General features: G+C 42.6%; 1 protein-coding gene across 2 annotated transcripts; it reads right to left on the bottom strand.

Annotated features, from left to right (window-relative positions):
* Window positions 1-19,803: 19,803 nt before the first annotated feature.
* ICE1 (interactor of little elongation complex ELL subunit 1) lies at window positions 19,804-60,553 on the bottom strand. Of its 2 annotated transcripts, none has more exons than XM_066626176.1 (20): window positions 60,387-60,553; window positions 56,769-56,827; window positions 53,201-53,235; window positions 50,623-50,641; window positions 49,821-49,932; window positions 48,805-48,881; window positions 47,237-47,274; window positions 44,805-44,887; window positions 43,347-43,386; window positions 43,196-43,255; window positions 40,165-40,254; window positions 40,006-40,044; window positions 38,150-38,541; window positions 31,650-36,263; window positions 28,982-29,153; window positions 27,708-27,868; window positions 25,687-25,877; window positions 23,611-23,717; window positions 21,599-21,697; window positions 19,804-21,340 (listed from the first exon to the last, which is right to left on the bottom strand). In XM_066626176.1, exons 1-20 carry the CDS (start codon window positions 60,477-60,479, stop codon window positions 21,153-21,155), a joined length of 6,669 nt encoding a protein of 2,222 aa, XP_066482273.1. In that variant the 5' UTR covers window positions 60,480-60,553; the 3' UTR covers window positions 19,804-21,152. The 2 variants fall into 2 exon arrangements, with proteins under 2 accessions (XP_066482273.1, XP_066482274.1); XM_066626177.1 differs by having other exon boundaries at window positions 28,982-29,150.
* Between the last annotated feature and the right edge of the window lie 11,536 nt (window positions 60,554-72,089).

Raw genomic sequence — 72,089 nt, 5'->3', positions numbered from 1 at the left:
GAAACACTTACCCTTACAGAAGCCATGCTGATTCTCCCTCAGCAAGGCTTGTTCTTCTATGTGTTTTAAGATGAAGCTATATTTTCCCAGGTCCCCTCTCCTTCCTTTTTAAAAGATTGACATGACATTAGCTATTCTCCTATCCTCTGGCACTGTGGCTGTTTTAAGGAACAAGTTACAAATTTTAGTTAAAAGATCAGCAACTTCATTCTTCAGTTCCTTAACAATTCTTGGGTAGATGCCATCTGAATCCAGTGACTTATTGATCTTTAATCTGTCAATTAGGTCTAAAACATCTACTCTTTTTAACCTCTATCTGACTTAATTCCTTAGTTAGGAGGGACCATTCGGATAGCTGTATCTGCCCGAGGTCTTCTGCAGTGAAGACAGTTGCAAAAAACTCATTTAATTTCTCTGCTATCTCCAAGTCCTCTTTTATCTTTCCTTTTTCTCTCTCACCATCTAGTCGGCCAACTGCCTCTCTGTGGTAGGTTTCCTACTTCTAACATACTAGAAGAAGTTTTCGTTATTCCCCTTTATGTTGATGGCCATGCATTCCTTAAACTCTTTCTTGGCCTCCTGTATCACCTTCTATTTATAGAAGGAAGCTTCCTTGCCTTTTACAGCCTCTCTAACTTTGCTCTTTAGCCAAGCCAGCACCCCCTTGGACTTAAGTGAACCTTTGCACAATACAATTCCACTGGGCCACTACTACCATTGTTTTAAACAGCTTCCATGCACTCTGGAGAGATTGGACTCTTTTTACCTTCCCTTGCAACTTCTTTCTAACTAGCCTCTTCATTTGAGGGAAGTTCACCCTATTGGAAGTCAAGGGCTTTTGTTTCAGATTTGCTTGGCACTCTTCCCCGGACATGCATGGCAAAACGGATCACAGCATGGTCACTGTTCCCCAATGGCTCAGTCACAATCACATCCCTCACCAGGTCCTGACTACCACAGGGTGCAATCCTAACCCCTTATGTCAGTGCTTTCCAGCACTGGCATACGGTGCCAATGGGACATGTGTTGCATCCTGCAGTTGGGTGTCACTCACGGAGGCCTCCTCAAAGTTAGGGAATATTTGTTCCCTTACCTCAGAGCTGTATTGGCCTTATGTCAGTGCTGGAAAGCACTGACAAAAGGGGTTAGGATTGCATCCACACAATATTAAATCCAGAGTCACTTGTACTTTGGTGGGCTCTATGACTAACTGCTCTAAGGCAGTCATTCAGCATGTCAAGAAATCTGGTCTCTCTTTCATGACTAGAGCACAAATTGACCCAGTCTGTATAATTGAAGACCCCCATTGTTACAACCCTATCCCTCTTTGATACCTCCCTGATTTGTGTCCTCATTTCGAGGTCCCCTTAAGGTTTTTAGTCCAGAGTATGATAGCACACCCCACTATTACATTGCTCCTGGGACCTGGTAGTTTAATCCACAGTGATTCTATGGTGGAGGCAGTCCCGCCTTCAATCTGGAGGAGGAGCAGGAGGAGGTCTGGCTCAGTTGGTAGAGCTACCGCCTTGTATGCCTGAAGATCTGAGGCTGCCAGTTCGAAACAACCAGAAGTACCCGAGAACTGATGACATGCTGATATACTGATGAGCTGACCCCTCAGCGGCAGAGAGGAGTTGCCGTCAAGTAGAGCATGGAGGCGAAGGGCCAGAGAGAGGCTAGACCAGGAAGGAATCCAGCTGGAACGAGGAGATCTATAAGAACATAAGAACAGCCCCACTGGATCAGGCCATAGGCCCATCTAGTCCAGCTTCCTGTATCTCACAGCGGCCCACCCCAGGGAGCACACCAGATAACAAGAGACCTGCATCCTGGTGCCCTCCCCTGCATCTGACATAGCCCATTTCTAAAATCAGGAGATTGCACATACACATCATGGCTTGTAACCCGTAATGGAGTTCTATGAAAGACTAGAACTGTTCAATTGTAAAAATCCCTACGGGGGTTTAGAACAGCCTGCCTATGTAAACCGCCTTGGATTAAAAGTCTGAGGAGAAATCTGATGACCAAAGAAAGGTGGTATATAAATACCTGTATTGGCAACCTTCAGTCTCGAAAGACTATGGTATCGCGCTCTGAAAGGTGGTTCTGGCACAGCGTCTAGTGTGGCTGAAAAGGCCAATCCGGGAGTGACAATCCCTTCCACACCAGGAGCAAGTGCAGTCTGTCCCTGGTCTGTCTCCCTGGCTATGGGCCTTCCTTCTTTGCCTCTTAGCCTCAGACTGTTGGCAAAGTGTCTCTTCAAACTGGGAAAGGCCATGCTGCACAGCCTGCCTCCAAGCGGGCCGCTCAGAGGCCAGGGTTTCCCACTTGTTGAGGTCCATCCCTAAGGCCTTCAGATCCCTCTTGCAGATGTCCTTGTATCGCAGCTGTGGTCTACCTGTAAATATAAATAAATATAAATCTCAACTCTGCTAGTTTTGACCCCTTCTTGTCCACTGTCCCAAACAACAGGAGGTTCCTGGGCACAATCTGTTTTCTTAGGAGAAGAGACTACAGGAGACTTACAATTGATTTGTTTGTTTTTTTGAACACAAGCAGGGACATGGAAAAGCTTTGCTAGCACTAAAAGAGCTTCTGTTTTCCCCAAAGCAACAGCAGACCACTACAGCTTCCCATGGCCACGTTTGGCCACCCATCTCTAATTCAAACCGCGTCCCTTTCTCTGGCTTCGTCCAGAACTGCAGTTTCCAGGGGAATTTTGAATATTAATAATCTGCTCGCCTACTGCCAGTGTTTTGCTGTGCAATTCCCTCTGGGGCACCAGTCTGCAAATCTAAAGGTAGGAGGGATACTTGAAAAGGCATATCTTAGGCAGAAATGTAGTTCAGAATTTTTTCTTTAACACACATCTCATTTAATTTAATGCTTCACTAGTTACTTTCCAGCTGTTTATATTACTTCTGTTTCCTCGCCGTCTCTTGCTTAATATTTTGCACTGTTAAATTCATAAGCCTGCAATTTTGCAAAACATTTACTCCAGTAAAGTTCCTCTGAAACCAAGGTGCTAACTGCAGAGTAAACAGTTGGAGGCCTCCAGCTGTAAAGCGATCCTTTTCCACATCATTGGCATCTTAAAACAGGGAGAAGGCAAAGTCCCTAATTCCTATATGTCATCTCATACTTGCAAACCACTGGGATATATTTGTCAGTGTGGTTTTAATAAGCTGCATCTTGAAAACTCCTGAGAGGAACACATGAACAGCTTGTTATCAAGATAATTCATGGACATTATCGTTTTTTTGAGTTTAATTATATGCTGGCAAAATCACATCCTGCAAATAAAGTGTACTTCATCCCAGCTACCCAGATTATTTTAGAATTTTTTTTTGGAGGGGGGGGGGAAACTCACACTCCTAGGGCAACATTGTGAAAACTTTCGTTAGGTCTTGGTGATCTTGGGCCAGTCCCTCTCTCTCAGCAGTAGTCAACCTGCCCTCATTGCGATGCAGGACAGGTCCGTGACATGCTGCCCTCCGACATGCCACCTCCCCTCCCAGGATACTTACCCAGGTGTAGGAGCCTCACACGATGCTCAGCAGCAATCAAGAAGCCTTCTGAGGCTTCTTCTCTTGCTGTTATAAACAACACTTGCGGTTTCCCGGCTAAACCAGAAGCATTGCTTAAAACAGCAGAAGAAACCTCAAAAGGCTTCTTGCCCGCTGCTGACCACCACGCAGAACCTCGCCTGCCTGTGGAACAGCTCAGGTGGGCAGGCAGCTTGGCTCAGCAGGCAGTGTCAGTGCCCGGGGTTTTTGCCCCCTGCCCCCGCCCTGGGTCCACCACTGTCTCTTAGCCTCGCCTACCTCACGGACTTGTTGTGAGGGCAAAAGGAGGAAGGAACTATGTACACCATCCTGAGCTCCTTGGAGGAAGGGCAGTATAAAAATGTGAAAAACCAACAAATCTGTATTTATTCCTGACTCATAGTAAAGCTGGGTCAAAGTGTACACACATGGCTCTGGTCTGCTCAGGTGCGAATTGTGTCATACTGAAAATGTACAGCCATCCTTGGATTCAAACTTTAGAAAGGGTTCAGGTCAAACCAGAATACAATGGAAACTGTTACTGAATATTGTTGAAGCTCCATTCCTTGTAGGGGTTGCCAGGTTGGATGCCTCCAGAATGATCTGGGCTTGAGTGATGCCACAAGGTTGTGACATTGCCTTGTGATAGCACATGATTGCCACCATGGAACAGTAGGGAGGAAAATTGGGGCGAGGCCCAGTGAAGCTCCCCAAATTACATGAAATAAATCTTTGCTGCCCACCTGCCTAAGAAAACATGGAAAAAAGCTACAGAAACTGGGTCATTTGGAACAAGCTGGCAACCCTGATTTCCGGTGGTGATGTCAAGTGTTTAAGCATAAAGTCTCTGGGCCTGGAACAAACTGGGAATATAGACTCTCCCATCCATGAAAAATCCAGGGGTTGTCTGGAAAAATTCCTCAGGATTCAGCTCCTCTTCAGTGTCTCTAGAAGTTAATTTCTGACTGAACATAAGAACATCAGAAGAACCCTCTGGCTCAGGCCAAAGACCATCCGTGAGGAAGGATGGAGCATCTCTACTCTAGTGCACTCACACATATCGATACATGTGCACAAGCCTTCTGCCACCATGCCACTTCCTGCAGCTTCTGAGATATGTTTTGAACTGCTGGTTGTCATGAATATGTACATGTTAGGCCTTGGTTAGCATGTGGAGCCTGAACCAAACTAAGTCAGTAACGGAGAAGTTGCTAGCAGTTCCTAGCTGCAAGAATGTGAGTAAACAAATACAAAGATTGTTGTCTCTCCTCTGCTGGCCAGAAAGGACAGACAACAAGAATTACAACCCATTGGAATGTAGCACCTTTGCAGACAGAACGGCGCCTTATCAAGCTGATGAAATGCAGCTGTGGATCTCCGGTTGGGAGGGGTAAGAACTAAGAGGGCTAGCAACCAGGCCCACTTCAAGAAGGTTCCGTCCTCAAAAGTTTCTGATTGGACAGTCTAAATAAGTATGAAGTCACCTCAGCACTATTAGCATAAGAAGTATAATAATGAGGTCGCAAGGGGTGTGTCCATGGACAGAGGTTTTAGGTGCAACATCCTGCACGCTGTGAGCTCCATTGTCCACCATGGGCATCTGGCCTCACAGATAGCCTGGAGCTAAAAGATCTACAAGAGTAACTGACCCAGGTGAGTAAGTATTAATAGAGATAGCCAGCTAGCTTTATTATTTTATTGCTGATATGTTTCCTAGATGTTTATGCCTCTAGCATTGGCTACCTTATGTAACCTTATGTATTTAATAAACTAAAATCTCTTTTACTAAGTTGTTTCATTGCCTGTTGGGGACAAAGTTTCCGAATCCTGCCTAGCCATTCAGCAAGCTACCAAGTGCTCATTAAGGTCTAGTAACCTGAGTACTGAAGGTTTAATTGGAGAAAGAGCTCAGTGCCTGCAAGGGATAGAGTTAAGCCTAGAGGGTCTCAGTGTCCCTGGACTGAGGCACTGGCACATACAGGATGGTGGCAGTACTACTGGACGGGGGGCCTTGAGGGCTTTAGGGTTCAAGAACCAAGAACTTTGAGCACCCCAAACCTCCCTTAAGTTTGCGACACTGGTGATAAGATATTACAGGATAATGGGGTTTCTCTTTTATAGCTGTATCCAAAAGAATGTTCTTTTCAAATCATGTAGTACAGACAAAGGCAGAAGAGAACTTCCAGTGAATTATAATCATGGAGGACAGCCATCAGTCAGTGAACTTTGTCATGAAGTGGGAGTGTTACAAGGATGTCCTAATTTTTGCCAGTTAAATGTTGGCTGTGTAACAGAGGCTTGTGGGAACTCTAGTTTTAACTCACTCCGTAGAAACTTCCATGGCCTGAGGATGCAGCTTCCGGTTTTTCTGGGTTACTGCTGATCTTATCTTCTTGGTCCTTTTAAGTCTGGCTTTGACCTACTTTTGGGACTGAAACTGTCTTTGTCACCCTAGTGGATGACTTGTACTAGGGGGTCCTACAGGGCTTTTCTCCCGTGCTTCTTCATATGTACATGAAACTGCGGGGATAGGATGAGTCACCGGCGATTTGGGTCAAGTAGTCATCAGTATGCTGACGGATACCCAGTTCTGTCCCTCATTTACAATGAATCCCACGGAGGCTAATGGAGACTCTGAACTTGTCAACTGTGGAGGACCAGATGAGAAAACAAGCCAACATTGGATTCAAGCAAGATGGAGGTGCTACTCTAGGAAGTCATAGGTGTTTGTTCTGTTCTAGAATGGGTTTTGCCTCCTTTCTCCCCCCCCCCCCCGCCCAATAAAGATCATGTTTGGAGCATGAGGGGTGCTTTTTGGTCTGGAGCTGCCTGGAAAGGGTTGGCTTAGGCACAATTGTACTGGTACTGGTATAGCATAGACTGGTATTATCCAGATTGGACTACTTTAGCACACTGTACATGGGGCTGCCTTAAAACGTGTTCAGAAACTTTGGTACAAAATACTGCCGCTTGGCATTAAACTGGGTTTGGAAAAGTTGGGAACAGATTACCTCAGCTTTATTCAATCTGTAATGATTAGCGGTTTGTTTCTAGGCCCAGGTCAAGGTATTGTCTCAAAGCTTTGAACAACTTGAAACCTGGGTACTGTTGGAATACTGTATGGGTGCAATGTCCTGTAGGACAATGAAGGGCAATGCATTCTCCAGATGCCTAAGACCCTTTCCCTCTCCCCTATGGTTCCTGTAGGAGGTGTATCCTTTATGTAACTTCCACCCTCCCTTCTCCAACGTGACTTTTTCTTGCTTCCTGAGCATCGAAGGAGCAGCACCAAGGCTCCTGTGCTCTGTCCCTGAATGGTGGGCAGCCATTGCTGAAGAGCATCCTCTTAAGCCGCTTAAATCTTAATTGCTTTGGAAGTCTGTCAGGGAGATAAAGTAGGGTATAAATTTGTAAATAAATAAATAATCCCCCATTCCCAACAGCTACTCCGGTAGCCTTTATTCTTAGAAATGTGGTTGACATCCCCTGGAAACAGGGCCTTTTCAGTGGTGGCCTGACACTGGGATTCTGTTCAGCTGGAGACCCTATGACTCTAACCCAGTGAGAGGAGTTCACTCCAGCCGCACTCAACAGCTTACAAATGGAGTTCACAATGAGGGCAAGCTACCAGAAAACAAGTGACTTTGACATGGGGGTTTGAGGCGTGCATGTTTGACAGTTAGCTGTTCTGTTTTTGTGGGGCTGTCTTCTGCTTTTTGTGGAGGGCTCGTGAGATGAGATTGACTTTTTTTCCTTTTTTCTCTCATCCTCATTTCCTGTATCCTCATGCTGATCTTATGGTGCAGTGGGCAAAGCTTGCTTCGGAAGCAAGTCTGTGATGATTCACTGATCAGCTTGTGGGAGGAGCCGCAATCCTTAGATGAGAGGACATGGCTCTTGCTCACTCTAGGCCAGCTCTCCGAGGACACATACCCACAGCTGTGGGAGTTTGATGTGAGCTTAGTGGGGAAGTGCATGGGAGAGTGCTGCTGGTGTGTCTTGACAAAATCATTCTGGCTTCTAGAAAACATCCCATTAAGTGCTCAAAGACATCCAGCTTCGTAGTCAGTTCCAGGGGCTTTCCAGGTATTGACATGAGGCCAAACTGTCTGTAGTTTCCAGGATCCTCTTCTTTCCTTTTTTTTAAAAAGGACAATATTTTGTTTTAGCCTGAAGAAGAGAAAACTAAGAGGAAATTTCAGAGCCAACTTCAAGAATCTGAAGGGCTGTTACATAGCAGAAGGGGATGAGGGCTCCTGTGGGCAGACCTAGAACCAAATGGTTGAGACTATGCGGGAGTAGATTTAGGCCAGACATGAGGAAGAATTTACTAACTGCAAGAACTGGCCAACACTGGAGCAGTTTGCTTTGTGCTTTCCCTCAATGGAGGCTTTCAAGCTGAGGCCAGGTTGCCTGCACTGAACAGAGGGTTGGACTAGATCAGTGTTTCTCAAACTGTGGGTCGGGACCCACTAGGTGGGTTGCGAGCCAATTTCAGGTGCGTCCCCATTCATTTCAAATTTTTTTAAATATATTAGACTTGATGCTCCCATGGCATGTGACTGCATTTGGGGAAATGTTACAGACCTGTACTTTTAACAAGCTACTATGTATATTCTTTAAACAATGATAGTAAATGGGAGTTACTCCTGGGTAAGTATGGGTAGGATTGCAGCCTAGGATGGTTAAAAATTTTCCTGCTTGATGATGTCACTTCCGGTCATGACATAACTTCCAGTGGGTCCTGACAGATTCTCATTCTAAAAAGTGGGTCCCTGTGCTAAATGTATGAGAACCACTGAACCTGATGACTTCCAAGGTCCTTTCCAACTCTTACATTCTATGATTTTATGACATTTTGGGCACAATCCTAACCCCTTATGTCATTGCTTTCCAGCACTGGCATAGTGGTGCCAATGGGGCATGTGCTGCATCCTGCAGTTGGGCGTCACTCACGGAGTCCTCCTCAAAGTAAGGGAATGTTTGTTCCCTTACCTCAAAGCTACATTGCCCTTATGTCAGTGCTGGAGAGCACTGACATAAGGGGTTAGGATTGCACCCTCAATCATTTCAGGTGCGTGTGTTTTTTGTACAGTTTTTTTTTTTTGAACTGGCTTTCTTTTTGGTTGTGCTATTCTACATTTGATTGAGTCTCTGTCTGACTTCTCTATGTGGCAGGACAGGGACATCCTTTTGTTCTAGTGCTATTGCTTTTCCCTTTAAATTTTTTTTTGCATTTGTTTTGTATCGCAGGCTGCTCTGGGTTGCAATTGCCCTTTGCAGTAAAAAATAATCTGAAAATCGTTGAAATAAAAATAATTAATATTTTCTCATCTTTGCAATGATAAGGCTCCTTCTTAACGATTTCACTGCATGCAAAGCTAGCAACAATGGTTATCATTCACTGGGCCTGCACAAACTGTAACTGTATCATGCTGAATGTAGCCAATTATGACAGTAGCCCACCATGGGTTCAATAAACCTTCTGTTTTTTGGCACTCCCAAAACAGTGCAGCAGCTGTCAAGCACCTAGCAGGCCATAATACATGATGGTTGAACTGCATCTGGCTTAGTTGGAGACAAGTTATGCAGGCCTGCTTGGTATACATAACATAATCAGTAGCATCTCAGGAATTTCAGGATTTGTTTGACATTAAAAGAAGTTTTATGGAGCATTGATCATTGAAAATAATGCAAGCTTTTTGCTTTCGAGCACTGAACGAATAATCATTTGATGAGTCTAATGTTTTTGTCCATGGGAATACTGGAGAAATACTATGTCAGCTTGCCTAGATGACAATGTTACTGCTTGGCAACAACATATATCTCATTTCTCATCAACAAGGACTGATGTTTTTGTCTCATAATTGCCCTTTGGTACATCGGAACTTCAGGTCTAGGCTTTCTCAAGACTTTGAAGGTCATTCTCAGTTTCAAAGACAAATCAATGGAATGCTGGGGCAGATGGAATGATAATGTCTGTTACTATTCGAGATAAAATGCATTTCCCCCAAAATTCTCCTCTGAGAATGTCAAATATCTGTTTATTATTTTATTATGATACTTTCTCAATAGATTCAAGGGCGTTTACATAGGCAGGCTGAGCATAAATCCATTTTTCAGGGAGATTATTCCATGAGACCATCTCACAGAACCTTTATTTCTCCAGATGTTTCCCTTCATAGTGCAGTCGTCATCCTGGCTGCCAGCTCTTGTGGTTTCCTGCTGCAGCCAAGCTCCAGACCAGTTTCTCAAGAATGTTATCTTTTTTTTGCAAGCGGACTCCTCCACATTCCGCTACTCTGCTCAGACACACCAGCTTCTTGGTCTCCCTTCCAGCAGCCAATCCTGCTTAGCTTTTTTCAGGAAAGGTGAACCTCCAGACCACACCTCCAAATGTTCTCCAGATTCACTGAATATTTGCCCAATATTTGACATTCTATATTTTATTAATTTCAGTATTTGGCAGTTGATGTGTAACTTTTATTAGTTTTTAACTATATTAAATAGTTGCCATATAATGCTATTGTGTGTCTTGACAGAAATCACTGTTGGGTTAGTGTTAGATTGGGGGGGGGGGGAAAGCAGAACAATCTTTGGAAGGACCTGTTTCCTATGGAAAAATCCACCACCCAGCTTGGCTGTTGCTTTCAATCAGTGTACACAGGAGCAGAGGCTGGTTAAGTTTTCAAAAGAAATACCTTACTCACAGTGTCCAATATTACATCTCCATTGAGTGATCAGAGCAGAAGCATAGCTAGAGGGCAGGCGGCTGGGTAAATATGGCACACTCTGCAACACGTTGTGTAAGTGGCCCCTCCCCCTCAACATTGGAGCCATTCAGGGCAGTGCTCTGCTCCGCCGTATCCTGACCTCCATGTTGGGCCTACTGGCCTGACAGGGAGTTTCTCAACTCTGTGCCAGCAAAATAGCCGGTGCAGACTTGAGAAGCCCTATTGCCCCAAGGGGACCTCCTCTGGGCTGCTTCCTGGAGCCCACTGGATACAGTGATAGCCCTTTTAGCACCACTACTCCAGCAGGCACTGGGAAGCTTAGGATTGGGCTGTTGCTCCATTGCATTTGAGGAGAAAATGGAAGTACAACAATTGTATTATATCTATGACGACTCATTCTCACCTGTAAGCCACAGCTAGATGCTGCAGTTATAAAATGATGAATGTGCAAGTCCAACCCAAGCTCATTGGGTTTAATATTAATATTGATGAGAAACAAGCGATGCACATGCACAGATGAACTCATTTGTAGAAAATGGTTGACAATGGTTGAAGACATCAGATGACTTCTCCGTATTCCAAACTGTGCCTGGATCCCCACATCTCACACGCTCAACATTCTCATTTGATTGTGTGAATTGTTCCTTCCTAGTGAAATCTATGCGGGAAAAGGGATCACCCCCTCAAATGTCACAAATATTAACACAAGTTCATTATTCACAGTATTGACCACGGTGATTTCTAGAAAACCTATATAGTTACTGGCAGGTCGGTACAAGACAAAAACTGACTAAATTCTAATTTAGAGGGATGGCTGCTACAGAAGCACAGGGTTCAAGGCAGATAAACCTTTGCACGTTAAAACTTGTCAGAACGATGACTGCTGTTCACTCAACTACCGTTAGAGCCCAATCCTATCTGCACAGGAGCAGCAAGGGCTAAATGCCCATTGCTGTATCTTGTGTGAGATACAAGCAGGTTGAGGGTCTCCTTGGGGTATGGGGACATTTGTAAATCTCCAACCTGTGTGTGTGTGTGGGGCGGGGGGTAATAGGAATGGTGGAGGAAGCCTCCACTGGTTCCACCCCCTCTCTGGCTGTCCCTCCCCTTGTTCCACCCTTTCTTCACCCTCCCTCCACCCCACAATGCCTTCTCCATGCCCTTCCTCCACCCTCTCCAAGCTCCCTCCCCACTGCTCGGTGCTTATCTCCCCACTGCTGTAGGCTGGGGCTTTTGCAGCAGTGTTGACAGGATGGCACAAGCCTCCCCACTGGTGCTGCTTATATACGGCACATTTACGGCACCCACCGCTGGGGCTGCAACACTGGTGGTAAGGCAGCACAGGATCGGGCTGTTATTCCTATAAAATGATCCCAGAGAGTAAACTCTGCAAGAAATGATTGGAATAGCTGAAAAACAACAGAATAACTGCTCGCAGAGGTTAGCTTTCAAAGCGGCTGTTGCCATGGTTATGAGATGTTGCCTTTACAACATCTAGAAAATCTTGGCAGTAGCAGAACACAATTATTAGGCATTTTGCATAGTGTGGTGCTCTGGAAGTAGAAGAGCTAGAGAAAGGGTCAGGTTATAAAAATCAGCAGAATCAAGTGATCACACTTTTCATGGTCTGTACCACTTTGTGCTGCAGCCTATAGGTAAGGAATGGCATGTTTGATGTGTCCCTACAAAGACCACCACCACAGCACCTCATTAAAAAACAAAATGCCAAGAAGAAGGCTCGGCTGAACCCTTATCCCTGGTGTGCTAGGTTTCTTCATGCAGGGTGTTCTTTTTCAAACACCACACCTTCTCCACATGACATGAATTTGTATGGTCCAGGAAAAGCAGTATTCTGCAGAATCAGTACCCTGTTAATCATATATTTCTTGGCTTTTAGCCAATATGGTTTACATTTTGATTTTAACTTGTATGCTGTCTTGAATGTGCCACTTTTAAAGGTGGCATAATTTTGTTTTAAAATAAGATGAAATGTCATACTTCTGTGCTAGCTGGGCAGCCCATGACACTGGAAGAGTCTGGAACCCAGAAGGTAACAAGACCTACAGGTTCTCCATAATTAATTCAACAATCTTTCCTAGTTGCTTTACAAAACAGTACATACAAACTAAGAAACCAGATATAACAAAGTCAAGCAATGATCAAAACAGCAATAAAAAACAACTTTAAAAAGGAAATAAAAATAAGAATTAAAAGGGGGAATAAAAAGACCTTTGCCTGGTCTAGAAAATACATTAATGTGGGCACCAGATGAGCATCCACCATGGAGAGAATTCTGTTTCTGCAACTGAGAAGGTCCTCTCCCTAAGGTGCAATCCTATGCAGGTTTACTCAGAAGTAAGCTTCATTGTATTCAATAGAACATACTCCCAGGCAAGTGTGCATAGAATTGCACTGCTAGTTACCATTCACCTCACCACCTATCATGTCAGGGGAATCAGCCAAACTCTATGCTAAGCCTTACTGCATTATATACCTCTCAGCCAGATAGATTGTAAAGAATTAGGTGTAAAGAAAAAGGTGTAAAGAATTAGGATCAATTAAAAGCATATTAACAAATGGCTGGCTGTACTCTGGAAGTCCATATTCCCTGTATTTCTGTGTATGAGATGTGCCGCTGCTGGTACATATGCTTAATTAGACTGAGGTTGCTATGGGTTCACATTTTCCTTTCCATGGGGAATTGCAGCCACCATGGTTGGCACTGAGAAGCAGGTGCTGAGAACCCCCTGATCTCACCGAGGAGCTGTACCCAGAACTGGAAACAGCTGTCAAAGAGCATCTCACCAGGAGCTTGAAGCAGGTGTCAGAGAAAAGCCAGAGAAAATTGCAGTGGATGCTGTTCTGGGCAATAAATTTGGGGTAGGCCGCAGGGGAATCACTTCTGTGGGGTTGAGCAAAGAGATTTGAATAAGGGGAAGAGATTCAGTAAGGTTCAAAGACTGGATACAATTAAGACAAAGTTAAAAACAACAAAGAATTTTAAGATCATTTGTTGTGGTCATTTTCTTTTGTATATATATTATATAGTAGCTAGAGCTACAATATCAACACAGGCCAAACAAGCAACTTCTATTTAATGAAAGGGATTTTGATCTTTGGCACACATACTTAGGCTTATGTGCAGTTTCAACTGTTTCTATCAATACCTATTCCTTCTAATAAGAGTCCAGGTGATGGGAACCGAGCTACCGTGCATGGTCTAAGATTCAGGGGCAGAAAGGCAGCAATTGTATTTTCTAATAATTAAGTTACTAAAGAATGATTATTCTCAATGAATGCTTTAAATATTTGGAAGCTGTGCATCAGGCGCCCCAACCACAAAAGGTGCACACTAATGTAATTTTCACAATGCATTCATAAATAAATACAACTTCATAAGATGCAGAGAGACAAGAGGGGAAAGCAGAAAGAAAGAATCCAGTACTAAAACACTGCTAGATTCGCTTAGATTCCATGAAAGAGTTACTACGAAGATATACCAGTGGTGAGTCTTTGTAGTCCCTGCAGTGAATATTTGTAAGTGTGTGCTTCTGAGATTTAGTAATCAGTATTGGAAAAGGGACGTCAAAGCATAAAAAACTCCACACCACCGCAACAATTTATGCCTGTAAAGATGAAAACAGATTGTAGCCCTGAACACTTTTTCCTATTGATGGTGCTGGTCTGTCCTTGGCAACCGCACAGCAGCTCATAGGAAAGACAAATAGGAAAGGCAAATTTATCACCAAAGGCCTCCAGAGTTTAAAGATCAGCAGAAACAAACAGCAGAGTATGATCACTGCTGCTAGATCATACAACGTGGGATGCAGGCTGTTATAGCTGTCTGAATTTCAGATCAATAATTTAAAACACTGTGTAGTACATATACTGTTTACTGCATAGAACAGTATCTCAGAGCTTAAAGGTCGGTTTAATTTAACAAGTCTATTGTAGCATGATTAGTTGATGAATAATAAACTCCCCATAGGCTAAAATTGTCAAGCTGGCTATTCTCCTCCTGCTTTTAAAGCGCCTTCTGTCAGCAACTTTCCATTGCAACCTCTCATATAAGCATCAGATAGTACAATCCTATGCATGCCTACTCAGAACTAAGCCCCATTGTGATCAATGGGACTTACTCCAAGGAAAATGTGTATAGGATTGCAACCTTATACACCTACAAAATCAGTATCTGCTCCTGTTCCTTTATCTGCACTTTCATTCCACCCCTTCACCCCATAAGGTTTCCAGGTCTCAGGGTTTGGCTTGAAATTCAAGAGTGTTTCACCTTCATTTGGGGTCCCAAGGAGACCCCAAATTTCAGGGTGTTGGAGGCATGCTATTTTGTGCTTGGCTTGTAAGCTTTCATTCTCTTCCCTAGCATAGCCATATTTCTCTGGTCCTCCAGGACCTCTTAGTTTTGCCTTTACGCCGTAACAGGCTCCATCTCTTGTATTGCAGGGTCTGATCTCGCAACCCTGGCCCATAACCTAGACAGCAGTAGAACCACTCCAGAAAACCTTCTGTAGAATCAATTTTTTTTGTTGGGCTATATGCTGACATTTTGCCCCTTTCCAGAATCTGTTTTGGATTCCATGTGCCCCAATTCTGGTAGTGAGCTTATAACCATTTAAGAATGCCTCGTGGCTCCTAAAGATCTTTGGTGGCACAGTAACAGTTTAATACTTGAGTTGTTAGTGGTTACTAATGGTAATTTGATGATTGATGCTTTAAATATTTAGAAGTTATAAATCAGCAGCCCAAGCAATCTCAGGTTCAGGCTGTACCAACATAGTGGCCTTTCCAGGCCTGCAATGGATCATGCCAGGTTCTAAATGTCATTTTGGTAGCTTAAAAAAAAAATCTCATTGTGAAAGGTCACATAGAAGGAACCTGTAGACATACCACACATTTTTCATGAAGACTTGATTGATCCAATTTCCTTCCAATAAACTCTAAAGGGAAAAAAGCCAGCAATAAGTTGGCACTGTACATTATTTTAATGAGCACTTTAAACTAAGCCTTCACCATCTGTTGCGGTTCTCTGCAAATAATCAAATTTGCAGTTAAAAAGAAAAAAAGGAAGAAACAGGAACTTAAGCGTATGTCTCCATATATTCTTTGTAGCATTTGCTGAATGAATTCTAAGATGTGACAAAGAAGGGGCGGAGGACTGATAACACATCTTTCAGGCACTCTACTTCATCAGAACAGTAGGAACTTTCAGGAGCAGACTTTTAGAGGGTAAGAACCCATTGTGGGGTGAGAATTCCACATTCATCAGCTCTTGCCAGTGGCTTTCCAGTGACTTCCTGTCACCCATCCATAAAAGGATGATTGGAGATTTCTAAAAGTCCACCACAGGTTACAAGCCATGATAGAAGAAGGCTACCTCAGAAGATGAGGCACAAGGGAGTGGCAACAGGATGCAGGTAGTTTGTTGTCTCGAGTGCTCCCTGAGGCACCTAGTGGGTCACCATGATACGGGAAGCTGATCTAGATGGGCCTTTTGCCTGATACAGTGGGCTTTTCTTATATTCTTCAGGTGAGACCTGAGCTGATCCTGCTTAGCTTTTCAGGTAAGGCAGCAACTCAACCTCCAGACCACACCTGCTGCCCTCCAAACACCAAAAGCAATTGTAATTTATATTTATTTTTAACATATATATTGTAGAGAAGTACCTCTGCAGCACGAATCTCTGAAGCAGTTTGCACATGTTGCAGTTTTTGCAACTGATACCTGATTTTTATATAATTGAGATAGTCTCCCCACTAACCATTTTCTCTACAACTAAAGACATTCATTCAATTACATGTCCAGATGACAATACTACCAAAGAGATTGGAGCATTTTTCATATGCTTCTCTTTCTTTAAAGATCTAGTTTGCACCCAGTGTTTTTCTGAACAGAAACTGTACTAGTAAAAAAAAAGATAAAACAATGAGCAAGTGGTAGGATTGCTCTGTTGCTACAAGGATGAAATGACTAATTAAGGAGCTGACTGTAACCAGCACGTAAGAGGAACTGTCCTATAACTAAAGGGCCAGTTTTTGGAACACAGTGGCTGGGAAAAGCTTAAAGTGGCTCCTATTGGGGAGACTAAAGATTTTAATCCTGGGTATATTTTCTAGACGAAAATGGGCCTTCTGAAAAAACAGAAGATCTTGGCCATCTTGTGTGAAACAAGAGCTTTAACTCTTCTTCCAGTGAACTGCAGAAAGGCAATGCTTTAGCAATGGTGAAGGGTGCGGCAGGGTCAACCCAAGATCACATAATAATAATAATAATAATAATAATAATAATAATAATAATAATAATAATAATAATAATAATACAGGTATTTATATACCGCCTTTCTTGGTCTTTATTCAAGACTTTATTCAAGGCGGTTTACATAGGCAGGCTAATTTAAATCCCCATAGGGATTTTTACAATTGAAAGAAGGCTCTATCTTTCAAGAGCCACAACAATTCAGATGTTTCATTCTGATCTGGCCTCCATTCTCCCACGCTCAGAGCAAATTGAAATAGCTTGGCTTCAGCTTGTCAGCTGCTCCAAGGTCGCATGGTGCTGGTGACCTCGAACTGGCGACCTTGTGGATGTTATCTTCAGGCAAATGGAGGCTCTACCCTCTAGAGCAGACCCCCTGCCACTTAATGCCTGAGGAGGCATGCCAAATTCTGCCCCCCATACCTGATGATGTGCCAGCCTCTGCTGAAGCTGAACATTGGTGAGTGGGAGGAACACTCTCCTACCCCCTGCATTTTTTCTTTTTCAAATGGGAGGAGTGGGAAGAGCTGTGGAGGCAAATAGGCAGAAATGTTCCTCCCCAAACTGCTGCCTGAAGCAACTGCTTCAGCTGACCTTAAGGATGGGTCAGTCTGTGGTGCTGTATGAAAGGACCCAAGTGTGAGTGGTGGAGTAGAGGCAACCTGAAGTTAAATTCTGTTTTGCTTAGGAAGCTCACTGCAAGGCTCTTTGGGAGCAATTTTCCACCATCAGTAAGTAAGCATGCATGGGGACTGTGTGGCCTCCCAATATGTGGTACCCACTGCCTCCATTTTATATATTCTATATAGCCCATAGGCTCAGTTGCTCACAGAATTGTAAGCAGTGTTTTTTTTGTAAAAAGAAAGGTGCAGGAACTCACAATTTGTCAATCTTTTATTTAATTATTTTTAAACCATTTTTTTATTGGAGAAATAAAATATTTTTTATATGCTTCCCCCTTAAAGATGAACTTACTTCTGAGTAGACATGCATAGGCTTGGGCTCTCAGGCTGCAAGGCTAAGCACCCTTTCCCAGGAGCAAGCCCCATTGAGCACAATGAGACTTACTTCTGAGTAGACACGCCTAGGCTCGTGCTGCAGATTGGCACGGGGGCTGCACCAGTCAGCTTCCTTCCCCTCCTCCTCCACCAAGCCAGTACCTGGGCGTTCCGTGGGTGCTGCAGCCCGTCTCCCTGGCTGGCTGGCTGGCTGTCTGTCCTCCTCCTCGGCATCGGTGCGTGTCCCCCGCGCCCTCCAAAGGCTTGGAAGCTGTGTAGGGAAGCAGAGCGTGGGGGGAGGGGAGGCGAGCTGGGCTCAGGCGAGAGTTTGGGGATGGGGGCAGGAGGGGGTTGTTGTGCTGTCAGGCAGGGGCCAGGCGCCCACCCACCCTGCACCCCACAGCACCCACCCAGCGAATGCCTCTGTTTTGCTCCCCCCCTCCTGGAATGCCTCCGAAAGGGAGGGGCCCCTGCAAAAAGGTGCCGGAACTCCGTCCCCCCGCGTTCCATTAGAAAAAAAGCCCTGATTGTAAGTATACAGAATTGCTTATAATTACTTTGTGTCTTTGTCTCTCTTTTTTTATTGTAAGCATTTCAAGAGAGTGGCTGTTTTTTAATATATGAAATTCTTAAAACTATCATGTACACCTATAGTGCTAATTAAACACTATTATAATCTAACAATACTGTACATGCAATAGGTAGACAACTGAATTTTTCCCCTGCAATGGCACGGAAATATCAATTGTTTTGTAAAAGTGCCCTCTGCTGGCAGGGTGTATGGACAGCAGAATCCCACATAAGAGCTAGACAAGCAAGGAAACCGTTCCATGCAGAAAAAATTTTCAGCCATGGCATTTAATTACTTGCAGAATATAAGTATTCTTTTAATCATCCACCTATAGATGTGGTTTTACTGTTAACGGGTTCTGCTTAAATAGATTGTGCTCCTTGCATCAGCTAGTATTGAGTGGAGAAACCAGAAGTGTCTAATTCCCTCCAGAGAGACAAGGACTAGAAGGTTTTCCTGAGTGTTATTTGTCAATGTGGCTTGCAAGTGTCTAAAATAAAGAAAAATGATAGGTATTTACTTCAGCATTCCGAGTTCACTTTTCTGTTAACACCACAGGGTCACATTTATAGGAACTAAAGCATAAGAGCTCTCACCTGTGGATAAAATTTCTCTGAGTGTCCAGGCACACTTTACAAGAACACCAATCTGACCACAGCTGCCAACTGGCAGCATCTTTACCTTCATATTAAGGTACATAAAGTTTAAAAGTAAATATTTACATTCTTCTCAAGCCACTTCCAAAATGTCAAAATTAGATTTTAATGTGAGATTCCAACACTGATTCTAAATTCCTTTTATACAGCATAGTGTCTCTAGCAGCTTAAAATTCTCCCACTTACACTTCTTTGCTCATTTGAAACCATAGGAAAAGCCTTGTTCTGCTTTCCTTCTTTACCAGGGTAGGAGGTCTGGTCTAGCGGGTAGAGCCTCTGTTTGCCTGAACATAACATCCGAAGGTCGCCAGTTCAAGGCCACCGGCACCATGAATGGCGAGACCTTGAAGCAGCTGACAAGCCGAGCCGAGTTATTCCACCTGCTCTTTGGCTGCCCTTCAAGTGAGAGATGAGCTGCTTGTCAGCCTGCGTGGGAGGAAACTGGAAGCCAGAATGTGATACCAGTTCATAAAATATCCATCTGAAATGTTGTGGTTCTTGAAAGACAGAATCTTTCTTCAATTGTAAAAATCCCTACAGGCAGCCTGCCTATGTAAACCGCCTTGAATTAAAATCTGAGGAGAAATCTGACGACCAAGAAAGGCAGTATATAACTAACTGTATTATTATTTTTATTATTACTTGGGTGTAATCAACTAGGGAGATGGGCCTTTACTGTCTCTTGAATGCTCCACCACAAGAAATCTACTTCCTTCCTTACATACATTTTGCCATCAAGCCAAAATGTTTCCATTTAAAGAAGGTATTTGGCACTACTGTAATGCTGTGTGTATTAACTTTAGAATTAGATTTGATGGCTTTGACCTTTAAGGGATTATTTGTTTGCTTTCAACATTTGTCAACTGAATGAGCTATAAGTTCTTTCAGATAGCTTGTAAAGTGGAGAATGAGACTAATCCATTTTAAAATTACTAAATTCCTCAAGCATCGTTGAGACAAAACGTGAAACAATTTTCACTGTACAAATGAGGGAGGACATTTGTTTTCCAAACAATCTGAACAGCCATTTTAATTACACTTGGGCAACTGTTATCAGCTGGCTTGTGGAATATGCAGTTACTACATGCACAAACCATATTTATTAAAAAATATGTACACAGATAAGTAAAAAACCTGAGCACAAGTTATGTTACATTAGGGATTTAAACAATGCAAAAGTTTTCTTTTTAAAAAACATGTTTCTATATACAATTAGTAAAATTCCCAAAGTGGAACAACATGAAATGTGAAACACATTATTTGTATATACCGTATATACACATTCTCATAGAGAAGGCATTTAAATCTTCTATATACTGTACGAGATGAGTGTTACAGACATCAAATCATGCTTGCAATAAACAATTAAAATCCAATGGACTAGTAGCATGAATAAAGGACATGATTTGGTCCAAAATGTTTCTTTTCCCCCTGAGGTTATAAGAGGACTGGATCAACAACCTTAGGATGGAGATAGAAAACCTTTTAAGAGTGCTGGAAGTAGTTTAAGAATGGAGTATCTACCCATGAGGGTCATATATGTCTTTTGCCTCACTTTCACCTCTGGTCAAACAGGTTTGCAGGTTGACAAAAACACCACAAGCCTACAAAACCGGCTTAAAGAGGAAGAAGTGAGCTGAAATACACGCAACAACCTGCACACTCTTCCCAATTACTTTCAGCTCTCTAAACCAGCCACTCTCAACAGAAGCTGTATGGCCCCATGGGGCACACTGGCACATTTGAAGGGGGCCACAGACTGAAAACTGTGAGAAGAGGAGCCCAACGTTAGAGCAGGTACAACTTGTTCATTCTGACAGGGGAGCCCTGGAACCTGAGATGAGCTCTTAAAAGGCCATAGCCAAAAAAATAGTGGAGGGGGTTGAAAATGGCTGCAAGGATGTGGTGCATTTTCAACACAAAAGAACAAAAGGCCAAACAAAATTTGTTTAACAAGTTAAATTTCAATAGAGCTCCAAAAGAAAGCTGTTTGGGCTCTTGAGACTTCTTGGGATGGTTTTTAGACATGCCAAACGTTTTCCCAAAGTTCACATCCTGAAAGCCCATTCACAAGAGAATTCTATTTGCATAGCTGAACAATTCTTTTCCCCTGATTTAAATAGCTAGTTCTCATATCAGTAAGACCATATATTGTCTCTTCTCTTGCAGCACACAGGGCAATGCTCAATTGCTTACTGTTTTGATTGCACTTCAAAGCACTTCAAGCTCTACTGAACAAATATGCCTTCATCATGTTTCTACAAGAGTTGATGTTTTCTGTTGTCCTCTAAGGAGAGAGGTGTACAGCTCTTCTCCTGTATTTATGATGTTTGAATAGTCTTTTTTTCCAGATAGCATTGTCTGGTTTTCTGGAACTTTATGCTGTTCTCTCTGCATATTTGAGTAGACTGCTGACTTCTGCCATGCCACTTGTGACAGCAATGGGAAGGCTGTTGGTGCTTACTGCTTCCCACACATGGATGGCCTCCAGTATTCCAGATGGATTGCTAGGACCCAAGTCAAAGAGTGCATACGCTGCTGCCAACTGAACACCCCAGGGCACATCTGTAAAAGATGGAAAGCAATAACAAATCACAGGACTGGCAAATGCAACCATTTCTTCTAGTATCCTGGAACCCAAGCACTGACTTTTTCCAACCAAACTTGCTGTTCAATTCCTCACACAGACATTGCTCTTTCTGAGACTGTCATTTGCCAGCACCTCTGCTGCCTCAACTTAATGCTCAAGAAAATTCCAGAACAATGCCTGTCAGACCGTTTACCACCCTTAGGACGTTATAATAGGAAGCAGAGAGATGTTACCTTTTTCTTTGGCATGTTGCAAAAAGGCTCCAACAACAGAACTGATACTTTCCACAGCAGAAACAAATCCTCCTCTCAGTCCTATTTGGCCTAGGCGACCTATGAAGAACAAACCGGGGGGGGGGGGGTGAGAAGGGGGTTAGGACCAGAAAGGAGACAAGCATGTGCCTGAGCTCTACTCACACTGCAGGAGAGGCTCATGACTGAATGTTTCTCTATATAAAAAATGGGCCTCAAGCTTCTACTGTTTTATGTGGAGAGAACTGTGGGTGAAAACAGAAGTGTGCACGAGAACTTCCCTCTCTTAGAAATATGCATACTCAGGTCAGCACAGCAGGAAGCGGAACTCCTTTCTCCACCTGGGTGTACTCTCCTTTCCAGTCTGAAATGATGGAAAAGGGACAAGGAACTAAAGAGATCAAAAATTATGAATGGGCCCAACAGAGCTCTATTCCTCATGCACTCCAATTTCTCTTTTCTTTTGCTTTTCCTAGCCATTTTGACAAGGATGAATCAAAAGGGAGGAAAGAATGCACGAACAAAAGGTATCTCCATTAGCATAGCAGGGGGAAGGTGGTCTGCCCTGGGTGACACACCCTGAGGGAGTGATGGTCATGACACCCAAGCCCCTGCCGACTGGAGGCCCATGCTCCAATTGATAGCGGATGGGCCCTCCCTCACATAGCCTAGGAAAGGGGGTAATTTGTACCCGGGTCCAGGGTCAGAAAAGGGGCCCAGAAAGTTCCTGGGACTTGACATTTTCCTATCTCACCTGAACTCACTGCCAGTGCATAATGTGGGGGCACAACTACGTGCATGCAGTGTATGGCTTGCAGCAGCAAACGCACCAGGCCCAGGAAAGCTTCCTTGACCTTCCTTAACAGTGTCAAATCTGGGAGGAAACTGGCCTGCTATAGTAGCTCTTTGGCTTGTGGATCCCATAACCATCAAAGAGTGTATAGAAGCTCAGGGACCCAGCTGTGGGACTAAAGGTGCTGAGGAAGTTCATTTTGATCCATTCTAGTGTGAGCCTAAATATGATATTTTTCTGCAGTTGATTTTCTATATTTCAAACATTTTAGAGACTTAGGAGTGTGTTTATTTTTCCATATTACTTTATCTAGCTGCTAATGCCGCATGGTTGAGTAGACCTGGGCTCTGCATCAAGAAGCCTAGTAGACCTGAGCTCCAAAGACTATTGTGGATGTCAGCACCCTCCCCTGCCCTATTTTGCTCCCCGTTCTGCCTGCCCCCATTGCCCCGCTTCCCCTTTGGGAAGGGGCCCAAAAGAAACTTTGTACCCCCTGCTAAAATTCTTCTCAAAGGCCCTGCTCCCTCAAGCTCCAGGCTTCAAATGGTAGGAAATGACTGCCCCAGAAGCGGTCTGGTGCTGCGCGTGATAATGTAACAGTGTCACCTCCGAACCACTTCTGAGCGCTGTGTGTCACTTCTGGTGAGTATGGGTGGTGTGGCACAGGGGGTGACACATGTCCTTTGTGGTGCCCGCACTGGTGACACCACTGGATCTTTTTCCTATCATACCTTTCCACCCCCGTGCCCCCTAACCTTTCTAACCTGGAAATGACTTGAAAAATCAGAAAAGACTAAGAATGTGAACATTCTACATTCAAAAAAGAAGGTATCAAAAAAGGCTAACAATGTGAATCAGTTGTCTAACAGCAGAAGAGAGCTATTTGCCTAATCTTTCCACTTCTAGGTTTCCCAGATGGTCACAGCGGAAAGCAATTGTGCAAACCGGAAGTGAGCTCCAAAAACAGACAAGCTCATTGCAGGCACACAGAGGGTTGCAGAGGCAGCTGCAAGCCTCCAGGACCCTCCAGGAGGCTACAGGACACCCCCAGGTATATGGGGATGTCCCTGGGTACCCATGGAGCTGCAATCGCTGAAGCGCCATCAGGGCCACCCCCTCGCTCCCACCCCACCCATGCAACAATTTAGTGTTTAGAATCACTGGCCTAGTAGGTTCTTCAGTATTAGCACTATGTACTCACCAATCAGCCGGAGGACTGTTGCTACAATTATGTCAGAAGGGGAGGAACTGTTTCCATTTCCCACTCTGTTCTTTATCCACTTATCCATGATAGGCCAGAGCTCTTTACTAAAGGGAAAAAATGGACAGTAAGTACATGTGTACGTTAAAGGGCCTGCCTCGCCATCGCCTTCTGAAACAAGGACATCAAACTCTTTAAAAAAGCATCTGAAATCTGAACATTTCAACAATTGCAATTCTCAGAGAACAAGATGGTTTAATGAAACACTTCCCTCTAATTTTATAGAAACAGCCTATCCATATTTAAGGTACAAGAAACAAGAAGGTCATGCAACTCTGACTGTAGTGTGTTTTTTGCCATCCAAATGCTAGAGATAGGAAACTGGCAACTCGAGGGTGCACTTTTGATCCTGAGTGCTTCCCATCTAGCAGATTCCATCTGGATCCCAAGGATGCCCCTCCCCCAACCTCCAACAGTCTGCATCACTCATTTTCTTGCTCTATTACTTGATCTATGAAGGACTCCGTTTCTCTGCCCCTTCGATGTGAAGCGACTTCCCCTTTAATCTGCACTTTGGCCACTTCCACTCAGGGGTGAGCCATGATCTAGGCCAGTGGTTCTCAAACTTCTCCGGAGTTTTACTCCTGAGGTAAGTCTTTGCAGGGGAGGGGGCAAGGGCAGCAATGTGACCCTCAGGATTGCATCGTTGGGGGGGGAAGAGTGGTGCTTTTTACTTATTTAGGGTTGCTGCACATTGCAGGAGTTGAGAGCCCCATGAAGCCCTCCACAGGGCTCCTCAATGCTTAGAATGTTCAGAAAAAGCAATTGCAAATCACTTCCTGGTTGTGATGAGAAACCAGAAGTCGTTTCTGATTGCTTTTTCAGAACATTCTAAGCATCAGGGACCCCTGTGGAGCTCCCCACAACTCCTGCAAAGTGCAGCAGCCCTAAGTAAGTAAAAGCACCCCCCTTCGCTGCCCCATTAGCAATACTATCCTGGGTATTGCATTGCTGTCTCTCCCCTTCCCCTGCCCCTTAAAGGGATGGGGGAAGCTATACACGAGCTGGTGAGTCACGACCCACCAGTTTGAGAACCACTGATAGGCAAGAGTGAGCAACTTGAGCAGCATCAACTGGAGAACAGATCCTCCATGTTTCTTCAGGTTGAAGAAAAAGAGTATGTATGTGCCTGGAAGTAGATGGCTGAAGTGTACATACAAGGGAACGACCCAGCAAAAGCTTCCATTGTTCTTCACAGCAATAAAGGAGAAAGGAAGTTTGAAATCACAGAGCTCTGTGGCCAGTATTGCAGCTGGAGAAGGAACCAGTCAATAGCAAGAGATAGCAACTTTGGCCTCTTCGGCCATGCTCAATTAAAAAAATGCAACTCTTGTTTAAAAAATTGTTGCCCTAGGCCTTTTTAAAAAAAAACACGACAACAACAAATATAATAAAAAGTCAGCCTTCTGGAAATGTCCTCAAGAAAGAAAGTTCGAAACAGTAAATTATTGTAAAGCAGAGCAGAGTGGCCCAAAAAAATAATTTTTTTATTCACCCGGTGTTATCATAATGTTCATTGATTCACTCCTCTCATAAGAACATAAAAAGAGCTCTGCTGATCAGGTCAAAGGTCCATTTAATCCAGCTTCCTGTATCTCACAGTGGTCCACCAGATCCCTTAGGGAGCACTCAAGATAATACTAGTATCCTGTTACCACTGCCTTGCATCTGGCATTCAGAGACAGGCTACCTCTAAAACCCATAGGTAGCATAAAGTCTTTCATGGCTTGAAACCCATAATGAACTTTTCCTCCATAAATGTGTCCAGTTCTCTTTTAAAGACATCTAGGAAAGAAGCCAACACAACATCCTGTGGCAAGGAGATCCACAGATTAATTACCCCCTCCACATGTCACATGTATTGCTGCAGAAAATAATAATAATAATAATAACTTTATTTTTACCCCGCCTTTCTCCCCGAAGGAACTCAAGGCAGCTTACAACAGGTTAAAACAGATTAAAACGTAATTTAAAACAAATAAAAACATATTAACACAATATGAAAACTAGCAATACCTTATTATATTATCATGGGTCCAGTGCCATTTTTGATGGGAACATAGCAGATCAATGGCAAATACATATTCCCACGCACTCTCTGTCAGATCTTCTCCATATTGCTCATTCTGTTGAAATTCCATTTGTGGACACACCTGCATTGACAGAAGAAGGCTGGAGACCATTGCGCCAATATCCAGTGGTGAGCTCTAGGAGAAAAAAAAATAAAAGATGTCAATCTGTTTTAAACCATAACGTATTTACATATCAGAAGAACACAGTGGAAAGACATCTGGAGTTGTCTGACCCAGCTGAGCCCATTTGGTGGGTTTTTATTCCCACCTTGCTAAAGACACAACCAAAAAAGCCCGTTTCAAAAATATATGAAACCCCTCTCACTAAAGATTTTCTTTTTTCCTTTTTGCCCTTGGTTTAGAAGTACCTGCCAGACACTGTTACGGACTACATTTCTCTTCCAAAGTCAAATATTACAGCGGCACTGCACACAGTGTAACAAGGGAGACATTTAAAAGGCTTCATCATCTCTAGAGGGAGGAACTTCTGCTCAAGTTAAACATCAAGACCTTCGATGTCCCTTTTCTAAGAAAACTAAACACTTTTTCTGCTAATAAAGAACTGGAAAAAAGTACTTTTGAATAGATCATAGCACAGGGTAGTTTTGTGACAGAACCCTATAATCATTAAGGCAAAGTTCATTCTTAGTTTGACCTATACACAATAACAATAGCAGAAACATGGATAGCTGCTTTTCTACCTTACTCAAAACCTAGTTAAGGTTTAGAATCAGTTCTCACTCCATGAGGAAGAGACATAAGGAAAACCTCTCTCCTTGCTCCTTACTTTTCTCAGGTTCAATCATCAAGACAGTACAGGAGCTCCTTTCCTAGAGTCTGAACTCAGGCCACTCTGGTAACATCTCTGAGGAGGGGCAATGTACCAGTGTTGCCCATCTTTGGGGCTGGAGGCTACAGGTGTAGACAGAAGCCGCTTCATTTGCCTCATCCATGCTTTTTCCTCTATTCAGATGTTATCACAGCAGCATGGAAAGAAGCAACTAGGATAACCTCACTTGGTGGGCATATGGAGCATGAGATGAAAGAGACAGGCTGAAGAGATATTGCATTTGTCAGTACACAAAGGGGAACACGCACTCACTCACATATACCCATGCATTTTGAAGTCACCGCTGGTTCTAAGTGGTGTGGTTTCCACACACAAGACTGCAGATCACAGAGACTATGCAGGCAGAACACTCTCAACTCCCTAACCATGCCTAAGCAATCAGAAGAATGGTGCAGGACCACAAACACCCTCAGCAACACTTCCCCTACAATTCCCATCCTCCAAGACTTAAGTATGGTAAGTTGTGTCTGCACTGACCTTAACCATGGTTAACACTAACAGCACAATCCAATGCATGTCAGCTCAGAAGTTCCACTGAGCTCAGTGGGACTTACTCCAGGGTAAGTGTGCACAGAACTGCAGCTCAAGTTCTTGAAACCAGCCTCAACATCTCCTTAAAAGTAAACTCTGACTTTCACTGAATGTGGTTCAGGTCACCTTTATCAATAAATTCTGCCAAATAAACATGCAAATATCATGATACAAACCTTAGCAGTTATAAAGCTTCTTGATAGAGCACTGCTGATGGGGGAAATATGCAGTCTTATAGGAAATGTTCTCCTTTATGAAGGTTAAGGGAGCAAGAGGGTCACATCAACACACGCCAACAAGGAAGAGAACCTTAAGAAGTTACACAATGTGCAAACAAAGCATGTATGTGCCTAATGATTTGTTCAGAAACATTTGGAGTTTAATAGCACCTACACTGCTGTTCCCCAGGTGTCAGAAACAGTCTTGCAATTTCGGAGAATTAGTTTCTTTTGTTCAAAGTACGATACTTGACAGAAAAGAGCATTCATTTACTCAATAATTCTTAGATGCACTGCAAATAAATGTCAGGCTCTATTCTTTTCCAAGGGCTATTACATGCATAAAGAAACCTTGACTGCCCTTACCTCTTCCCAATTCAAATATGTTTTCAAGTATTTCAGCACTTCTCCTTTTGCATGCTGTCTGGCTACTAACTGTATAGCTTTGTTGATCACACTTTCAGAGGAAAATATCTCACTCCATACATTTCCAATAAACAAAAACAGCTTGTCAGGATTGGGAAAGCCTGGCAGAAAAAAAGACTAAAATAAGAAAGTGCAACTTCTTGACACATACAAGAGATTCCCAAGCTTCATCACACCAAGAAATGAAACCCAATATGGAGATACATGGATGAAGGTATGGAGCTATGGAGATCTCACTGAGTTCTATGGAACAATTAATTCCCTGTTGAGTTCTATGGGACAATGTAAAATGAACTGCAATAGAGGACACACTGACGAGATGCTAATCTTTACCTCAGGAAACCTGGGTCAAAGGGGGTAAGTTTAGTCCTGATTACCAAGTGCAGTCTGAGCTGAAGCACCACTGTACCCACCCCAATTCTGCCAACCCCCAAATTCTACTGTCCACCCCTCTATCAAGCAGCCTATCAATCATGAGACAGCAGCCTTGCAAGTTGAGGGTACAATTCTTTTTGGAGGCTATTTTGGCTCTGGTATGTTACAGGAAACTAAAGAAGAAAATACTAAAGACTGCTGAACAATGAGCAGTAACTGTCAATGTGGCCTCCTCCATGAATGAGGAGAGGGCAGGAAATCAGGCAGAGACTTGTCTGTGGCTGATTAGCTATTCAGACACATACAGTGCCATTTGCTCTGGGAATATCTGCACAAGAGAGGACAGCAGACTGCACTGCTCCTTTGCCATACAAAAGCAGCACTGCCTCAAACTGAATATATGACCTAGGGCTGTGAATCCTTTATTTGGCTGACCAACTGGACCCTGGACCCAGCTGGACTCCGGTGAGCAGGGGCTCACCAATATTATTATTATTAATAAGCATTCACAAGGTGCTTTCCAAGTGTGCAAAGCATGTCGTGTTAGTCATTCTGTTGATGTTCCTACAACAACCCTGTACAGAAAGTACTATTAGCTCCATATTGTAGCAGGTGAGGGGAGGCCAAGAGGGAGAGACTAACCTAAGGTCACCTACTGAGGAATCAGGGCAGAGATAAAATTCAATCTGTGCAAGTTCTGATTGACAGCTATATATCTTAGCCACACTAAGAGACACACCATGAAACCTTTGCCTGAAGCAATACAAACATGTTCAGACACAACACAGTAATACAATGCTTTTGAACCATAATAGGACAAACTTTCCTGCACTCCATACCTTCCTTAAGCAGACTGTAGCAAAACAGGCGGGCTTTTTCGCGGTCTCCCAGCTGTCGACATATGCCAATATACACCCTGCAGAGGGACTGGATATGATTGTGGCCCAAAGACATCTTCCCAGTCTTCAGCTTAGTCAGCACAGCTTTTAACAGTGGCTCTGCTAGGTCCTGCTATGAAAAAATAGTGTTTTGCTGGTATTCAGCATACTGGGTATATATCAATACACAAGATGCACCTTATTATGGAAAACGATACATTATTGCCCTTGCAAAGAAACAAGGGTTGACTTCAGAGCGAATAGTTTTAAAGATGCAATCATTAAATTAGGAAAGGACAGATTGGTCCAAGCAGGCGGACTTTAACACATTTTTTAAATGTATAGGTAATATCACTGCCTTCCCATACAAGAAAGAGTTACTGTTGTTTTTATGCTTTTAGGATGGGAGGATAAACCCTGCTCTGCTCCACATTTAATGCCAGCACTGGGATTTTTATTACTATTAACAGTATTTAAATACTGCTTTTCAATGAAAAGTTCACAAAGTGGTATACAGAGAAAAATCAAATAACTAATGGCTGAGAGCCCAATCCTGTGGTCGGCAGCATGGCTCTGTGCCGCTGAGCACAGTTGCAAACGGCACGCTCGTGGGGCTCACTGCTGGGCTCCCACCCATGCTAGCCCAGTGCCAGCCGGTGCAAGGCTAACACCAGGTGGCTGCCCAGCTCCTGCGGCTCTGCGGTCTCCTGGACCGCCAAGCTGCAGAACAGTAGGCGGGGGCAGGGAGGAGGCGTTCCGGGGAGGGGGGAGGCCGGCAGGGGCAGAGAGAGGGTGGATGGAGGCGTGCCAGGGGGCGGGCGGGAGGAGGATCTGCAGAGCTCTGCTCCGCAGGACCCAGGGCACTCATGGAAGGCTGCACACCCTACACAAGCGCCTTTACCTTACTGCTGACCTTCTGGTCGGCGGTAAAGTGAGTAGCCCCATTGCAGGGCTGCTTACCTTACTTGGGGGAAGAGGATGAGATTCCCCATCTCCTGAGACACTTCCTGTGGTAGCACGGGAGGCGCTGGATTCGGCAGCAACCCTCCTCAATGCCGCCAAGCCTAGGCGCCCCAGGCAGCTCAGGATTGGGCTGCCCAATTATTATCTGAATCAAGAGATCCTTGCATGAAACTGCGAGGTGTATACCCACTACTGTGAGCAAAAATTTCTGCAGGCTCACCTATGGAATAGATTATCTGGTGCTGGAAGGAGGCAGGTTGCAAACTTACGCACACTTTACTGAGAGTAAGCCCCACTGAAAACAGTGGGTTTTACATCCTAGAAAACATGCATAGAATTGCACTGCAAGTTTAGGAGATAGGGCAGAAGTTTGACAAACCTTAACTGAACTCAAACACAACTCATCAATTTTATCTGGAATTGACTGAAAAATAGAACAGAGAGAAAAAACAATGCTTCAGTCTGACCCTGGCATCCTGAGATCTGGCATCCATGGATTTGACTCGCAGATGCTGGGGTCCCAGTTTAAATGTCCTTAAAAAAGTTCACAAAAATTGGGTTTCCTACTTTTGTGCAGTAAAACCATGCTGTTTCCAAGCCTCTGAGGGCTAAAGAAAGCTCTCAAGACCCACTTCTGGGTCATCCAGTGTCGTACAGTATAAGGTTATACCACATTCAGCCACTAGATGAAAAGTATTACTTTTCATTACATTCAGCCCTATCTTGTAGATGAATGTGGTATAGCTCTATAACAGGGGGTGCCCAAACCCCAGCCCTGGAGCCACTTGTGGCCCTCAAGGACTCCCAATCTGGCCTGCTGGGAACCCCTAGTCTCTAATGAGCTCTGGCCCTCCGGAGACTTGCTAGAGCCCACGCTGGCCCGACGCAACTGCTCTCAGCGTGATGACCAACTGTTCGACCTCTCGTGTGAACTGTGGGATGAAGGCTCCCTCCACTACTTGTTGTTGCACATCTGTGATGTAGCAGTGGCAGCAAAGGAAAGGCCAGCCTTGCTTTGTGCAAGGCCTTTTATAGGCCATGAGCTATTGCAAGCCCTTCATTCATTCATATAAGTTCCATCTCTAATGTATTTGTGTAAATTTATTCAAATTTGAAATGTTAATCAACTCTTTTTTTCCCGGCCCCCCGACACAGTGTCAAGAGATGATGTGGCCCTCTTGCCAAAATGTTTGGACACCCCTGCTCTATACCAATACATTCCAAGGCAGTGGGAGACCTGGAAGTGGGTGTTTAGAGCTATTCTTAGCTCTGAGAGGTTTGGAAACAGCACAGTTTTGATGTGCAATGGTAGAAAACTTGATTTTTGCACGCTTTTTTTTTGCATTTAAAGACCTTTAAACAGAGATCCCAGTGTCAGTGGATAGTGTATCCATGGGGGTGGGTGGGTTGGGTTCTGGAACCCCTGGGGATACTGATATAGGACACGTATTTTAAAAAAATCATGTCAATTAAAAATCATGTTTCTAGAAGCCACTGTGCTATAAAGCTGGGGGGAGCGGAGTTGGGGGGCTCTAAATAGAATCAGAGCAGCACCAGAGTAGACACAAGTACTATTCCAGAAAGTTCAATGTCTTGCATGGTTTCTGCATAGGTCAACAAGATTACTGATAAATCTCTAAATAAAAGACACAACATGGTCACTGACCTTCTTCGCAACACCAAATTCGTAGACAACATCTTTCTCTTCATCTCTCATAACTGGTACCTTTGATGTATTGTTCACAAAGAAGTGGCTTCGAATAACAGGTAGCAGGTCAAAGCAGGATTGGGTCATTTTCTCCAGTGCTTCAGACACAGCTTTATCATCAGAGTGATTGGTCTCCTCTGCTGGCAAAAACAACTTTGTGTCACAGTCACCTGTTGACTGAGTAGCACTGCCATTGCTCAGACAGGAAGTTTCATCAGCAGGACAAGATACATCAGCATGTGAGCTTCTAGCCGAAATATCTTCCTTGCAGATATCCAATTTTGGTGACTTATCTAACCGTAGCTTTTTGGCACTCTTTGGCACAGCCACTGATGCCAGTGTCCTCTTCCCAGTCTTGTTCATGCTGGAGAATGGTTGCTCCAGGTCAGATTTGAAATTTGTTCCTGTTTTGACAAAAGCAGTATTTTTGGAAGCAATTGCTTTGAAGCCGGTGATTGGATGGACAGGCCGTGGGATATTCTCACCATCGAGAGATGAGGACCTACTAAGCTGAATGTTACCTTTCAGGATACTGAGAGTTCTTGCCAGGGGAGAGAGTTCTGGATACATACTGTCCAAAATTTTAACAGAATTTTCCTGAGGCACAGGTGGAACAGCAGTACCAGCAGCAGATGGAGGAAGTCGGCCTGGTACAGGAAGGGCATGCTTGGGAGTAGTGGCACAAAACTGAAGAGGGGAAGACAGGGTTCTCCGGCCTATTGCCATATCAGGGGGAGACTGAGTAGTAAGTGTAGCAGGAGACTTGCGCTTTGGGGTAGCTGTCAGCGGTGACATCAGAGGAGGAACTGGTGTTACACGTAAAGGAGAGATCAATTCATCAAGTGGGGAAGGTAAGGAAGACTGGCTAGATGAGGTCATTACTGGGGAAGTGGGCCAACCAGTTCTTGGAGGAGTAGCTAGCAAAGGGGGGAGCAAGGGAGGTAATGGGGGCCCCATCTCTTCCCTGATTTTTGTTAGAGATTTAGAAGAATGTTTTGTTGGCGTAGAAGTATCTGCATTGGCTAGAATGGTTTCACCTAGTAGGACCTGCCGATTTTTCTTTTTCTCCTTTTTACTAGGTACTCTCTGGAGAAGCCTGCTATGGTCACCTTTAACTCCTGCCTTCGCTGAAACCTTTTTAAAACCTGACAATTTCAATGCCTGCTTTGCTCCACTCTTTGTGCAAGATGCAAGAGCAGTGGATGCTTCTGATCTCTCAGGCATTACTTTAAGTTGTTCAGAGTTAGTGTGGGAAGTTTTTGAGTCAGGTGATATGGGATTCCAGCTGGTTTTAGCAGCGACAGCTTTTTCATCACTGTCTATATGACATTCTGGGTTATGGGATGTATTAGTACTACTATCAGCCTGATCAGATGCCAAATGGTCTCGCTCTTTGTTTGAGCTTGCTCCAGAAGCAGTAAAAGTTCTTCCATGCTTAGCGCTCCATTTCTCTTTATCAAAGGCAGAGTGTACTTCTGAGATTTCTACAATAGCAGCATTATGCTCTGGGCTTGATGCAACTATATCACCATTAACCTCTAAATTATCGGCAGATGACTTCCTTGGGGCAGATTTCCTGTTACATGCCAATGCTTCACTTGCCAATGAAGCAACTGGTGAAATATATTGCTGTTCTTGTCTCTCTTCATTCATCTCTACTGCTATGGAGGCTTCCAAATTTAATAAAGCATTTTCATTGCAACACGCCCTTGTTGCTGCATATGTATGGTCTAACGTCCTTGTAATAGCTTCAACAGCAAAGATATCAGCATCACGTATTGAAGCCTGTCTGTCTTTTGGGGACACTTCTTCAGTGACAAAAGAACACTGAGGCACATTACCACAAGATAGAGTCGTACTGGAGGGCACAGATGTCTGACTGCTCGTGATTCCCATTTCCTCTTTGAACACTGGAAAACGTGAAAACTGTTTTGTGCAATTGACCTTTCTTAATGGATAACATTCCTCTGATGAATCTGAGGCAGATGAATCAATCGACTCAACATCTTCCAATGTCTTAAGCTCCTCCCCCTTTCCGAATGTTCCATCACTACTCAATATTTCACCTGCTTCTTTAACTGATGCTTCACCAAGAGTGTGTTCTACAGCACTGTTCCTTGAAGAACTTGCTAACTTCTCACTGGGGGAAACAAGGAGTTCTTCACCACTTAGAACAGAAATGTGACCTGTATTAAAGTTGTTTAGAATAGGTGCCTGAGGAGTGAGCCTTTCAGTGATATCAACAACCCTGCAGCCTTTGACATCAACTAGAGCCTGGGGTTCATTGGTAGCAGATAACTCTTTGAACTGTTCAATTTCTACTTCAGTGTTATTGTTCTGATGAGAACTGCAACAAACCAGGGACTTACTTGTGTTTTCCTCAGAATCAGGTGCGTTTGCCTCTTGACCTTTCAAATCACCTTCAGAATTGAGATGACCAGCACAATCAGCATCTTCTCTAGTTGGAGAGGAAGAAGCAATGCATACTGGGACAGAAGACAGCGTGCTTGCAACATCTGAGATTTGGCCACTTTTATCCAAGTGCTCCAAACTTACTTCAAGATGAGAAGTAGTGATTTCCATGAAATCTGTAGTGGATTTACAACTAACTGTCACTATGGCAGGCAACGTTGTTCCAGACTCTCTATTTTTTGCCTGCAACACATCTTGTATAGATTCAGCTGGACCTTCCTTACCAGACAGCATCTTTTTTGTTACAGGACACTCATAACTCATCTCTGTCCCTTCCACAGCACACATTGTTGCATCAAAGGAGTTCCCCTTGGCAGTCAGGTTGGCTGTTTCTTGAAATGGGACATTACACTGCAAATTTTCAGCTATCAAACAGGACTGAGTGTCTCTGTCTAATATAGTATCTGACACAGATGATTTTTCACTTTCTCCAGACTCCATACTCCCTAATTTTGGGCTTTTTGATGATTCACTGTCTTCTTCCTCAAACCCTTTTGATGTCAAACATTCATCTCCCATAGCAGCCTCAGTGGACTGAACGTTATTTGAAATGCTAGGCACTTTCTCAGGTTCAGTGTCTGCACCTTTAACCTGATGCAATTTTGAAACACTTCTGGTGAAAGTCTCCAATTCAAAAGCCACATGATTAGGTTGGACAGGTACTTCAGAGAGCGACAAACTATCTTTGATAACAAGCGTCTGTGGCAGTAACATAGAATCACTGTCACAATCTGGTTGTTCTAATTTAATAGGATCCTTTTGGTCAATGAGTTCTTCTAGCTGTAAGCATTCTTCCTTAATATCCATTGATTTGGTTTCCACACTAATATCTTCAGCCAGCTTGTCTACAGCAGTTTCATTTCCAGTCTCCAATTGGTCATCTTCTAAATTTTTAGTAGACACCGAAGAGGCAATGCTGCATTCACTACCAATCTGGATTATTTCAGCCATACAAGCCAATGAATTCTTGCACTTTTCAGCTGGCACTATAGCATCTGAACTCTGACTTGCAGAATCAATGTTCATCAGTTCCTTCTCCTCATGTGGTTCACATTTGTCTTCTTTGATGCTATGATTTTCTTCCGCACTCAGCAATTTGATGGATATATCTGAGGCATCAAAATCTTTTTCAATAGCCTGCGTAAGCATTACTGCATTACCCTGTTGCTGGTTATGCTCATTAGGATGTTCTGTTTCAGAAACAAATTTACAATTGCTGGAATTCATCTTCACTTCTGATTCACTACTGCAGCCTAAGCAAGCTCCTTCAGCTACTGTACTTTGTTCACTGGCTGTCACATGTTCAGGATCTTCTTCATCAAGTAATTCTGCATTTCCCAGACACGATTTTGTCTGAATGTCTTTGGAGCCATCTCCCTCCACTACTACTTTTATGATGTCCCTAGAACTGTCATCTAATTTTTTAGGAACTACCAGCACATTCTGGGTAGTTAAAATGGACTCTTCAGTTTGCTGCTCAAGGCCACCATCAGGAGTCTGAGACAGATCAACATCTGTCAAAATGAATGTTGTTGCTACTGAAACAGTTAGTTCTTCCTTTCCTTTCCTTAAGTCACTTGACTGTTCTAGCACATGCTCAAAGGGAACTGCTTCCTGCAGGAGCATTGATTCGGCTGTATCTTGTTGTCCCACTAGGAAGCTACTAGCTCCAGGCACCAAGGTTTTGTCTTTCATCTTTGTCATAGTCACTGTATTTTCATTAAGGTTTTCTGAACTGTGTGTAGCTATTTCTGCAACTGTATTGGTTTCCAGAGAATTATCTTCTAGATGTGTCTCTTCTTTTGAATCATCCTCCTTCTTACTAACACACCCTGATGTGGCTGTTAAATTATCAGAGTGAAGCACTGACACTTCATTCTTCAATTCGCTCCACCTTTCAGGTGGCTTCTTTGAATCGCTACTTGCATCATTTACAGTAGAAGAGTTGCATTTGCTAGGCAATTCTGCTGAATGCTTTTTGTCTGGTGTTTCAGCTGTTGGTTCATGCTGAACATGTTTTTCTAAAATACTTTCAAGCATTTGCACGTCTTGGTCCATTTCTTCATCACTGGAATCAGTTAGGTTTCCAAATAAGGTATGCTTAAAGAGATAAATAAGACTAGGTCACATGGTAACAGTAACTGTATACATGTTATATATGACCATATGATATAAATCACTTATTCTTTTATTCAGAAGATAAGAACAAATATCCTCTCTGTTATTGACAGATGTATTATGGTTTTAATTTTGCCCCAATTCTCACTTGGTACCTGGGTGGTACCAAGTTAGACTGCACATGGAGACTCGCATAACAGAATGCTCAAAGAAGGGGGGACAATTTTTTTGCATAGAAAACTAAGGCCGCAATCCTATCCACACCTACCTGGGAGTAAGCCCCATTGACTATAATGAGACTTTGAGTAGACTAATGTTTTTGAGTAGACACGCACAGGAATGGGCTCTAAACGTCAAAGAGAAGGCCAAGCTAAAATCCTTCTCCTTGCCACCTAGTTATCTCTATTAAGGGAATTTCTCTCTCCTTTTGACAGGAAGGGAAAAGCATCTGAAACATTCTAAAAGTGCTTAAACCACTAAGAAACCACTTTGTCAACTCACACAGGGAATTTCATGAACTTTTTGAGAGAATAATCTCTGGATTAGTTTTTAAATGTTTTTAAATGAGTTACGTTTGGGTTATTTAGTACAGGTGGGATTTTGGTATCCACTGATTTATCTCATCAAGGTCCACCTTTAAATACCTTGTAACAAGGAAAAAAGCAACAAAATCCAATTTCCTACTTTTGTGCTGTTAAATAATTATAGCTTCATTCCATTAAATTGCATTATTCACCCCATCTAGTGGCTGAATGCAATATAGTGTCTATACCAATGCATTCTGGAGCAACAACAGAGAAGCTCACTGTGTGCATTCAACTCTGTGTATAAAGGGGCTTGCTGAACTGGGTTCATTTCAATATATGTGGGAATGAACTTTCCTTTTAGCACACAAAGTTAGGGAGTATCTGAGACGACCTTTGGAGCATAAAGATACACATTAAACTAGGTACAAAAAGTCCTCCAAGCTAGAGAGTCAACACATGTTTTTCTTCTACATTTATTTTGAGAGACTTGACTATAATAGACAGCATTGCCCAAGGGTGTTCACATTTGTTTCTTGGTCTTATCTTTGGAGAAAACAGTTTTTTAGATTTCTGAGGCACTATAAAACCTGCAAAACCTTAGAGGGGACAATGGGTCAAATGTGTTCCTCATAAGCAATAACATCTTTCATGCCACCTTCACCTACCATCTATCATCAATAGAAGTGTGTTTTTCTGTGGTAATAAACACACATAATACCGCTTTCTACACTTCTCGTTTAAAAAAAACAAAAAATCCCAAATCTGCAAATAAATGAATAAGGAGCTGGACGGGGGGGGGGGGGGGTACAAGGGCAATAACTGTGTGCTGACACTATATCACCTATATCAGTAGATCACAGACTTTTAGCATCGGGACTCACTTTTTAAAATAAGGATCTGTCAAGACCCACCAGAAGTGATGTCATGACCGGAAGTGACAACATCAAGAAGGAAACTTTTTAACAAACCTAGGTTGAGATCCTACCCACACTTACCCAGGAGTAAGTCCCATTAACTGTCATTGTTAAAAGCATACTCAGAGTAGCCTGTTAAAAGTACAGATCTGTAACATTTCCCCAATGCAGTTACATACCATGGTAGCATCAAGTATAATATATTAAAAACAAAATACTGAAATGAATAGGAACTCACCTGAAATTGGCTTGCGACCCACCTAGTGGGTCCCAACCCACAGTCTGAGAAACATTGACCTATATCATCTACCCAGCACACTTTTAATAAAAATATTTAACAACTCTAAACATCAGACATGAGCTATAGCTCATGAAGGCCAAACCCAACTCATCACTGTTTAAATTGTCAATCTATTTTGCCACTTACTGGAGTAGAAGCTGGTGAAAACTGTACTGGAGATAGCAGAGGGGGAAGAGGCTTAAACCACGACAAAATATCTTGCAGATTTTCACCAAGTTCTTCCTGCTCTTTGCCAAAAAGATCTGTGCTACTTTCAGCTAAATTTGTCTGTATGACTTCTGGAGATCCTCCTTTATAGGAAGGGCTGTTGCAGTTATAATCTTCAGTTATTTCCATTGTATTGTTTTCAGTTATTTCCATCGTATTGTTTTTTACTGGATCACCACGTCTGGTGGGCTTGCTGTTCAGTTTTGTCTGTAATGATGTCAAGGAAGCTTGTGTTGTGCAGGCTTCAGATGATGAATGAGAAAGCTTCTCTCCTTGAGGTTTCTTGAGCTTTTGACATTTCTGCATCGCTTCTACGGGAGAGAAGATTATCTACATTTAAATTTCTATATTTTTCTACCTCCTGAACCTTTAATGTAACGAAAAGAATAAACTCTTCAAACTGATTTATTCTATTAGTTCTGTTAGCCAAAATGCTGTTCTCGCTCTGGTCTACAACAAAATATACATCTGAGTTCAAGACAAAGACTCAAGTCAGGAGAGACAGAATCTATGACTTGACTATGTGAGAACCAGAGTCAGCAGAAAGGAGATGAAATATGCTGGAGCAGGACAGAGGATAAAATTGCTGCTGGAATGCAGATGTTCCTATCATGGCAAGTTAAGTCCAGACTGTGCATGTTTGTCTTGTGCAAGAATATAATTGTGTAGCAAGATAAGCTCTTTCCGTTTCTCTCCATCACCTTCACACCCCTAATTTTTTAAAATTACATGATATTCTAGCTTGATCAAGAAGCAGACTCCAAGCTGGAGTTAAGAAACCAGCAAGCTTAATTTTTAATGACTTTGGCCCAAATCCTAACCAACTTTCCAGCACTGGCATAGCTGTGCCAATGGAATATGTGCTCCATACTACAGTTGGCTGGCACTCACAGAGGCCTTCTGAAAATAAGGGAATGCTTGTTCCCTTACCTCGGTGCTGTATTGCCCTTATGTCAGCGCTGGAAAGTGGGTTAGAATTGTGCCCTAAGGTCAGCAAATAAGACGACCACCCCAATAATGTACCTAAATGCACCCGCTTTACTTCAAACCATTGGTTGTCATTCATTTATTCTAACTGGATCATAGTAACACGCTTGGGAACACTTGTAACAAAGGCAAAATCTATCCTCCACCCCTAACATGAGGTATCCTATTCGTCTTGGACAAGGATACCCTTGAAGGGTGCATGAAAAGCATCTCCTGCACATCCTGTGCCCTACCCTATGGTTCATGAACTTTATAAGATCTCCCTCCACAAACACCACCTAACACAGGAATAGGCATTTTGATAACCAGAGCTCTATTAGCTCTATAGAGAAGTTACTGATCTACAGCCAAGTTACTGGTGAGTGGTTAGGAGCAGGCTTCGTATTTCCTGTCAGAATTCCACAAAAGAAGTGGGGAGAGGCTGAATGATCAAATCTCAGGATCCCCTGCTATTCAATCATAGGATCTCTTCTGATCCAGAATTACAACAAGAAGGAACAACAAAGATTCCACACTCAAATTACTACTCTGATTTGTTAGTTCTGTTCTCCCAGACATGAAATTAGTTAAGAAGAGAGCATGTGATCCTAAGACAGGACTTTCCCCAAGGACAGAAATAATGTCTAAGCTGGCCCAGTGTGTGCAAATACTAATGAAGACTCAGAAAAGGGGAAGAAGGGATGTCTTAAGTAAAATTTTTAATAGCCTAGATGTAACCATAAATGCTCCATATGGCTCTGTCCATAACTGGTATATTTAAATTTACTATTTTGTACCCTTATACTCACTTGTTTTTTCATGTGTTCTTGAATAATCATGATAATTAACTGTTGGGGGAGGAAAAAAGGTCATTAGTACTACTTTCATTTTTTTCTTACTGAAAACAATAGACCAACAGAAAGAAAGAATTATTTTGTTATTTCTACATGCATAGTGCTTGGTCTCACCTAAGAGGTAGTCATTTTTGTTGATCTGACTTTTTTCCGTGGAGTTATCAATACACATCCAGAGTTCCTCCAATAAAAGTTTAATTTTTTCTGTAAATAAAAAAATCATAGGCTTAGTCTTTCAGTTCAGGCAGAAATTAGATTAATCCATTTTATGTTGTTTTTTAAAATTGTGTTAATAGTTGTCCACTGCTATAGTGCAGTGTTTCTCAACCAACGGCATTCATACCACTGAAGGCACTTGAGGCTGTGTCCGATGGTACTCACAGGATCCCCAGAGCCTGCTATCTGACAGCAAGACCAGCAATGCAATGTGACAAGCAGCAGTAAGAAGCTTGGCTTGGCAGGCAGAGCTCCAGTGTGCTCTTTTGGCATGCTCAAAGAAGCCTTCCCATCCACGCTGAGTTTCTTACTGGTGTCTGTTGTGTTGCGTCTGGTCTCCCAAGCTGGAAGTAACTGGTGATGAAATCAGTGCCAGTTACTTCCAGTAGTACTCACAATAGGGGCACCATGCAAAGGGGTGCATTGGGGGACAAATGTTGAAAAATGCTGCCTTAGTGTATTCTGAGTTATTTTAAATATTTTATTTTTACTCTCAGTGCATCATGGTGGCGAACACAATATAAAATGAGGACGAGAGACTTAAAGAATTCCGGACTTCAGGCATACCCCACTTCAGTTTTCTAATAGAAAAAAGAATCTGAAAGTGGACATTTGTACAACTTCTTCAAGCAGAAAGCTATGATTTGTGCTCTGAAAATAATGAGCTATTTTGAAACCTAACAGGAAAAAATAGTTCAAACCACCCCAATAATAAGAAAAAAGATTGAAAGTGGGGGTGTTCATGCATCTTCAGCAATCAAAACTACTTCCACATTGCTATAAAGCCAACACACATTTTGCTTCCTTAAACGTTACACCAATTCCTGGGTATATTTGGGGTGCTGATTCCAAAAATGGCATCCGTTTTACCCTATCATGTCTACTTTTTGAGACACTGCTAGCCTCATTAGTAAATGGTTCAAGCAGCTTCTTCATGAGGAAGCCTACACTATGGCTTCCTCATGAGGAAGCTGCTTGAACCATTCACTAAAGAGGCTAGAAGCGTCTCCAAAACTAGACGTGATAGGGCAAAACGGATGCCATTTTTGGAATCGGCACCCCAAATTCATATCAAACCATCTTAAAGTTTGGGAAAAACTTTTATGACCCTCAATTTTGTAGGCCTGTGATTCAGCAGAAGTTTTTTACTTTAGGCAACGTGTTAAGAGACAAGCAAGGCATCACACTTTTTTCCCCTCTTTGCAACCAACAAACAACTCTCTTGAGCTTTGAGTCCTTGGAGAACTCAGCCTGTTGGCATGATAAACAATAGCAAGAAGCCCAACAGCGTCAATTTAAATTGCATCATTTCCTTCTTGCCTCTGCTTGTCTGTTAATTAAGCTGCAGACTTGGAAAGGGAACAACGTGGAGAAGTACCTCAAACTGTATTATTTTGTTGGCATTCTGAGCACTTCATGGCAATGATTTGCTGTTTGCCGGTGGAAGGGGATGCACTGCTTCAGGCTGACAATGGTCACCTACCAGAGGCATGTAAAAATTGCTGCCAAGTGACCAGGAAGGACACTGAAAGCAACCTGGTTGCTTGTTTCCCCCCTTTTAAGCCACAATGTGCCTTACGTGGGCAGTTGGGACTAATACAGAGTTTTGATGGGCTGGTTTTGCAACCTTGCCTGTAACGCTGTGTAGGAAAATGACAAGTTGTCTTTCAAATGTAACCTCCGGAACAAAAAATAGTGGCATTATTTTATTGAGCTATACAGCTTGCCATATTTTAGAGGCATTAGGCTGGGGCTTCAAAATCAAATGAGGATTGTCTTGTGAGGTTTGTCAAACATTCCACCCAACAAAAGTTCGCCAGTCACACAAATTTTTTCACCCCATAATTGTCAGTTCTTAAGTAAATGCTAAGACAGTAGTTAAATTCTAGGAATACTCCTTGCCCGTCAGTGCCAACTAGCCGTTTTCTATGCACGGTCTCTGCAAATTTCTTCACTAGCACTACAATGGTTCCCAATGGCTTGCTGCCCCCACCCATCCTCAGTTTGAGCACCCCCTCCCCAATTTCCCACCATCAAAAGTCCTTTTTATATAGGACACCACTTCCCCTCCAGAATGCGAAATTCCATTTTCTGCTCTATTCTTATGCATTGCACGCTGCTTTTCAGGTTTCTTCACAATTCTGCTGCTAACGTTATAGGAAAGCTGGTAGGGGCTGGTGTAGCAGGCACTGCAGAGTCAGCTACTCTGTCCTGCTTTCTACCTCTCATAATGGTCCAATAACTTGCGTGAAACATGGTGGGCTGGTACAGGCCACACAGGCGACCCAAAGGAATACAATAAACCAGACCCCAGCCCTTTTGTTCAACAAGCTTACATTAATGAAGGACAACTAATTCAGATCTTGTAACATTCATCTTTCCATTCTATTGCATTTTGGTAAAGTGAAATATGTTAAATAAGAAATTCTTCTAAACCAACAAAAAGTGTCCTGATTTGTGGTCATTACACATATACCAAACATGAAACCTTCTAGAGTAATGACTTTCAACCTTTCTCATTTCATGGCACACTGCTTTTTGACAATTGACAAGGTACACCATGTTGCTGGTGTACCAATGGCCCTACTAATAAATGACTCTCCCCCAAACTCCTGAGGCACACCTGCGGACCATTCATGGCACACCAATGTGCCAGGGCACACTGGTTGAAAATTGCTGTTCTAGAGCTTTCTGATGGGAGGCTGCACTTCAGATTCTTTCCTTGGACAGATATTCAAGTTTTGCATACATGCTCCAAGGGACAGAGCTCACTTTCTTAGTCAATTCCTTCAAGAAATCATGTCAAGCTTAAGACTGAGATCCGTCAACAAACATTGACTGTTGAGAGGATTGCTCATGGAACAGCAATAAAGGGGGAGTGCAACCCACATTTAGAAATAAAGAAGAGGAGGATTTAACACATACGAACCTTTGTCAAGATGAGTTACTGGAATCTCTCTCTCACTCTGGGTCTCTGCATGCTTCAGAACTAGAGGAAATAGTATCAGATTATATTAAAATCAAATCATCAATTAAACTGAAACCACAAAATTGAGAAGTTCCCTTCAAAGAGTACTCACTTTTTTTTTGCTCCGCGTTAGGAAAGCCCTCAATCTTTTCCTGTTAACATTAAGAAAATACATTGTCAAAACTAAGTAACATCAACCCATAGTACTGACAATAGAAATTAATCTTTGATTGCTGCATAAAATTACCTCATGGTCTCTTACAATGCTTTCTACTAGATCAAGAGGATTGGGATCAACTGGTAGATCAGCAAGGGTGTCTGAATTCCAATTCTTATCCAAAGAATAAAAATGCACTCCGGCTCCCCCCCAGCTGCTAATCAGAGACAGCACTGGAATGTTGTGTGAGAAGACCGTAAGCTTAGTTCTACCACTGAAAACAAATCCCTGGGCTTAGCATGTGTTGAGAGGCACCTATTTCTTAGTTCCAAGCATATGTTCATGTGCAGACTCTGAGCCAGTGGCATCACCAGGGTTTGCATCACACTATTCAGGAGACCAGCACATCGTATCTACTATGGACCTCTTCCCATGCAGTGGGTGGGGCAATGCCCCAGGCAGTGGTGTGGTGATATACTATTGCCCTCTCCCGCTGTTTTTTTTTTGTTATAACCTTTGACAGAATAGAGATATTTTAACAGTTTGTTTCATTGCATTTTGCAAGAAATTCTGCTTCAATTGATATATAACATGATGGAATTATTCAAAATTTAAAAGATTTAAAATTTTTTGGCAAGTAGCGGTGTCACCCCCCCCACCATGCATGTCACCCTGTATGGCCCACACCCCCTGGACCCCCTAGCAATGCCACTGCTCCAAGCCACTAACCCCTTCCAGTGGTCCTCAGATCCTTAGTGGGAAGACAAAAGTAAATCCCAGAAACCTGAAGTTTGCGCTTTACCAGTTGGATTAAATTGCAACTTCAAAGTTAGACCTCATCTCTAACACCAAGATGCATAATGGCTTCCTTATGTATCCCTTGCTACTCTTGACCTTTTCCATTCTTCCACTCTTTCCATGGGTTACTTTGTTGTCTCCCTTACTATCAAAATTTAGATCTGTAAACTCCTGATAGTAGGGACCCATCTTTTTTTCCTTACTCAAGCTACTATCATTCATGCTAATGGTCCACAAAGTCAGCAACAAGTCAACTGAATGTGGCAGCCAATAGGCAACCAAATTCGTTTTCTATAATCAGCCATCCTCCTGTAGCCCAGTTCTGCACCAAAAATCTTCCCAACACAATAAGAAGGGGAGGAAGCTCATCACTTCAATGTAGCAATAAGAAAAGAGCCACCAACAAAAAGCTGGGATAAAAAGGCATACAGCTTTCACTTGCCTCATTTCTCTCACACACTCTCCATATCCTGGGAAAACATATTAAGGAGATATGCTGGGCAACTAACAGTTACACCTCCACCTAAACAGCCAGTGTCCAGAACCGAAACACTCCCCACTTTAATACTAATGGGGAAAAAACAAGCAAAAGCTAAAGCCATTTAAGAAAGTTACCTGCACTTTCTTCAATTCCTTTTCAAGTACTTTCTTCTCTGCTTTTAGCTGCTTGAAGTCCTGGATGTGTTTTGCTGCAGCCTCTTCATTTAAAGCAAGAAAAGAGTCAACGTGTGTCAAAGCTATTAAACTTCGACTTCACAATTTCCACAAGTAAGCAACAAGGGCAAAATGTACTGCCTTTCCCTTTCTGGCTAGTGAAACTGACAGTTTTTTCAGAGTTGGCAGTGTTCAGCTCTGAACGGTGGTGTATTTCATTATGATTTCATCACACTGGATGTGTGCAGTGAGGTTCTTCCAGAATCCTATTAACACCAATTGCATATGCTGCCTCCAGAGCTACTAAGTTAAAAGCCAGTCAAAACTCAAAACGAATTCATATGCCCCACTTAATGAGCCCTAAGAAGCTAGAAGATGATTCTTGATACATACGACAAAAACACAATTTCCACTTCATATATTTACACTTTTCCACTGCAACAGGAATCAGTTTCACAAATGATACTTTGTCAAAATTTTCTGTAAGGCCACAACATAACCATACATCAAGAATATTTAGGATACTTCCAGAACGTTCTGGTCAGATTAAGCTCAACCTCAAAATACAACATCAAATTTGTGGGTGGAAGCAATCACATGTTTGATTACTCCCTCATGTAGAGAGAAACTCCCTTATGCATGGAACAGAGTAAAATGCAAGTGCAGAACCAACCACAAGTTAGTATTCATTCCTGCAAGATTCAAGAAAGGGAATTGGGATTAAAGAAAGGGGACTGGAAAAAATGTGTTCTTTTTCAACCCAAAAGCTGTATTTGGTACAGCTTTTGGGTTGAAAAAAGGAACACATTTTTAAATCAGGAAATAGGGATCACAGTCAGATTAAGGTGACAAGGAAAAGGGCCAGATTAGGAAAAACATGCAGGTCCTCTCCCACAGCAGCGACCTAAACACCGGCCAAAAAAGGTAAAACTTTCCAACTTTTTCTTCATTAATTCATTCATGTGATTCTGCCATCATAGCAGGAAAAGCAAAAGGTGACGTCAGATCAGTTTCTCCGCTTAGAGAATGGTCCGTGGGTGAGTTTGGGGAAAGTAATATATTCCATCCCTCCCCTTCTTTCCTCTTTTGTATTTGGCTAGGCTTTTAACATGTAGCCAAGTCATTGGCAGTCAACTGACCAATTACTTGCTCAATCTGAATTGTGATACATACGCAAGCAATCCAATACTAATTTCTCTTTCCTTATAAAATACATCATATTAAATCTTAAGCCCTACTAAACATTTTCTATAACTGAAGTAGCAGATTTCTAGTTTTCCAGAACAAGTGGTTCCCAAACTGGTGGGTCATGACCCACAAAAACCATAAGCAGGACATTCCCTCTTAAGGGGAGTGGCCCTGCTCCGATGGCAGTGACAGTGCTCCAGGGATTGTGGTGCTGCCACTTTTTCACTTGCCAAGGGGGCAGTGCTGGCCTCTTGCAGGCTCACAGCGCATTCTGATCTCTTCTACAGCTCCTGTAAAAAGCTCTAATTTCCAATCTAAAACTTCTTCCTGTTTTCCTGCGAAACCGGAAGCAGCTTTAGATAGGAGATAAGGGCTGTTTACAGCAGCCATGGAGGAGATCAGAGGGAGCTGTGAGCCTCCAGGACTCTGAAGGAGGCCAGTGCTGCCCTCTCAGGTAAGTAAAAAAAACCCTTGGAAGTGGCAGCACCGTGATCCCTGTGGCGCGTAGTTGCCCCACCCCTCCATTGGGAGCCATTGTTGTGCTACTGAAGAAATTTGTAGAGACCATACATAGAAAACACTTACTTGGTTCCCAACACTCCTGTAGGAGTTTAGGAACCACTGCTCTAGAGGAGTCCTCCTTCATCAAGAGGTTGGACCATGTGACTTACAAGTCTCACCATTTGATGTTTTCAGAAGCAACACTAAAACCAATTCTTTAGCTTGGAATGCATCACTTGTAAATGTTACTCTGCCATGTTACTTTGCCAAAGAGGAGAGATGAAGGTTGCTCAGGAAGACAGGCCCCATTTTCTCTGAGCTGCACAATTCAGCCATAAGACAGTCACTTGCAGCAGAAAGCTATAGGATAAGCCTATCATGGCTGATAAGATGCTCACCATTAGCTCCTATGGCATGCTCCTTCTACATGGCTTGCAAATAACTGTCATCACCTGGACATTTCAGGCTGAATCCCAGGTGCTGATATTAACTCATGAAGTACTGCATCACATACGTACATTTTCTAACATTATAATTTCACAGGGATAAGTAAGGGGTAGGGACCTAACAGACAGGTGGACTGTTTGCAAAATCCCTCCGTATATAGCTTTTCTTAACATCTCTTCTACCAGCAGTAATAGTTATGCTTTTGAGATAAATATTCACAATACAGAATAAAGGTGAGGGAAGGAAAGCCAAGTTACCTTCAAGTTTCTTCACTTTAGTTTCCAGTTTCTTCTTTCTGATCATATAATAAAAAATCCACAAAGAAATAAGGAATGTGTTGTCTCTTAATACAGTCCTTTGGCCTTTTGTATAATTTGAAACATAGTTCTAATATGTTGCTAACGTCTTTAATTCAAGAACATCTTTTTTTGGATAGGTCAGAACCAGAAGACACAAGGAGGTACAGAAGACAGCTGTAATTTCCAAGCTCATGCTCCTGGGACAGTCCATAAGCTGTGCCATGCATCAAGGGAAAAGAATAGGTAGCAAAGCAAAACGAGAGACATCATGTTGGTCCAGTCAGCAACTAGTTTTGGCTCTGGGCCATTATGAAATCTGACAAGTGGAGGGGCAAGCTCCCCCTCCATAAAGCAAAGGTATCTGGCCTCACCACCTCCCAGAATGAGAGGTGGTCAAAAGGGTGCAGGGCATGGAAAACTGGAGTGAACCTAGAGAAATTTTACACTGTTGTAGAGAACTCCAAAGTGCATTTTTATTTTGTAAGTGGCAACAGCTGGGTGATGTGGACACAACTCTTTTGCATTCTGGTCTTGGGCTGGTTAGCGCTGTTGTCCTGCAAACAGTTGAAGTATACTGTCAAATCTTCTGAAGCTGCACAGAGGACTCCAGGGCATGCTTACTCTCTGGAGCAGTATTTCTCAAACTGTGGGTTGGGACCCACTTGGTGGGTTGCGAGCCCATTTCAGGTGGGTCCCCATTCATTTTATATATTAGACTTGATGCTCCCAGGGGCTGTGACTGCATTGGGGGGAGATACGTGCTTTTAACAAGCTACTATATATTTTTTTTTAACAATGACAGTCAGTGGGACTTACTCCTGGGTAAGTGTGGCAGGATTTCAGTCTAGGATTGCTAACAACTGTCATGCTTGATAACGTCACTTTCAGTTATGACATCACTTCAGGTGGGTCCTGATAGATTCTCCTTCTAAAAAGTGGGTCCCGGTGCTAAGTGTGTGAGAACCACTGCTCTGGAGGATAGATGGAGCAAAACCTAACTAGCAAAACTTCTCCAGAAAATTGATAACTATTCTGATCCACCCCCACTGTCCCCCAGAACCAGCCCTTCCCTAGAAACTGAGGTTGAAAATGGACACAAATTGACTGAGACTCAATAGAAAGATATTTCTCTCCATCCGCCCCCTTTAAGCAAGAACCAGTTACACATAAAATAAAGGCTTAGTCATGTTCTTAATGTTGATAACTTGTCAGCAACAACAAGATATGGAATAAATTCACAGTAAAGTACACAGTAAAGTACAAAGTCCTTTTGGACTGCTACACCAGGTAAAATGGAGATAATGCAGTTGTGCATCCCAGTATTGGTTAACAGCATTATCCCTCTGGCTGCACAGCTCATTCCCACAACACAATGCTGGGGACTCAAGAGACTGAGTAAAAAAGTCTCAATTAACTCTGTCTCTTATGATAACAGCAGTTTGGATGTAAGTTTGCATTGTTCTGGTAATGATAATCAAAGATTTATCGTAATTCCACATCTGTTCCTTTGTATGAGATTGACTCACATCATTTCACTTTTGTCCTTCTCTTCTTTCACCCGATCATATTCTTCACGAATGTTCTGATATATCTTGAGTGAACTCTAGTTAAAGAAAGAGACAGCATTTAAAATACATGTTCACACAGGTAGCAGGTAATTTGCCAATGTCTGCCTTTTCTGTAATTAATAAGTAAAACTGTTCGGGGACAAGTACTGCCCAGAACACCCTGTGAAGTACACAAGGAGTCTGAATGGTTTTCCTAACATATTGCGAGGTGGAACATGGAAGACCCTAGGCTGTATTACACATAGAATAAAAAACGAACTATATGACCAGCTGTGATCTTGCAGTGGAAAATCCCAATATACACCCCCATGCAGCTGAAGCTAAAACTGGTGGGTTGAAGCTACAACACCTCAGCAAAGCAGATGCTTTGTACCTAGAAAGGCCCAGGTTTAATAGTTTCTGCAGTTTAAAAAGATCTCAGGTAATTGCTTTGTAAGAGGTCTTTTGCTTGAGATCCTGGAGACCCAGCGTTAGTCCGAAGAGACAATGCTGGGCTAGGCAGGCAAAAGGCCTACTTTCAAGTAGGTTTAGCAGTAGGCTTTAGCACTTCTGAACCCCTCTTCTGCCAACCATCACTTCCCAAAGCAATGGAGAGAAGTGCAGCATAGCTGAGAGAGAGGTTGGTAACTGAGGCAGCGCCGAAGAGAACTCTAGCCATTTGTGGCCTGAGAACCAAGCTACTAAACTGACTTCTTCACCTTCCTCAAGGGCAGTAGAGAGAAACCTGTAACTATCATACCTATGAAAAGCTTTGGGAGGAGTTGGCAGAGGACATGGGGTTCACAGCTTTATTACACACGACGGGATCAGGTAACACACTCCAGGCCCTAACTAGGGCCATTTTCTCAGAGGAGAGTTCGCCTACAGATTGCCAAGTGTAAGGCCCCAATATGAGATGGCAAAGAACAGATAGCTGAGATGTCACAAAGTAGACTGCAGCACAGGCCCCTCTGTTTTCTGAGGAAGGAAGTTACCTTTTTCTCCTCCAGCTCTGCTTTCACAGAGTCCAGCTCTTCCTGGCACTTTTCTAGAGGTGATAGCTTCTGCAGCATTTGTTCCACTTGGCGACGAAGAGTATTGCTTTCTCTGAAATGGCCAATTAACATCACAGAAAAAAAACCAAGCTAGAACAGAATTATCCTGAACTCAATAAAGAACTCTCAACTTATCAATACATTTTGTGTACTTCAAATGCAACGAGGCCAAGCAATGTAGCAAGCCCAGGTCTTGATGTTCTGATAAGAGAGCATCCCACGCCCAAAAGCATTCCCCTCACAGCTGTTATAACAGGTGGCTCATTTGTCTTAGGGAACAGATAAAAGAAGCCAGTGCTGATTACACAGGCAAACACACATTTTGCTTCCTTAAACGATACACCAATTCCTGGGTATATTTGGGGTGCCGATTCCAAAAATGGCATCCGTTTTGCCTGATCACGTCTAGTTTTGGAGACATGGCATAGCCACTTTAGTGAATGGTTCAAGCAGCTTCCTCATGAGGAAGCCTACACCATGGCTTCCTCATGAGGAAGCTGCTTGAACCATTCACTAAAGAGGCTATGCCATGTCTCCAAAACTAGACATGATTCCATTTTTTGGAATCAGCACCCCAAATTCATATCAAACCACCATAAAGTTTGGGAAAATTTTTTCTGACCCTCAGTTTTGTAGGCCTGTATTATTAACACTCAGAGAATTATACAGCGGAGCATCCTGACAACTCCAAAACCCAGAGCAGTGGGCACCTGGTCAGAATGCAAACTGGACAAGTTCTTACCTTGCAGCAAACTGAAGCTGTGATAGCTAGTTAAAGAAAACTTGAAATACAGGCATTACCATAGTGCTTTACTAATACCAGAGAAAAAAAGAAGAGACCTTCTCATAATAATATCAATTCAGAGGAAGTATTAAACAGCGGTTCCCAAACTCATGGGTCGCAACCCATCAGGAGAACTGGAAGTGGACCATTCCCCCTTAAGGGGAGTGGCCCAGGAATGGGTGCCCCAATGGTGCCACAGGAACAGGGTGACCAGATGTCATAACCAAGAGAACAAGGCATCCCAAAATGTAGGGACATCCAAGAAAAATGTAGGACGTGGCAAAATAAAAGCTAAAAACACTCGTACGTTGATTTCATGTGGTTAATTCAAACACTATATTACTTATTATTAAATTTAAAACTATATTACATATATAGGGAAAAGGAGGGCTTCTAACTTCTTTTCTAGGACACAAGGCAAAGAAAAGAGGAAACATCCTGGAAAGAGAGGACATCTGGTCACCCTATGCATTTAAACATACCAGGGAGGCTTGCAGAGGGGGCTGTGAGCCTCCTGGTATGTTTAAATGACCCTGGGCCCTGTAGCGCTGCAATTGCTGTGAGGTTGTTGGGGCACCCCCTTCCTGCCCCCGCAATCACTTACATGGTTCCCAACTCCCTTGGAGAAGTTTTGGAACTATTATATTAAAACATTATCTCTTCCTTCTCCTCACACACAATTCAGTGGTTCCCAAACTGTGGGTCGGGACCCACTGGTGGGTTGCAACCAGATTTTTTTGTGGGTCTCATATGAGATGATGGAAGAATTAAACAACTAATTGCCTCAAGCTCTAATGCTTTCCAAAAATAAAAATTTCTCTGCAAAGAGCTCCTGCAATTTGAAAGCATGTGTAAATATAAGGAGATAAACGTTGGAGCATCTTTTTTCTGGCTATTATTATATGTAGATAAGTAAAAAATATTATTTCTAGACTTTTTAGTCATTTAACCTTTATTAAAGGTTTATTAAACCTTTATTAAAGTCATTTTTTTTAGTCATTTAACCCAAAGGAGTATCATTTTTAAAAGTGGGTCCCAGTGCTAAAAGGTTTGGGAACCACTGCATTAAATTGAAAACTACACAGAACGAGGCACATTGGGTAGTTAGCAGCCCTATGCCACCCCAAGTAATCAGCAGTAAAATATGTTGCACATGAAGAAATGTCCAAAGCAATAACCCAAAAAAGGCAACCGTGATTCTGTTTCATAGACACTTTGTGCCATCATTTACTCGGGATTCTCATATATGGCAGCACACCCCTCTTTTTGAAATACCAAAGAACTTGATACCATTCAAAGCAACGCTCACATATAAATGGTTGGATTTCCTTTTACAATGTGTACAAATTATAACTGAGAAAGGACTGGCCCCTTGTTTTTATGAGTTTTGGAAGAGATCATTTGATTCATGCATATACAAGCATCTTTTGTGACTGGTACAATATGCATATATTTTGTACTCCGTATATGAATACAAATATAAAACTGCTTTGCATTTATACAGTGCAGTTTTTTAAAAATTCACAGTGCATGGTTTTATACAATAAACACCAACATACTTTGGTTATGTTTGCTTCCTCTTTCCCACCCTCCCTGCCCCACCAATGAGAAACAGTGGAATCAGTTTTTAGTGTATGCATTGTAAGCTGCTTTGAATGTCCTAGCTATGAAGAGGAAAGGTGGGGTAGAAATGTTTCAAAATAAAACTGTAGACTAGATAACTCAAGGACATTCCCCCATATCTCTTAGAACTGCTGCTGCACTTTTAAGTATTCAGAGGATTTCAAATATATTATTTCAATGATCCTTTGTCACTTAGGCCAGTATTACAGAAAGGGAAGAAAAGGGAACAGCTTAGGCTTTCTCTTTAGAGGCAAGATTGCTATAACTGCTACACCACTATACCAGCTCTCAAAATGTCTCATATGAAGCATCCTTAGGCACAAGCGCAAAATATGCACATATCGTCTCTATTATATAAATGAACATGGGTATAGACTGTAGATTTTTTCTTGTAAACACACATAAGCAGTAGCATCATCCTTTTCCCATACATGTATTTTAAAGGAAACTCCAGCATCATTTTGTACTCAAACATCTATGCTATAAAAATATCTCATGTCAGCAGCCTTCAGGTTTTCGCGTGGGAGAAAATAGGGTCAGGATGCATCAATGACTTCATTTACAGAGGGTTCCCTCTCACAACAGTCCTCTAGCATGTGGCACAACAGCTTGTTCCTGTTGCCATAGAAACAGAGTGCCTGCTTTCTTCCAAGGAGGCTGTGGCTGTTCCTTCCTACCTGTGTGCTACGCCTGATGCAACTCTGGGTAATTTGAACCTTGGCAGATTACAGCACCAAGTGCTGACTTCTCAACAACAACAACAGTAGAACATGCAATTCAGGACAGAAGCACTGTCCATATATTCTAAGTTTATGACACCAGTTTCTGAACTTCAGATTTTCTGTACTGCTGCAAACAAACATATATTACTACACAATTCTTATCTAGAAAAATAAATGCCAAGAAAGGATATCATCACACTTTTGTTGATAATCTGTCAACAAGTGGCTGCAGGAGAAGGAAGGAGAAAGAATTAGATGCAGTTCAATAATAAACGCAAACATGAAAAATACCTGGCAAAATTAGGGATTTGGAGATAAAAACCAAACCCATGCTAATGGATTATTGTACAGCATCCTGACTAAAAAACTGGGCATCTAGGCCAGATATTCAGTCTCTTACCTGTATTAAGTCAGGTGTTTCTTTTTTTTTTTTTTTTTTTTTTTTTTTTTGGTACGACTACCCTGCCAATTCTTACACCAGACAGCAAACTATACCATAATACAGACATGCCTCCTGTACATATAGGGAATCCGTTCTAGTGACCTCCTGTAGATATGGAAACCACGGATGCAGGGAACCTTGTCTCTGCAGCCACTACATGGCCATTAACGTTATTTAAATGCTTACCAGGCCAAAAATGTTGTTTTAAAAGTTGCTATAAGCATAGAAGCTTATAGCAGCCTGAACACTTAAATTGAGGTTAATAGGAAGCAGAAGTTAGATGCTTTCTGTTAACCTTGATCTAGTCTTTTTCAGATGTTCAGGCTGCCTCCTGGCAGCTATAAGCTTCATAGCAACCTGAAAGGCAAGAACATTTTCAGCCCAGTAAGCATTTTAATAATGTTACTGGGTGTCCACAGATATGCAGACAATTGAAACCACAGATACCGGATCTGAGGATATGGGGATCTACCTGTAATCCACAAAAAAGAACAAGCAGCTGCTGTTCTACATTACCTACCCCCAGGGCTTTTTTTGTAATAGAACGCACCGGAACGGCGTTCCTGCACCTTTTTAATGCAGTCTCCTGCAGGAAAAAATGAATGGAGCCCTATGGAAAGTGAAAGTGAGCCGTAGCGCGCGTTTACTCGTGAGTAGGGATACTTGCCATAGTCCGTCGGAAAGGGCAGGCCGAGAGGAATCCAACGACATCAGAATGGCCCCAATCCAATGAATGCAGCGCCCCAAAAACACCCGAGAAGGTCTCATCCCTCCCAGCTGAGAGTCTGAGCCTGAGCCAGAAACGAAGCCACATGGCCGCGTTTACTCGCTAGTAGTCCATCGGAAAGGGCAGCTGAGAGGACTCCAAGGACGTCAGAATGGTCCTGATCCAATGAATGCAGCCCCCCAAAAACACAAAAGGGAGAAGGAGGTCCCTGCCTCCCTCCCAGCTGCAGTCTATTGAGCCGTATGGAAAGCAAGCAGCCTCACGTCACGTTTACTCATGAGTAGGCAGACGTGCCTTGGCTGTTGGTCAGGCCAGGCAAAGGGGAATGTGAGGACACCAGAATGGTCCTGATCCCAAGGAGCTGGAGATACTCCAGAAGGCAGCCCCCCCCCCCCAAAAAAAAGGACAAAAAAGAGGCTTCAGGTGGTAAGGGGAAAGTTTTCTATTTTGCACTTACAAAGCCAGGAGGATCTTTTTCTTGATATGCCTGAAATAGAAGAACTTTAAACTGGGCACTGGGGAGGACTGGAAATCTCACTGATTCTTTTTTTTGGGGGGGGGGGGGTTATTGCAGGCAGGTTACAGAGTAAGCTCCATTGACCACTATGAGACTTACTTCAGAGTAGACATGCATAGGATTGGGCTCACAGGCTGCAATCCTACCCACACTTTCCTGAGAGTAAGCCCCACTGACCACAATAGGACTTACTTCAGAGTAGATTCACTTGGTGGAACAGGACTGGCTCCCCCTTATTTAATTATTTCTTTTAATTTTATTATTTATAATTATTTATTTTAATTTGCTTGATTATGTCACTTCTGGCCATGACATCACTTTCAGTGGGTCCTGGACAGATTGTCATTCTAAAAAGCGGGTCCCGGTGTGTATTGGAATCTCGGTAGATCTGGAAAGGAGGTAGGCTGTGGTTTCAGCAGTGGCCCCTTTAAGGGTAAGGCCTGGGCTTCCAGGGAGTGTGCTGCACAGCTGCAGCCACTTGAAGGCCATAGGGCCCTCAGGGATATAAGGAGCACCTGAGGCAGGAAGGGTTTGTGGGCAGCAGGAGGAGGAAAGCTTGATGAAGGGGAGACTGGATTAATGGACTAAGGAATTGATGGCTAATGGACTGCTGGTGGACTGACTGGTGAATGGACTTTGGAGACTGCTGGAGACACTGAAGTTTGGTGTGTGGCTGCTGTGCCCAAGACCTGCTGAGGACCAAGGGTCTGCTGTAGAGGCTGGAGGCTGCTAGCAGGAGAGAGGACCTCTGCAGGTTGAACAGGCGAGCTAGCCTGGAGGTGGGGTCCAGCAGGACCGCAGGGCAGAACCAGGGTCATTTGTTGGGGGGAAGAAGGGGAGCTAATTTGCTTAAAGTGGGTATAATTCTCCAGGCAGAGCTTGGCCTTGGAATCTGCAAAACACGGTGCTAAAAGTTTGAGAACTGCTGCCATAAGTTGTTATTAAGTTGACACAGGGGTATGTGTGTGACTCTACAAGTTTTCAAAATCACTAAAATCAGAATTTGGAGGAACAATACTATCATGTTTTATATCAATGTGTAATTTCATGCAGAATGCAATGAAACCACATTGAAATATCTGTGTTCTAACAAAAGGTACAGCCAATAAACCAGTGGGGGCAGGGTGATGGTACATCACCACGCCCACCACCTGGGGCGTTGCCCTGTCCACTGCATGGGGTGACGCACAGGCCTCCCGCACTGGGTGACACAAATCCTAGTGACTCCACTGGGGTGCTGATTCCAAAAATGGCACCAGTTTTCCCCTATCATTTCTAGTTTTGGAAATATGGCATAGTCTCGTTAGTGAATGGTTCAAGGAGCTTCCTCATGAGGAAGCCTATGCTATGTCCATTTTTGGAATCAGCAACCCAAATTCATAAAAAAACCACCATAAATTTTGATAATGTTTTTCTGACCCTCAGTTTTGCAAGTCTTTGATATAGATTAAAGATTGTCCTGAACTATTTTTTGCCAATGGCAAAGAGTGGTTAACTTGATAACTGTAGGCACAGTGTATTTTAGTGCATTTTACATTAGAACAGTGTTTCTCAAACCGTGGGTCGGGTCGCACTAGATGCTGTGCCAGAACCACCATTCAGAGCGCGATACCATAGTCTTTCGAGACTGAAGGTTGCCACCTAAGGGTCGGGACCCAATGGGTGGGTCATGAGCTAATTTCAGGTAGGTCCCCATTCGTTTCAATATTTTATTTTTAATCTGTATTCAATAGTGTTGAATGCCTTTTTGTTATCCTCTCTGTACATGTTAATTACGTGTTGTCTAGTTGTATCTTATTACCTATTTCTCAAAAAAAATGGTTTATAAATAAATAAAAGATTAACAAGTTGTGAGTTCCTGCACTTTTTTTTTTTACAAAAAAAGCACTGCCTACCCCTATTGGCTGGTGGACACTAGGAGTTACTGTAGGTCTATATTGAGAAGTCAGTCTGAACACCTGTGCAGTTCATAAATTAAAACTCATGAATTTAAAGGGTGCCTGGCACATGTCAAAACAGGCACACATGAGTACAGGCAAAGAAATACAAAAACAAACTTGAAAATGCACTTACTCTGTATCAATTATTTTTTGCTTCAATGCAATTAGTGCAGCTACATATTCATTTAAATTCTGCAGGAAGAGATGGAGAAGCAAATTATAAAAAATTCAGTACAACCCCAATTTTACAACTAAAAAGTTCTATTCCAACATCTCCATACCAGATATGTTTTGGTAACATTTAATCTGCTGTTGATAGCAAAAAGAGGAAAGTTGAAAAGACATGCAGTTATAGACAAGATAAAGCAAGTAGAAAAACTACACCCCAAATCACTTAAACCAGCAGCCAATCAATACAACTGAAAACCAAATGACCTATGCATAACTTTTGACTTTAAATCCCAGTCCAGGAATCCAAGGCACACTGCTATTTATACTTCCCAGACATTTTTTTATTATAATCCAACATGTGAAACATGAGACATGCAAAGACAGCTGTGAAGCACTGTTCCTGCGGCTTCTGTGATGGGATAACAGGATGCTGGATGCTCCTGCCATCCAGCTGCAATTCCCAGGCTGTCAGTGGTAATGTATCTCTCACAGTACTTCCTTGGAGAACTGGAACAGTAGCACAGAGTGCTCTGGACAAATGACATGTTTTTAAAGGGCAAGAGAAATATAGTAGCAAGGCAACCGCTGCCAGCACTGCACCCTTGCAACTTGTTGGCATAGTTGTGACTCTACTGAAAGAACCACAGGATGAGCACAGATACAATAGCAGTAAACTGCAGCCCATATACCGCATATGTGAGGATTACCATGACTGACACCTTTACCCTCTACCACTCCTCGTACATGCACATAAACAAAATAGGGATCCCTTCACCCACTCTCTCTTAGCAGCAAGCAATGATCTGTAAGATCTGGTAGCCGAAATGATGGAAACGAACAATTAAACTCGAGCATAAAACAATTTAATGCAACACCTTTGTATGTGGGATTTAATCAAGTCTGCCTATAAAACCTGAAACGAATCTGAATTCACGCCATTCACACTCTTTAGATATCTGTCAGTATAACACTCTTGATTTAGATAGAAACATGGCCACTACTCTGCTAAATAGAAAGATCAATATTGCAGCAGGAACACCAAGTGATAAACTTACTGTTAATCATGATGAAACAATATTCACCTTGAGGAAAATCAAAAACAATTTGCTTGAACAGCAAAAGTTATAGGGTAACACAAACAAATGAATCCTCAGAGGAAATCATAACAACAAATAAAAACGAATTTTAAGGCACTTAGTCTTCATCTCTGAATGTTACCACATTTACCAAAAGCATCCCAGAGTTAGATCGGAAGGCATGCACAGTTCTTTAGTCTGCTGCTTCTGCCCCATCTTCAACTCAGTCTTTATATGCTATTTCTCTCATGGCTAAAAGAAAAAGGATTCCTAGATTCCTCAGGATTCCTCAGTCAAATATTGTCTTTAAGCAATTCACCTAAATTTTATTTACAACCTTTTCTACTTATTCCTAAACAGATTTGTAACTTATATTTGTAACTGTTCCTAAACAGATTTGTAACTTATCTCTCATCTCTATTCAATCCATTAAAATCATCACTACCTAACCTTTTCTACTGATATTATCTTAGGCACTGTTCCTCCTTTTTAATCCCACTGAGATACAGGTGAACATTTGTCTCTTGGTGCTGACAACAAGAGAACCAGGTGGAAAGGTTATTGGGGCAAACTAAACACTGACTGCCATGACAACTAAACAAGCCATCTTTTTAGGATTATGTTGGAAAATTACTTTCAAAAGTTGGTAATTACAGAACATCTTCAGATATTTGGTTAAGTACACCAGTCAAAGGTTTGCCAAGGCCTGGTACTGCTCTTGCAACAGGGTTCCAAGGTCTTTTGTACACTACTTTCAGATCCCTCTTGCAGTTCAACTGCCTCAAATTTTTCTATCATCTTCACAAACTTTTAAAAAACTATTTTCAGGGAACAACCAATAATGTCACAAATATAACAAAAAAAGGCCAATGTTGCAATCCTAAACACACTTTAATAAGTACATCCCATTGATCAGAGGACTTACTTCTTAGTAAGAATGCAAATAACCACTCTAACACAAAGAGAAAACAAATACTTCAACAGACACTTTTTAAAAAAAGATCAACTTGCACATATCTACTTGAAGCAATACATAAGGTACACATCAAAACCATGCCAGAGTCCGTAACGTCTCAGTAAAAATATATTTAAACTGAACTATTTATTGAGCCTAAAGCAGAACATAACGAAAATCTCAGTACATTCCAAGAAAAACAAATCTAACCTCAGTGACCAGTCAGCTCATTGTAACCTTGAGGGTAAACTTTTCCATCAGAGTAACTGTGTTAGGGCCCAATCCTATCCAACTTTCAAGCACTGATGCAGCCATGCCACTGGGGCATGCACTGTATCCTGCAGTGGGAGGGCAACCATGGAGGCAAGATAAGGAAACATTTGTTTCCTTACCTCAGGGCTGCATGGTGGTTGCATGGATACTGGAAAGCTGGATAGGACTGGGCCCTTAGGCAAAATCAACATGTAGCACATTACCAGCACTTTTATTTCAGCATCAGCTTTTGCAAACTACAGATGATTTCATCAACTACAACTGATGAATGTCAAATCAACCACTTCACCAACGATAAACTTACATCAGACTAAGTTATCTAATTTCCACAAAACCTTAAGTTAAAAACAAACACACCAATCAAAACTTCTCAATCACCACTAAGACATACTGCTGTTTTAAGCTGTTGTCGGAATCTTCAGATAGTATCTTTCTAAAGGACAGGATATCAGTGCTTAAACATCTAATATCATTTTTTTATAAACAAAATAATACTTTCAGATTTTGTAAACCTAGCAAACAGCATAATTTTATGTGCTAAATCAATGGTTTCCAATCTGTGAGCCGTTGCTCCCCAAGAAGCTGCGGAAACCAACCAGGGGAGCAGCAGAATCCTTGAGAAAAATCCACCATCCTAAACAATGCATAGGATTGTAACCTTCATGGGGAGCTGGAGCCAAGTAGGTTAAGAGAGCGCCAGTTAAAAAAGTTTGAGAACCACTGTGCTAAATTATTAAACACAATGCTTTCAAAGAAGCATTACACCCAAGTCTCTGAAGTAAGTACTGCAGTCATTTCAGCTTCCGTCCATGAAAATAAATAGGGAGGGGGAGACCACCACCATAGAAATTTTCTCTAGTCCCTAAATTTTCTCCGGTGTCTGGAAGACCTGAACCATTCCACAGCGGTGAGAAGTGTGTGTGCGCTGCAGCTGCTCGGGGGGGGGGGGGGGAGGCTGACAGAACTCCTTACATGCTCAGAGGCACAATGCTCAGGGCAGAACTCCTTATAAGCTCAGAGGCACAATGCTCAGGGCAGAACTCTGTGCGTGCTCAGAGGCACCGTGCTCAGGACAGAAGTCTGTGCATGCTCAGAGGCACCGTGCTCAGGACAGAAGTCTGTGCATGCTCAGAGGCACCGTGCTCAGGACAGAAGTCTGTGCATGCTCAGAGGCACCGTGCTCAGGACAGAAGTCTGTGCATGCTCAGGACGACAGACTGATGGATTAAAACAAAGGAGTACGGAGGCTTCGGAGCCGCCCCCAAAGCTGCCAGACCTGCTGGAGCGCCCCACAGTTAGAGCAGGCCGCGGCCGCCTCCGCCGCGACCCCCGCCGTGGCCGCCGCGGGTGGGGTCTCCCCGGGCATCATGACTCCTGTGGCGGCCGCGCGCGCCCATCCGTCGCCCGTTACGAGCCGCGGCAGCAACGGCGACAGCACGGAGAAGGAGGCGCCGGCGCCGGAGGACGCGCTGCGACGCAGGCGAGGAAGGCCCCACTCGCTGCAAAGGGTGGCCTCGGTGCCGCCTGACGACACGTGCGCCGAGTTCTTCCGAGGGAGAGCAGCGGCGACGCTCGCGGGCTCCGACGCACCAACAGGCGGCTATGCCTCTCACACAGCTCCTCCCTTGTGGCTGCCACTCCACCCCTTCGACAGAAACCATGGCAACCTTTCCCAGCACGCAGAGCGGCGCTGCAAGGAAAAGACTGCAAATCCCAGCATGCAATGCGATCGTTTCTTTTTACTATTATGAGAATTCCAAAGGTCTGGCTTCATAGACTACAATCCGCCTATTAGTCCTGAGCGGTTTCTCAAAGCGTGGGTCGGGACCCATTCATTGCAGTGTGTATTTTATTTATTTTCAGTGTGTATTTTTATTTATACATAATATAATATATTTTATATAAATATATTTTATATTTATATTATTTTATATTTATATAAAATATAATATATTTTATATTATTTTATATTAATATTTATTTTATAATATATATATTTGATTTATATATATAATATAAATAAATTATATAAATTTATATTTTATATATATATATAAAATAATATAACATAATATAATATATATATGTATGACTTCATTGAGGGAAATGTAAGTGATCTGTACTTTTAATAGGCTGCTATGTATATGCTTTTATATACTATGTATATGCTTTTATCAATGATAGTCAATGGGGCTTACTCCCAGGTAAGTGTGGATAGGATGGCAACCTTTGGCCCAAAGGCTTTGGGATGTTTGGGGAATTTTTTTTAAACAGATCAGCAACTGCTTTTGAGGGTTAGGAAAGTCCTTCCTCATTGTAAATAAATTTTTAAACTTATTGTAAACTTTAAATTTACTTACTTAATTAGATTTGATTTTGTTGTATTGGAGGTGTTACAAATTTTCCTGATGATGTCACCTCTGGCTATGACATCACTTCCAGTGGGTCCTGACAGATTGTCATTCTAAAAAGTTGGTCCTGGTGCTAAAAAGTTTAAGAACCACTGGCACTCTAGTGGTCAGAGGTATCTGGCCAATCAATATTGAGTATGCAGACCAGATCCAGCAAGTTGTTCATAATAACAATTATGTTCTTTTGTTTTCAATAAGCAGCAGTATTGTGTTAAGGAATGAAGCATCATATCAATTAAAACGTCCCATTCCTGCAAATTCAGTCTATGAACCTATGAACTAAATTGGTGATGGAAAAGATTACAAAAAGGGCCCCCACTTCACATTGGGTAGAGCATATAATCAAATCACTTTATGATGGAGTCCATTGTATAGAAGAGGGAATTTTGGCATATGCAGCATTTAAAAACCATTTGGTTGAGCTGCCAAGATTTCCCTCTTCTATACAATGGTTAAAGGTATAGGTTCAAAGCCTGGGAGTCCTCCTGGATCAGCAGTTATCCCTGGAGGGCCAGGTGTCATTTGTGGCCAGGGGTGCTTTTGCCCTGCTTTGGTTGGTGAATTGGTTGAAACTGTATCTGTGTCAGTCAGATCTAGCTATGGTGGTCCAGTTGCTTAGGCTACTATAATGTGGAAGAATAGACAGTGCTTTCTGCTAGTTTAATATGTAGTTGTCATTTCAGCCAAACTACTCCAGATGGCAGCAAAGATTATCCAGGAGAGACTAGTAAAGAATGTTGAGAATTGAATGACATAATATACAGGATTTGAGACAAACTGATAGGCAAGGAAAGTCAAACCTGAGTCTCTTCCAGCCACCTTTTATTTAAATCTATTAAACATGAAAGGAGTTTTCATCTAATAGCCAAATAAATTACTGTGCATGCAACACTAGAAGCAGCACAACCCAAAGTTTTGCACTCTGTGTCATAAATAGAATGTGTTAAACCATTTCTGCCCAATGCTGCATATACGCAACAGGGATCAAATGTGTACACCTGTGGGCTGGGCAGAAATGGGTTAATCACTATTAATAAAAAGTATATTTTTGGTTAAAAGAGAAATGCCCATTAGGTTTCTATCTTTTTATCTTAATGTATTGCAGTTCAACATCATACTCATTTAAGACAACTAATGGAGTACTGTTAGAGAACAATACATTGGTTTATGATAAAATAGACCTGCTGCATGAAGACTTTTCAAAAAAGGAATAAAAAGGCAAAACAGGCAAAGAGAAATGGACAGAGCTGGGAGAAACATAAGAAACACATCTAGCTTTGTTAGATCAAACCAGAGGTCTGTTTTACGCAGTGGCTTTTCACAGTGGCATAGCTTACAGGAAAGGCGGCATGGTAAGTACCACAGCAGCACAATTCATCTTGTAACTGCCCCCTCCCACTTGCCATTGGAGTCATTCTGGGCAGCACATTGCTGTCACTGCTCAGAATGACTCTGATGGTGAATGGGAGGCACTGCATACACAGTGTGTTGCAGCACCTGTGGTACTTACCACACCACCCCTCCAGTGGCTACGCCACTGGCTACCCAGATGCTTTGTGAATCCATCAATCAGGGCTTCAGGGAAATAGCCCTCTCCCCGTTTGGCTGCTTAGCAGTTGGTGTTCAATAATTGACTGCTGCTGACCATGGCTCTGCATAGCCATTATGACTGACAGCTAGTGATAGGCTGCTCCTCCATGAATTGGTCTAATCCCTTTCTAATCCCCCATCTAATTTTGTGGCAGCAAATGCCATAAATTGATGCAATATGTGAAGATGTGCCTGTCCTCTTTTGCCAGTCAATTTCATTGGCTACTCTGTGTAGAAAAACAGCTTATCAGTCCTAGTCAGAGGTTACAAATGACACACAGAACTGGCCAATTGAGTTCTGGAAAAATGAGCTATAATTGGAGTATCTTGTTATACAGCTTAATTGTATAATTGCAAGGTCTAATTGACATTGCTTAAATCACCCCAAAGGAATGAGATGGGTGGGACACAGATGCTTTTTTCAACCCCTGAGCTGAGCATTTCACCTGTTGGGTGAAGCTTTCCATTCTGTTAGCCTTCCATATACTGTTACACTGCAAAACTTGTGTATGCTTACTCAGCAGGTACAATAACAGATGAACAACCCAAGTCAACTAGTAAGTGGTTATGTTGAGCTCTTAAGCATATTTACTTAGAAGTAGAACTGGAGCCTGGTTTTTAATGCCAGACTTCAGGCCTAGAACATATAAAAAGTCAGGGCAAAAAATGTGTCATTGCATTCTCACTACTATAACCAGCCCACTGTTTTCATTTAAGGATAAATATTAGTGGCAAAGAGGCTGCAACTGACAGGCCATCCTGAGCTCTGATACATTTTTGCAGAATTAAGCATTGGAGGGATATAAGCATTATTAAAAACACTGGGAATTCTACATATATGTAAGAATAGGATTGCTCCTGAGATGTGTAGATCTGATGGACCACAGTCAGTGTGTCACCTTCTTTATAGATGAAGCAGTGGTTTTTTAAATATTCTGTTAAAATGCAATTTTGAGTCCAGAGTTGGGAATAGAGAAACCTTGAGCCTTGGCCCACTGAATACAACACTTTTCCAAAAGTTGGAACACTAGGAATAGAAGGAGAAAAACTTCTCTATATTCAGTTCCTCTATACCAGAGAAACAGAATTGCATTGTATCGCATACAAATACTGTAATAAATTAACATGTGGGCAACACCTTGTCGGTTTTATCCTTGTACAGTCGCATAGCCTCTTACAGGCTGGGGCATATCTTCTGTATGGTGGAGGGGTGTGTGTGCCCTGGGCCCCAGTTGAGGGAGGGCAGTGACTCACAGGCAGCAATGACAAGGAGCAGTGGCAAAAGTGAAATAAAAGCAAAGGTGGGCCCTCTCCCCTCCCCTGTGAATCCTTGTTTCTGAACTGGAGCCATTCTGGGAGAGGGGGGTGTAGCTTGGAAGCATGGGGTGACATTACCACATTACCCCGCCCCAGTGCCATTAGGCCCTGGGACATGGTGGTTTACAGGTTCAGGTGGTTTACAGGTACATTAGGCCCTGGGACAGGTGGTTTATGATAATTACTGGTAGAAGTATTGCTCAAATGGGCTTTAAAAAAGCAATACTGTATATTGTCTTCCTCCATTCTACCATCACAAGAACAACAGTCTCTCTCTTCCTGTGCTACAGTAGCATGCCAGGCATCAGGAGCAGAGAGAGGAGGACATATGCCACACATATTTGAGATGAAGTTGCATAAAGGTTCTGGAGATTGGAAGGGGAGGGGCTTTTGTGGCGTTAACAAACATTATCCAGAAGGTGCCCTCTACAGATGGATTTGTTCCATTTAAGCTGCATGATATTGAAAACCTACATAAATTTGTGATTTTTTTTTAGTTTTTCAAGAGCTCACTGTGGAACACAACAATGTAACTTCTCCCACTCTTGCTACTGGACACCTTCGACACAGTGTCTCATACATTCTCCTGACAATGTTCTGCTCACAATATCCCACAGAGCACTTCACTTTCTACAGTTCACACAGGAGCCTCCAAACCTATAAACCAATTTGGAACCCAAGTACATTGGACAATTTCTTATTAGTCTGGTATGGGCTAGTTTATTTATCAGACTATTCCCTTTGGCAAATGTTCTGCTAATGATATCACCAATGGAGAGCCTCGTTGAGTAAATGCAGGCACTCATAGCAGTTTTTCTCTAAATTGAGATTAATGGCAACCCTGGATCTGCACATGTTTCGAGGTACCTGAAAGAGGAGTCTTTGTTATGCACATTTGTAATTTAGTTATGGCACAGTGTGTGTTTTTCTCGGGTTTTAGATCATCCTATGAGGTTGGGTAGCTACCCCGACTAGAACAAAATATCCATAATCAAGCTAATCAAACCACAGAAAAGGAATAAATGACAATCACAGTGAACATTAGATGTTCTGCTGTTGCTCTTAGCTGTAAGCAATTAATTCTACATCTGGGTCAATATTTGTGGACCTGCAGGCAGAAAAGTCATAACTTACGACTCATAAGTAATGGTTAGCATTTATATGCACTTTTTAATCCTTCAAAATACATTGCATGTAATAATAATAATAATAATAATAATAATAATAATAATAATAATAATAATAATAATACAGGTATTTCTATACCGCCTTTCTTGGTCTTCAGATTTCTCCTTAGACTTTATTCAAGGCGGTTTACATAGGCAGGCAAATTAAATTCCCATAGGGATTTTTACAATTTCAAAGAAGGTTTCTTTCTGTCAAGAAACCACAAAATTCAGATGTTTCTTTCTTGATCTGGTCACACATTCTGGCCTCCATCCTCCCACGCTCAGAGCAGATGGAATAGCTGCTTCAAGGTCGCACGGTGCCGGTGGCCTCAAACTGGTGACCTTCGGATGTTATCTTCAGGCAAATGGAGGCTCAACCCTCTAGACCAGACCTCCTGCCCTGTAGTATCTTAGGGCCCAATCTCATCCAACTTTCCAGCAGCGATGAAGCAGCAATGCAACCCCAAGGTAAGGGAACAAACATTCTCTTAGCTTGAGGAGGCCTCTGTGACTGCCTGCCACCACCACAGGATGCAGCACACACTCCATTGGCATGGCTGCTTTGCACTGGAAAGTTGGCTAGGATTGGGCTCTTACTGATCATTACAACAATCCTATAAGGTTAATCAGTCTGATTATCCTCTTAATGCAAAGCTGAGAATAAGTGACTTGCCTAAGATCGTTTAATGAACTGAGGTGAGATTTGGATGTTTGCTTTATGTCATTTAATAAAAAGATTTGCATGACACACAGCTTCAATTTCCAAATTGAAATCCACCATAGAACTCTATGGATAAATACACCCTAGTGTCTGTATCTGTATGTATTGAGCCCTATTTGATTGCAATTGGCAATGGCAATCAGAGTATAAACTACAGTCAAATTAGTACCAGAATTGATAGTCAGGACTGTATTGGATCCTTTGGGATTTTAAGAGCAAGGGAGTTAGCAGGAAACTTTCCTGCAAGCTCAGACTTGAAACAAAAACTACATTGGTGCATAAGAAAATGGAAGACAGACTACATATAATTTATAAAAAAAACAAAAACATGAACTATGCTTAAATTGCTCAGGATGCTGGTGGAAATGGCCAGGAAATAATTTTTTATCTTTATAGATGTCCTTTCAGAATAAACAAGTCTCAGTTGCAATCATCTCAGTAATAAAATGCATGAGAAACATTTGTTTTGCATAAAATATTGCTTTGACCCAGACCATTTGGATTAAAATCCACAAACTTGCAGCTTGTCCAGCTTTTAGATCCAACAGCCCATGATCATACAACAGCAATGGCCTTTGCACCACATGTGCAGAGGCACACGCATACACTAATGTGCTGTTTCACCATAAGAGAGAAAATATTATAAAAACAGCAGGAAACCGTTAATTTAAAATCCTCCACCCCCTCCTACAGATAAAAAAGTACAGTACTGACAAAATAAGGGGTAATTAAGGGACAATTCAGCACAAATTCCTCCGGGATTGAACCTGCAAACAGAAAGTTTTCAGCAAAAGGAATAGTTCCCCTTAAAAGCCTCAAGCGCATTGTTTTCTGTCCACTCTGGGCAGCCTGACACTGCAGTTGCATGTTATAGGACTGTCCCCCCAGCCCCATCACTCCAAATCCAATTTGGGGAAAAAATGGGAGGATAACACAGAATGACTTTGAATGATTTGCAATGATGTCATCTGGGTTCCCTGTAAAAAATGAGTGAACGAAGGATGGCAATTCCAAAGCAAAGGCCTAATGTGAAAGCAGTCTCTTTTCCCTAGGCAGTGATTTTCTAGGGCATTTAACCTTGATAATCTCTGACAGATGGACACGAGATAGATGGGAGTGGGGTGTAGTTGTTATGTTTACAGCCGATACTTCCCTAGTTTCCATAGAGAGGCCGTCTCTGTCATGATGAAAGGCTACGTGAACCACAGGGAGAGGAAAGGGAGGGGGAGAGGCTATCGGCAGGTCAAAGGTGGACATGCTGTTAGCTAACAGGGGCTCCTTTTGTCCAAAACAAACTTTTTAGCTGTGTCCAGACAAAATATTTGTCTTGGTTTTTCAAACAGTGTGAGCTACAGCTTTTCAGCTGGATGTAAGTATCATGTCCAAGTCCATATAAGATGAACAACAGAATGACATTTTGTTCACAAGTTTATATTTTCATGAAGCACAGTCCCCTTTTAGTTCCTGCACAATTTCAGTTCCCTTTCTTTCTTTCTTTCTTTCTTTCTTTCTTTCTTTCTTTCTTTCTTTCTTTCTATTTGGCAGCAGGAGAACTGGAAGAAGAGAGTGAGCTCATGATGATCAACCAGTGATGACATTGGGATGTTCTATGTAGTGCCGTATTTATTTTCTCTCCTATTGACACCAGCTGCTCACTCCTTGATTGATGAATATTTAAATCTGCAACATTTTGAGGAATGAGACATGGACATTCCCTGGCATCCTTTATCCTAGGTAGCTCTACCTACATACTTTCATATGCTTTTGAGCTCTTAAAGGGATATCCCTTATATTTAATTTCCCTGGAGCACTGCCTAGAGGATGTTGGGAAGTGGATGTAGGTTAACAAGCTGAAATTAAATCTGGACAGAACAGAGGTCATCTTGGACTGGAAATCTACAGTGCAGGTGCTGGACTATTGACTGGTTCTGAATGGAGTAGCGTTCCCTCTGCAGGAACAGGTATGGAGCTTGGGAATTCTCCTGCATGCATGGCTGCTGCTAAATGGCCAGGTGGACTTTTGCTCAGCTTCAGTTAGTGTAGCAGCTAAGGCCATACTTGAGTTGGTTGGACCTGACCACAGTGGTCCATGCCTTGCTGACATCTCATTTAGATTACTGTAACATGCTGCATGCGGGGCTGCTTCTAAAGATAGTCCGGAAACTACAAATGCAGCATGGGATCGCCCATGTGGGTCCTCCTAGGGCTCGGCGGTTCGATTCTAACAGACCATTGTGTGTCTCTGTTGGTGATGGCCTATTCACAAACTCCAAAAATTGATATCAGTTGATAAATCTGCACATGTGAGCCCAGTCCAGATGTAAGGATTGAGCTCGTGTACAGGAATTAAACTATTTTAATTTCATGTGTAAACCAACCCTTGCAGCAGGGAGCTGAATATGTGAATGAACTCAACTGAAAAAAACCCATTCTGATTTGAGGTGATGTGAACATTCTGTCAGTGGTGGCCCACTTATACAGTCAAGTCAAATGATGAGACTGCGCAGGTGAACCACTACTTTGATTTTTCCTTCCTCTTCATTACTCTGTATTTGTGAAGAGCCTGGATGCTAAACTTCTGGACTATCTCAACAAATACAAAGGAAGAAATGAACTGAGTTCTATAAGTTCAGCCTTTGAGGTGGTCTGACTGATTTTTGCTGAATATGCCTTCTTTTTTGATGAATATTTCTATGCATTCTCCACTGAAAAATACAGCAATATTTAGACTGGATCTCTGCCAGTCCCCCAGAGATCATCCTATGCAATCTAGGCCCCAAGCATACAGCAGGTGCACTGCAGAAGGTTGCCAGCAGGTCACTCCAGATGGCTCAAGCAATTGAGCCACGACACACCCAACCGAAGACCAGAAATGCTGCTTTGTGTTTATTGTGCCCTTCTCTCCCATGCTTTGCTTACTTTTTAATTAATCAACTACTGTAGTGGTTTTCTAACAGGAAACTTTGGGGTTCCTCAGGAGCTTATTAGGGGTTTCTCAAACAGAAGATCAGAAATCACAGACAAGCAGCTGCGAAAGGCCTTTTGCCCACTATTACTACTCTTCCCCTGCGGTGTGCAACCTATACAGTCACAGGACAGCATTAGGTATTTAGGTCAGAGAATGCCCTCTCTTGCATTCCCATCAAAATCATGTCTCACAAAGCAAGAATTTCTCCAATTGATCTTAAAGGCAGGATCACATGATGAGTAGAAATATAGAATACTTATATTCTAGTCCTAAACAGCATCTTGGATCTGCTGAAAGTTCTGGACTCTCTTCGAAGGCCACCCCACTCACAGCACAGTAGTCTAGCCTTGAAGTAACTGAAGTATCGCCATGGAACAGAGGCAGTTTGTGCAGCAGCAAAAGTTGGACAAGCACACTTCTAAACTGTGAAATGGGTCTTCAAGGGGAGTGCAAAAACCTGCCGATTGGTACTCCCTGAACTAAACTGTCACCGACAAGGAGCACTTTTATCTTCCTTAGATTGTTTCAGTTTGCGAACCCGCATTCAGGAATTCAGAGACCTGTTCAGAAATTCACAGCCTCCCTGGAACTAGGATGAAAGGAAAGAAAGGGCTGCATTATCAATGCGCTGATGAAATTGAACTCCAGGCGCTGGATGATCTCTTCCTGTAGTCGTTAAAAAGCATTGAGGAGCAAGCTAGAACCCTGCGCAACACTGTAAGCCAGAGGCTACAGGGGGAAGCAGAAGTCTCCCAGCACCACACTCTGTATGAGCTCTCCAGGAAAGTCTACTAGAAGGATGCCTCCAGTGCCCATCCTTACCAGGAAGCATAAAGGCCTTCTGAGAGGCAGGCAAGTTTATGTATACAAGTTTATATATATGCAAATGCTTTATGCATGTGTAGTGCAGGAGCGAGGATCTAATTTTTAAAATCAAAGTTTACAATGAGTAACAGAGGCTGAACCCTCCCATTCTGCCTGTCCATACTTGATCATTTGCAGCACTTTTCTTCCCAGTCCAGCTCACTTCCAGTATTGGAGTCAGGCTAGAAGGAAACAGCCTGAAGCAACAGAACACAGGGAGATAAGATGGGTAAGTAGAGGCATTCGGTTCTTAGCTGTTGCTGTAAAAAGAGGCTGGCCAGATCTCATCTTGCTTGACTCTGGCCTGGCCTGATCAGAGAAGGATTTTTATCTTGTTGCAATTCTGGTCCAACTGTCATTTCCCCCTTCCACAACATGTCATCTCCTCCTCCAGTAAATCCCTTCAAGGACACAGGACGAGGTCACACCGTCCAGGACTACATTTGGTACGGCCATGACAAACACTCAGCTACACACACACATGCACACTATTTTATATGGATTTCAGAGGCAACAAAGAATCTTGTGGTGCTTTGAAGACTAACAATTTTATTGTGGTGTACACTTTCACAGACTAGTGTCTCCAGGCTCTGTCTGCCCACATGGGCTACAGTCTATGGAGGCTCATACCAATCTCAAGTCATTAGTATTTAAAGTGCCACAAGCCTGTTTTATTATGTTCCTGCTTCCTCCCACTTCTTCTTCCCCTGCTCTGCTTAAAAGATTAATGGCACTTGCTGAAGCAACACCATAGAAATGATTAGTAAGATATTCTGAAAAAGGTAATAGATTGGCTTTTAATAACCCACTGTATTTTATGCCTGCTGAGAAGCGGAATGTCTACAGCAGAATTTATGGGTCTGACTTTATAATAAAAGGCCTTGATTGAAATAAATAAATTACAGGAGATTTCATTTATTGCTAGGCAAAGAATAACATCTGAGCTCGGTGCCTGAAAGTTTATTCTCTTCATGGCCAAAGCTCTAGAGGTGACAGCTGCAATTCACAACAGTCTGCTGAAGTAAGAGGTTTTTGCCACATGCCTTGTTATAAAAGGATATTTTTTCTGAAGCAAAACAGGATTCTATCCAAGACAAACAACAAGTTGACAATAGTTGGATGTTGTATATAAGTTGCAAAAAACCAGTATTCTAATTGATACTCAATTGCAGTCTGATGAAATGGAGGTAAAATCTTTTTGACAATGAATTGCAGCCAGGTGTAGAGCTGTTGAACTGAGAACTAGACATGGTTGCTGCAGCTTTAAAGTCCCCAGCGCAAAGGGGCAGCTTCTCTACTTGTCCCTTCCCATGTCCCATCTCTGCTCCACCTCTGTGTGGCACCCCTGGATTATTGCTTGTTACAACAAGCACACTGAGCGGATAACAAGACAAGGGCAAGCAACGTGGGGGGGAGGAGCCATAGCTGCCTCATCTCTCATTACACTGCAGAATTTAAAAGTTACAACAGGTCTCTAGGTTGCAACCTAGAAGTCCTAACCAGGTAATCCTAAATTGCTGTATCATCTATGGGAGGAAAGCATTCCCTTGGGTAGCCAGCTCCAAAAGAGGTCAGGACTTCTAACAACAATAGAAGAGGGGCTTTTGATAACTTTTTACTCCCTGTGTACATGATTTCCTGGTTGCTGCTCACAGTACAAGCCTCAAGCACTGTTACTCACAGTTGTCAGCGCATGGGACTCCTGAGCAAATATATGTTTCTGTGGCTCTCACAGGGTGTGTTCCATGGGTTTCATAGCCATAGGAGACTGTAATGTAGCTGGGGACAACCTAGTTGCAAAGGCAGACAGGGTTTCTGTACTTTTCATAGTAGTGCAGAAGATGGAATTTCATCAGGTACAACTCTCCCCCCCCTCCCCTGCAAAGCAGTGTCCTCTGGAACAAATGCTATTCTATGTAAAGGTATTAAGAGAATCAGT

The sequence above is a fragment of the Tiliqua scincoides genome, chromosome 4 (genome assembly GCF_035046505.1).
Source record: "Tiliqua scincoides isolate rTilSci1 chromosome 4, rTilSci1.hap2, whole genome shotgun sequence".
NCBI classification, from domain to species: Eukaryota; Metazoa; Chordata; class Lepidosauria; order Squamata; family Scincidae; genus Tiliqua; species Tiliqua scincoides.
The sequence above is the reverse complement of the archived record's forward strand: the minus strand, read 5'-3'. Positions and strand labels throughout refer to the sequence as shown.

Excerpts from the sequence above, each read along its gene's own strand:
- ICE1 (XM_066626176.1), bottom strand. The coding sequence starts at position 60,479 with ATGATGCCCGGGGAGACCCCACCCGCGGCGGCCACGGCGGGGGTCGCG. Across the intron at positions 48,882-49,820 it reads CAGAGCTGGAGGAGAAAAAG|AGTTCACTCAAGATATATCA; the intron begins GTAACTTCCTTC and ends TTCTTTAACTAG. Across the intron at positions 43,256-43,346 it reads TAACGCGGAGCAAAAAAAAA|TTCTGAAGCATGCAGAGACC; the intron begins GTGAGTACTCTT and ends TATTTCCTCTAG.